Below are 68945 nucleotides of genomic sequence, written 5' to 3'. Positions count from 1 at the left end.
GCATACTGCGGACCCCCGGGCAGCTGCTCTCATTCCCGGAGTTTAAGACTCCTCAAACACCTAAGGCCCTTAGGTTTCTTAGATATGACAAAATGGGTGGATGCTGGTACCAATGGAAATAGGAGGGGGAAATCTAGTTTATAAAATCATTTTTTACATATATTTTGTTGTTAATTTCAGCTTGCCAGTTAGCTTGGGAGACATTTGGATAGAACTATCTACCAGGAAGTTGTAACCAAAATTTATCCAGCACATTCTATATGCCAGGCGTGCTCTGGCCACCTGGGGTGCTACTGTGGCCAAGACACTGAACCAGGCCCTTGTGAAGCCCACGTTTTATCAGGTGGAGCTGCAGCCTGGGGCCGCCCATGTGTACGTGGTGACTGAAGGCGTCAGAGTGAGGGAGGTCCCCTGGTACGACTTCAGTGAAAGTGCAGACGCTGAGGATAAAACCTCTCGAGGAACATCAGGATGCTAGAAATGCAGAAGAGGAGACGCAGCAGAGGAAGCAAGAGAAGTGCAGTGTTCAGAGGTCTAGGCGGTGGTCCCCAGTGTCATGGAGATGAGAAGTTAGGTAAGGTGAGGACTAGCGATGGTCTCTGGTGGTGCTTCTCGGAGTGGGGTCCCCAGACCAGCAGCAGCACCTGGGGGTTTAGAAATGCAGGTTCTTGTGCTCCACTCCAGACCTCCTGACTCTGAAACTGACTCTGAGTCTGAACCTCTGACGGGGACCCATCCGTGCAGGCGACACAGATACTCCCTAAGTTCGAGAACCACAGCGCTGCGGCACTAATGGGGAAGGAAGTCAGTCATTGGCGACTAGGAGACCAGGTGAATGTAATTTCACTGGAGCTACAGTCTCCGGAAATTTTAAAAATTATAATAGGCATGTTAAAGTGTTTTTTTTATTTAGAAGTTTTCAATATTTTATTTTCTTTTGCATGTTCCAGTTTTTTCCTTTTGTATATGAATTGGTAACAGATTCATATTTTGTTTCCCTCTGTCCTGTCTGATTTGAAGAGTTTGGTTTTTATCTCTTTTGAAACACTTCCATTTATATGTAAGGCCACCTACCTCATTGACAACTGGTTCACTGCCTTGGACTCTGAAACTGAGGAATTGAAATAGCGGAGTGCAATCATGGGTGGAAGTCAGTCTCAACTCTGAATGGCAGCCTGAGAAAACACCGAGATGCTTAAATTAGCTTTTGCAGAAAGTTCAAAGACTCTATCAGGGACAGATTTCTAATGATTTGAACTTGTTATCACGTGAAGTAATTGGATGTGCACCCTTTTCATCTAAGGTGATTCCACAACACAACCCTGATCACTGTACTTCTAATGCGCTTCTGAGGAAGGGGACCTTACTGACTCTGTCTTTTCCTGGTATTTCTGTTGTCAGGCTGCCAAGTATTTTATTTCATCTAACAGGGAGAATTAGATAGAGCACATTACTGTGTTTTGCTGTCATCATGGAAAATCTGTGGTCGATTTTGAAATGAAAAGAAGCTGATTTAGATACAAGCCCACCTCCAAGATACCGCGGCTTGGGGTCGAGACCACCACAATAAAGCAAATATTGCAATAAAATGAGTCACATGAATTTTTTGGTTTTCCAGTGCATATAACAGTTATAGTTACACTATACTGTAGTCAATTCAGTGTGCACTAGCGTTATGTCTAAAGAGACAATATGTATACTTCTATTTTAAAAATACCTTATTGCTAAAACACGCTAATCATCACCTGAGTCCTCAGCAAGTCATAATCTCCTTGCTGCCAGAAGGCCCCACTGTCAGCGCCCTTTTGCAGACCAGGTAACCAAGGCGGTGCGGCACTGTCAGGGGTCCGGAACACAGTGGTCCTTCAGTAAACTCAGCGCACATCAGTCTAGTTTTTTCTCTTCTCTTGCTGACTGTGTGCCAGCCGCCCTGGGCTTCACTGTCCTCATCATCAGTGGAGATGCTGGTACCTACCCTACTGCTCACTGGTCACCCCACTCGTGGGGATGTTCAAATAGAGCTTTGACGGAGACTTTCTGCTGGGAAAGTGCTTCAGAGACGCACACAGTCATGGTCCATCATGTCAGTGGGGCCGCTGGTGGTGCCCACTGCCCGCACCAGGCTGGTGGCACAAATGCCCGCAGAAAGGGTCTTCCCGTGTCCCACCCCTGATCTCAGCTGCCGTCCCAACAACCTCTCATCCCATCTTGTGAGTCTGACTTTGAGTGTCTCTGTTAAGCAAGACGTTGGAGCCCCGGCTGCATTTCAGAGCTGGGCAGGGGATGAAGGGGAGTGAAAAAGAGACAGAGAACGTTATCTTTGGTGAGAAATTTGCCTCCCAGTGGTGTCTGTGTCTCCGTGGAGGTGACGGCATGAACCTGCTTCTGCAGCAAATATTTCCAGCTGCCCGACTGCCTCCTGCCAGGTGGCCCCGCTGACCACCCAGGATGGCCCTGCTTTCACTAGAGTGGCATGTGTTCCTGCCACAGGCAGAATGTCCACGTCCATGTCCATCTCGTTGAGGTCGGGTTAGCTCCCAGTGGTAGGGGAGCATGGTCTTTTTTTTTTTCCTTCGGAACATTAAGAGTTCTCCCACGGTATTTTGTAAATTTTCATGCCACTTACATAACTGATGTTTTATCTTGTTATCATTAGATTGTTTAAAATTACCAATAGTACAGCCAGCATCACTTTGTGTCTGGCAGAGACTCAGAGGCAGGCAGGGGAGTGGCAAAATTTTATAGTGAAGGAAAGGAAGGCTCCAGGTCTGTTCTGATGGGAGGTACTTGGCCTAGCGATGCTGGAGGTGGGCCAGCTCCAAGCAGCGCATCTTGTTATATGACTGGTTGGGAGATCTGTTAGTTGGTCCTGAGTTGGAAGCAGAGGCAAAAAATAGGGAAACTGGCAGTTACTGACCAAGTCCTGACTCTTCTGGGCTGATTGCTGCCAAGGGTGCAGCTCTGTTTCCTGGTTGGAAACCCGTTGGTGGTGGCAGCGTTTGGGGAACAGAATTCTGTCTGTTTGTATATCCCATCTTTCAAGTTTAATGGTTTCAAACAAGAGCAAGTATTGATTATCTTCCACGGTTTCTCTGGGTTGGTGGGGGGCGGTGCGTGTTTTGTTGGGTGGTTACTGGACAGAGTGGGAAGGAGGAAGCCCCTGGCCCCAGTCCCTCCGTGTGGGCTTTCTGGGATTGAGGAGCAGAGGACAGAGTCACAGGAGCTAGGGGAGGGGACAGGCTCATGCTTTTGCCACCAGTAGCATCAGTGTCCCCCGGAAGGAGAACAGATCAGCAGGTGGACAGCTCTGGCTGTGGCTGTGTTTATGTTCAACACGCTGGGGGAAAAGTGTGCACATCTGTGTCATTCTGAACCTGGTTTCCAGGCTGGAGTCTGTCTCCTGGTTGTCCCAGGATGACTCTCACCTTGTTTCCTTAGGAAACCTGAGCCTTCCTTACAAGAAGCATTGATTGTCTGAGTTTCTTCCATGTAGTACCGGAGCAAATGGGCTGGTTTATGAGAGCACTGGCCCAGGGCCTGGCGTATCCAAGCACTGTTTCTGCTCTGAGTGGCCAGTGTGAGCAGACGGCCAGGCAGCTGAATCTCTGGGGCTCCTCGTAGCACTTTGTGGTAACAGCGGCCAAGTCTGTGCTCGGAAGGCATAGGATGGTCCTGCCTTCTCTACGTCCAGGAAGAAAGTGAACTGGCTGGGGAAGCTGCCCTTGGCAGGTCAGGCAGGTCAAAGGCAGAGTCAGCAGGACCTGATGTTGTGGGGTTTAAACAAATGCCCTGAAATCCTGCTTCAGGAAAGTTACTCCTTTTATCCTGAGCTTGCCTCTTCTGAAGCATCAGTGGTAACTCAGAAGTCCCCACCGCCCCAGCGAGAATTAATTTATTTGCGTGCTGAACTCTAAGACCAGGTGGAGCAAGGGCACCAAGGGAGCGGGGAGGAAGGGTGGGTTCAGACAGGCGCATCCCAGGAGGACTTCCTGTCCTTTGGGGTGTGCTGGGTTGGCTGAAGCACAGAGCTTACTGGATGGGCTGCAAGATTGGATATGGGCGGTCCCTGCACCCTAAACCGTCAAAGTGGCTCTTCTGCTAACCAGCAAGGGACTCGGGCAGGGCATTCCACTCCTGGACCGCAGGTCCTCATATGTTAAATAAGGATGTCGGGCTGGAGAAACCAGCGACCCTGCAGGCGGTGACGTCCCTGACATCACCACCAAGAGCTCTCACTTTGTGGGCCTGCCTATTACTACACGCTTGGCTTCCATGAAGAGGAAATGGAGCCAAAGGTTGCTTTAGCAGTAGAGATAGTCGGGCTGGACAAGTGGTCCCCCTGCTCCAAGGGGCCCATCTGGTTGTTCAGTCCTGTGCCGTCTCAAGACAGAATGGCCGAGCCCCTCCCTTCGTTTAGACGGGAGCACAGGTCTTCCCCACGAGCAAGTCTCCTTGCATCACATTGGCCCAGACTGGGTCACGTGTCCTGGAACCAGGCCCCGCCCCCTGCACGGATGCTGAATTAGGGACTGTTAAAATCAGTCCCCTCGGGTGTGAAGTACGTCAGGAACTCCTCTCTGTGGAGGTCACTGACCAACCCCCACCAACCCCCACAGTTTTGCTGGAGTGAAGGGAAGTGCAAGAGACAGAAAGGAGATTTGCTGGATGACGTCCTGTCACGGGGAGGGGTGGCCTCAGGACTGTGGACGGGTCAGCCATGGGGAACAGACACAGTGAGCACTGTAGGCTCGGGGCCTGCCCGGGGAGGCCCTCGTCCATCACTTCTGCTAACATTAAGTAAGAAGCAAGACACGCAGCTCAGGGATGACGAGGAAATGACCAGACTTGGTTCTAGGAGAGACGGCAGCTGAGTGGACGGGGAAGAGGTGGTCGGGTGCCTGGAGTCAGGGTCAGGAATTGTGGTGAGAGCCCCGCATCCCAGACTCCCGGGCTGGTCCCAGGGCTTCCCTTCCAGCCACGGCCCCTCGAAGCGTCCCGACCCGCCAGGAGCCTCAGGGAGGTTGGCACACCCCCAGCACACGCTCTAGACTTAGTTTCCTGACTTGAACGCTGCGTTCCCCTCCCTGCTCTTAGTGATTCAATACTGGCCGCTCAGATGATGGGGCCGAGGGAAGCGACGTCTGGTTTGTTGTTTCTGGAAACTGGGCCCCTCAGTCCCCACAAACTTCTCCCAAACGCTTTGCATTGACTTAGAAACATACCACGCCCCCACCTCCATCCACAGAACCGTCCCTCAGCCCTCGTACCAAACTACCAGTCTTGCAGCCGGCCCCTTCCCAGCACCCGGCTCACCTGCTGACCGTGCCCGAGGCCTGAGCCCCCCGCGAGGTGGGAGAATGTCACCCCAGCCCAGATCCCCCCACCGCCCCGCAAGGCGACGGGGACGTGACAGGAATGGGCTTGGAGGGAGACCTCACCCCCGCTGTGTCGCTCGCTCGGTGCTCAGCCCTCTAAGCCTGTGACCCCACTTTAGTTACTTCCTTTGCAAAACAGGTTAACTCACCGTCCCCATCTCAGCCAGACTCGCTGTGCAGATCACACGAAAGAGCAGCTGTCAGGAGCTTAGCCCGGCGCCTGGCGCAGCGATCCATAAATGATAGTAGGCTTTGGGGTGTTTTTTGGTTTTTTTTGGTTTAAATTTTTTTGTTTTAATTTTAATGGTGGTAAAAAACTTAGAACACAGAATTTACCAAGTACGCATTTTGAAGTGCATGGTCCAACTGTGTCAAATACACGCACACTGTGCAGCGCATCTCCAGAACCATCTTCACCCGGCAGAACCGTGGGTCCATGCCCACCAAACCGCTCCCCGTCCCCCCCCCCGCAGCCGTGGCCCCCCCGGGCTGCTTCCTGTTCCCTTGAGTTTGATTATTTGAGTCACTTGATGTAAGTCGGTAGTATTTGTCTGGTTGTGATTGGTTTACGCCGCTGAGCATAATGTCCTCGAGGTTCATCCACATTGTAGCCTGTCAGTCACTCAGAATTTCCTTTTTTTTTTTAAGGCTTGATTACATTCCGTTGTCTGTTTATACCGTATTTTCTTTATTCATTCACTTGTCGATCGACATTTGGGTGGCGTCTATCTTTTGACAATTGTAAATAACATTGCAGTAAACATGGGTGTGCAAATATCTCTTCAAGATCTTGCTTTCAACTTCTTGTGGGTACACACCGAGGAGGAGGCTTGCTGGATCGTACGGTAATTGTATTTTTAATTTTTTGAGGAGCCTCCGCGCTCATGTCCGTGGAGACCATTCCACATCCCCTGACAGCGCAGTTCCGGTTTCTCCACACCCTCACCAGTGCTGGGCCTTTTCTATTTCGTTTTCTTTGGTTTATTGTTGATAACAGCCATTCTAATGGGTATGAGGTGATGCCTCACTGTGGTTCTGATCTGCATGTCCCTGATGGTGAGCAGTGTGGACCGCCCTTTCGTGTGCTCCTTGGCCGTTTTGATGTCTTCTTTGGAGAAGTGTCTGTTCAAGACCTCTGCCCGTTTTCAGTCTGGTTTTTGTTGGTGGTGCTGCCGAGCTGTAAAACTCCTTGTGTATTTGGATACTAACTGCTTACCAGATGTTTGACTTGCAAGTATTTTCCCCCATCCCGTAGGCTGCCTTGTCACTCCGTCGACTGTTTCCTTTGCTGCACGAATATGTCCGTTGCCTGTGCTTTGGGTGTCATGTCCAGCAAGTCACTGCCTGGCTCACAGTCGGGAACCTTTCCTTCTCGGCTTCCTTTTAGGAGTTGAATGGCTTCTGGTCTTATGTTTAGGTCTTTGGGTCCTACTTATTCTTGTTGTTTTTATATTATTATTATTATTATTATTATTACTATTACTATTATTATTATTCCTACTAATGCTAACAGACACACGCTACTGTATATAAAATAGGTAAACAACAAGGACCTACTATACAGCACAGGGAGCTATAATGGAAAAGAATCTGAAAAATACATATATATACACACGTATGTATGTGTATAATTGAATCACTTTGCTGTACACCTGAAACTAACATTGTAAATCAACTACACTTCAATAAAACTAAAATTGAAAAAAAACCCAAAAACCTTCACAGACATCTAGAACAATGTTCGACCAATATCGGGGTGTTGTGGCCTCACCAGGTTGACACAAAATCCACCCTCACACCTGCATCAGTGAATCGGAAGGAAAGACCCACCCCCCCCCAGGATGGTCTGACCCACCTTCACCCCAAAGAGGGAAGGAGGGCCAGGTGGGGCCCTCATTTTCCTCACTTTCACAAATGTCTTTGAGAAACTCCCTGAGAATCTGCCCTCCAGCTTTCTTCGAGGAAAACAAACCACCTTTCAAAGCCGGGCGGCTGTCTTGTGCATGTTCCCTATTAAACGCCTGAGGACACACAGCCTCCCTCGCGTGGTCTGTATTAGCTTTCTCCAGCCTCCACTGGTCACCATGACTCTGAACAGAGCGGGGGTGTTGGATCTCCCTGGGTCCAGGGGCCTCGTTTCCTTCCTGGGAGACGGGGACCCCCCCGGGCCTGGGGTGCTCCAGCACATTCACTCAGACAAGCGGGACTCGGAGGCAGAGAGGGAGCAGCCAGGCAGGAGTCGCTCCCTCCTTTAAGTGGTTCCTCAAACTGACCTGGGCACCAAGGAAGGCATTGTATTGCCGGGGGCGGGGGGACGTCTGCTGGACACAGAGGCTCACAGGTACAGAAAGGAAAAAGACAATGAAGCCAGTGCAGGAAGTGCATCTCGTGGCTTCATGACGTTAACAAGTCCTGTTAGTCCCCTGGGCCTGGGTGTCTAGCGTCCCTGGTAACACCTTGTCAGCCCCGGGTTTGCGAGGCTCTCCTGTCCTGGCTCCCCACCCCCACTGGGGCCCCCAGGTGAAGGCTCCTGGGGTGGGAAGACCCCTGTTTTAGTGCCCCCACCTCCCGCCCTCATGGCCATTCAGGGTGCCCCCCAGTAGCCTCCTCACTGCAGCTCCTGCGTCCAGAACCTGCAGAGTTGACCTCGAAGTTCTGTTTGTCTTCATCCTTCCAACAAGCTCAGGCGAAGACGTTACCGCCTCTCTTTGTAGGTAAATAAACGTGATTCTGGAAGACTCGGTGCCCTGACTGTGGCCATTCAGGCAGGCGGGGTCGGGGAAGGGTGGGACCCAGCAGGTGCTGGAGGACCTCTCTTCTGCCCGTCTCGTCCTCTTCCTCCGTCCTGGTCTCAGGGGTTGACCCCGAGTTCCTCCCCTGTCTGCCCAACATCATTTTATTTCAGACAGGATTAATCCGGAGTGAATGTGAATGAATGAAGCGATGAGGTGTGAATAGCTGGTACGTATCATGTGTTCCTTCTCCCCCAGGTGGACGCAGTGGGGACTTGGCAAAGTCCCCGTGTCCAGCTTGGGCATAAGCAATGACACCTGGTCACTGCCCCCAAATATCAAAGTTCTGAGTAAACTACGGGCTTCATATCTATTCCACATGAAATTTTATATGGAATATAAATATAAATGTAATTTTCATATAACAATTTTATGTGAAACATAAGATTTCTGTGCTGGAAGTCACATGCTGAAGTCCAGCGTGTGAGCCGGGAAGGGTTTGCTTGATTTATTTTGGGCACAAAAGAATCTTCCTCCATCCTCTTCCTCATCCCATGGGATGCTCTGGTCCTGAACTTGCTCATCCTCAGGGAAGCAGCAGGCCCGCTGCAGAGGTCAGGGAATATCACCTCTGAATTCCAGGCGGCGATGTTTCCTTGTTTGTCTCCATATGACCGCAGGGTCTTGCGCAGCAGGGGGCTCAAGCAGCCCTTGATTCAGCAGCCTTGAGCTGATGAACGAGCTCGTGCACTCACTCAGCACGCGGCCCCTGAGCGCCCGCTTTAGGTCAGACACTCCGCTACGTGCCAGGGATTCAGAGGCAAAAAGACAGGTGTAATCCCCGCCCCAGTGGAGCCAGCAGTGAGACAGCAGACACAAACCACTGCACCATACTACCCTGTGATGTGTGCCACAAGGGCTCAGACAGGGTGATTTGGGGACATAAGGCAGGTGGCCTATCCCTGCCTAGGGGTCAAGGAAGGCTTCCATGAGGAAGGGACAGTTCAGCTGAGATCTGAAGAGTGAGGATGAGGCATGCAAGGCTGGAAGGGGCAAGCACGTGCAAAGGGCCGGAGGTAGCAGGCAGATGGGTGCTGGAGATGCTGCAGGTGACTAGAGAAACTTGCAAGAGGGGAGGAGGAGGGGCCTGGGGGGCAGCCAGGGCCGGCTCACGAATGGTCTTGTCCATCAGCATTTTTCAACCGTGTCTTCACAATAGTGCGCAGTAAGGAATGCATCTTACAACTCAGGACACACACGGGGGTATGACGCAACAGTCACCAGAGAGAAGTGGGTTGATTTTGGAGATTCTTAAGACAGAGGATAGACTGGAGGCATGGGGCGAGGGGAGGGAGAGGTCAAGGATGACCCCAGGATGCTGCTTCGGGAACTAGGAGGGCATTGAGATCGGTTGTTGAGATGGGGCAATGGGGGAGGGTCCCACTGGGGTGGAGATGCTGAGTTTCGATTCAGGCATGTTGGGTGGAAACTAACCAAGAGTTGATGTCCATGGACTTCGGAATTCAAGAAAGGGAGATGGGTTTGACTTGTGGAATTGGGTCCGAGCAGCATCTTGGGGGTGTTTGAAATCTTGGAAAAGAAGTGACCTCTTAGGGAGAATGTGTGAGAACAGCAAAGTCAGAGCCCGGGACACCCACCGCCCCTGCTCTTGCACCATCTTTGGCTCCAACAAAGAACCAAGGCATCGTTTTGTGCACACTCCAGACCTTTGGATAATGTTACTCAGCGAGGTTAACACAGAACAGGCTTGTGTCTTTGAGTGCATTGTTAAACACGATCTCAAGAAACCTGAACCGAGTCTCCATTATGGCCAACGAAGCTCTCCTGGCTGATCTAGGGGAAAACCCACATGGAAATCGCTGACCTGCGGGCCGGTCGCCCCTGTGGCTTGACTGGGTGCTTCACATGTTTTCCATCATGGCTGTGTTTGAACTAAATGTGTTCCTCATGCTGGAGAAGACATGTTTGATGTTATTAAAATCCTGCGCAATCAAAGTATGTTGGGAATTACTAGAACTCGGAGCAGCTGGTATTGAAATAGTTTGGCCTTAGGTTTAAATTAGTAAGTTGCCTTTCTTGATAAGGAATTGTATTAAATTCCAGCCCCTTGATTCAGCAAAGGATTTTCTTGCTGCCAAAGAAATGGCCGGAAATAGCAGATTCTGCATGTCCCCTCCCCTTCCCTCCATCTCACTGTCTATTTTCCATCCCTGCCTAGCACATCGGAGAATCCTTTTTTTTTTAAAAAAGTCTAGTTGATTTACAGTGTTGCGTTAGTTTCAGGTGTACAGCAAGTGATTCAATTATACATATATATATTTATATATATATTCTTTTTCCTATCTTTTCCATTATGGTTTATTATAGGATATTAAACATAGTTCCCTGCACTATACAGTAGGACCTTACTGTTTATCTATTTTATATATAGTAGTTAGTATCTGCAAATCTCGAACTCCCAATTTATTCCTTCCCACCCTCGTTTCCCCTGGTAACCACAAGTTTGTTTTCTGTGTCTGTGAGTCTGTTCCTGGTTTGTAAATAAGTTCATTCGTGTCCACATTCATTTTTAACATGTGCATTTTTTTAGTGAGGGTCAAATTCCGTAAGCTCTTCCTTCACCTTCGTTTTCCCCTGGTGTCTCATGAACGTCTTTGCGAGCCAGCGGACGTCCGTCTGCAGGGTTGATTTGCTGCCCGACACGGCCCTGCTGTCAGGCGTCACAGGGAAGCAGAGGGGCTCAGAGGGAGCCGCGCCCAGTGCACGTGGCAGGTGCTGCGCTGGTCCTGCCAAGGCAGAGAGGAACCTGCACGTTTTCAGAAGAGGAAACCTGGGGCCAGGGGCTCACGAACAGCAGGGTCAACATTTAACCCAAGAGCTACCCCTGCAGGCCTGCGTCTCCTCCACTCCTAAGAAGAGTACCAAAGCCCAGCTCGCGGGAAGTTCAGAAGGCCGGCCCAGGGCGCGCCAGCATCCCTGCGCGTGCTCTGTGCGAGCTGAGCAGCCCCGGTAACGGGGTCAAGGACGTTCCCCGGGGCACGAGATGCCATCCATTTAAACTCTAGCATATTCAGAAGCCAAAGCTGGGGACAGTACCCTGGAGCACCCCCGTCCCCACTGTTGGCTCCGACCATCCCCAAGCCCAGCACAATTGTGTGCCTGGAACTGACCCTGCCCTTGGCCCTGGCGGGGCCCCTTCCTAACCACGCCTCGTGATTTGCAAGGTGCTGCTCTCCACCATCCTGTGGGGTTGGTGCCACAAAGGAAACGGAGGCTGGAAAGTTGCAAATGTTCACGTTTCAAGGCTGAGAAGCAGGGCCAGACTGGGGTTCGGATCTTTGGAGTTCCCTGGCCGCCTCCTTCCGGCTCCCAGGCCTCCTGTATCTCACGGGCCCATCATGACTTTATGTTGGTCGGGTGGCAGTTTGGTGGACGCCAGGGTCAATGAGTTGAGCTTGCTCTGTTCCCTGCCCAACTGACACTGGTGAATTCAGAGTCACTTACATCAAGGCCAGGGCTGAAGGGCCAAAATGATTCAAGTGACATTTCATCTTTATTACAAAGGGAGCCTCTTCAGTACCACTTCCCTCCTCACTCAGGGCCCAGGTAGGAAGGTGAGGAGGTGGGGGCTGCTGCATGAACAGCCCTCCATCCAACTGTCAAGTTCTTAGGTGCTGTTAGGGACTCTTTTTTGGAAAATAAATTAAAAACACTATTAAAAATTCAATCAGCTGACGGCAAACAGACACAAGGAGTCCTCTTTGGGGTGATGGAAACATCCTAAAAGTGGTGACCGTGGCGCAACATTATAAACTGACTAAAAATCAGTGAATTGTAGACTTACACTGGGCAGGCTTTGTGATACATAAATTGTGTTTCAATAAAGCTGCGGGGTTTTTTTAATTAAAGTATAGTCTACTTACAATGTTGTGTTAGTCTCTGGAAGACAGCACAGTAAATGAACACATCCAGATGGCCAACAGGCACATGAAAAGGTGCTCAGCATCACTAATTATCAGAGAAATGCAAATCAAAACTGCGATGAGGTATCACCTCACAGCGGTCACGATGGCCATCAGTAGAGCTGTTAAAAACATTAAAATACCATCAAACATCATTTGAATTAAGTACATCACCTGTGTCTGACTTCCTTATTACAAATGAAAAAGCATGTTCTTACCAGATTTAGGGTTTTCTTTTTTTTTTCAAATTAGGGGCGTAAAATGTTAGAAAAATTGCAAAGGTAACAAAAGGAGTTTAAAAATAGTATCTGAGGAAGACAAGTTAGAGCAGAGGGAAGGGCACCTTCAGATGTGATTTTGGAGAAGGAAAAAGGTTTCGCAAAGCAGCAGGGATGCAATGAGGGGCATCAGGGTTTCTCAGATTTAAAGGGGCCACAGCTGCACTGGGAGCCCCAGGGGCCGTCTGCGTGCGACATCACATATTCTACCTGGAGAAACAGGACATTGGCAGGTCTCAGCTTTTTAGCATCTTGAAAAAGTGCTCAGTGTCTCGAATTTCTTTAAAACATCAAACTATACCTATTTTTAAATAAGTACCATATGCTTTGTGCCTCTAGCAAAATCTTCATATTTGGTTCAGGGACTTAAAAAACCCCACCTTAGTTGCAGTGCCTCTAAACTCGTTCAGAAAGGGCGGGAAATGTTGGCTTTTAACAGTGAAATGCATAAACACAATTTCCAAGGATTCACTTGGAAACCAATGTCCCTAAGTGAGCCACATGCGTCAGCCTCCTTTAAAGAAAGAGAGTTAACGGGAAGATGCAAAAATCAGGCCTTTGGTGAAGCTGGGTGCGTTCTCGGACTTTTCAGAGGGGCTTCTAACACCCACGGTTCCTTCTCAAAGCTGGAGCGAGGTGGGCAGTCAGGGGCTCTGAGTCAGCATCGGACTCTGTGGAAGGGAATCTGTCCACATGACGAAACCCACCTGCTCCCGGACTGGGCACTGCTGACCAGGCCCCCAGGACGGAGAAAGGAGGTCAGAGCCTGAGAGAGGTGAGAAGGGTGGGGGGTGCCATCCCTCCCCTTCCGCCCGCGTCACCCCAGCTGTAAGTGGGAATACTGATGTGCCGGCCAGCAGCCGTGAGAAGGGAAAAAGCGCATTTGGGGAATATTTTGTATGTTTTAAAGTCTTATCAAAAGCCTACGTATTACTACTGTTTCTTTGGTCAGAGCAAAACTTCCGTCTGGGAGGGAGGGTGTGGCTCAGTGGTAGAGCCCGTGCTTAGCATGTGCGGGGTCCTGGGTTCAATCCCCAGTCCGTCCTCTAAAAATAAATCAGTACATAAATCTAATTACCTCCTTCCCCCGGACCCCACCCCCGGCCAAAACAGTCTTCTGCATTGGACCCTGTACTTATGCAGAATCCTGGAAGTTGGCCCCGGAGACCAGTTTCCCAACAGGGGTGCCTGGCCCCGGAGCAGCGAATGGGCTCAGGGTACTTTAACCCTCTCTGGCCCTGAGCCTGGTCACTCCACTGGGTCCTGGGGATGTTCTTCATATGTGATCTGGGGGCAGCGCCGTGGCTCGAACAGACACTGGACAGCGGCTGGACCCTCGAGCAACCCTGCGTCTCCCACAGACCTCGCACGGAATCCGACCTTCTCTGCAGCCGACAGGTTTTAACTTGGAGTGGGCAAGGAGTTGTCACCCGCCTCGCTGCAGAAGCAGCTGTGAGTGTAAGCCGTGCCCGAGGGCAGCTGGGGGCCAGGGGCCTGACCACGGCTGCCCGCGGCCCCACTGCGCTCCGACCTTCGCTGGTCCTGCCGAGTCTCTGAGCCACTTTCCTCGTTTCCTCTCCGTTCTTGCTGAAAGTCACCGCGGCTCTTGCTCCAAAATACTAACTCTAACTTGCTGTAAACATAAAAGTCAGGCGTGCACTTCCATTTACATCTTATGGAAGTGGCACAGCCCAGGGTTTGTTTATTTTTACTTATTTAGTGGAAGTACTGGGGATGGAACCAGGATCTTGTGCATCCTGAGCACATGCTCTACCACTGAGCTCCACCCTCCCCAACCTAGGGTCAAACCAGACCCCCCGGGTCCTAGTGCAGGTGTCTCTTTCTAGGACTTTCTGGGTAAAGAGCTGCTGTCTGTAGAACTAGTCAGCAGTGGGGTTCAGTGGGATAAATGGTGATGTCAGTGGCTCTCACAGACAAGAACTTAAAATCCCCTGGAGCCCTTGTTAAAACACAGCCTGCTGGGCCTACCCCAGGGTTCTGACTCGGTCTGGGCGGCCTGGATAATCTGCATTTTTAACAAGTTCTACGCGATGCCCATACAGGCTCAGAGAACCACTGAGCTACGACAGGGCTGAGGCCTGCCGTAATGAGCACACAGGACATGGCAGGCATGGCTAAGAATAGTCAATCAAGATGTGCTTTGTTAAAAGCCTTCCCGATTCTGTTCTATTTGAAAAATGTCCCCCACGACTCTTGCCTGAGAAGAGAAATTCAAAAAAAAAACAACAACCTGGTCTTTCTCAGCTCACTTTTCTTAGAAGTTGAGACATGTGGCCCACACCTGCTCCTAGGCACAGCTACTGATGGATCAACCCTGGCAGCCCTTGCATATTTTTCATTGCCAATAGAGTTACTGAAATTGAAACATCCCATCTGTTTGAGAGTTTTATCAAAGACAGGTGACACGGCTGGGGGTAATGACAGAGTCAAGCTGCTTCCATGGCAAACTTCTCCATCTGCCCGAACTGAATTCTTGCCTCAGATTTGGCATTTGTGAACCATGTGTTCTTCTGGCATAAGAACTGGAAGTCCAATATCACAAACTACCCATTAGTTACCCAAAGCAATATCCACAGTTTTGGAGAATGAGTCCTTCAAGTTTCACACCTTTTGGCTGAAGAAGAACCAGCAGAAACAGCAAATTCTGCTGGAGAATATGCTTCCATTTTTTTCCATTTTTTTAAAACTGAAGTATAGTTGGTTTACAATGTTGTGTTAGTCTCTGGCACAGAGCATAGCGATTCATTAATACATATGTGTATACATATTATTTTTCATTACAGGTTACTACAGGGTGTTGAGTGTAGTTCCCTGTGCTGTACAGTAGGTCCTTGTTTATTTTATTATATACAGTAGTTTGTATCTGCTAATCCCAAATTCCTAATTTATTCCTCCCTTCCCTCTTCCTCTCCTGGTAAATATAAGTTTGTTTTTTATGTCTGTGAGTCTGTTTCTGTTTGTAAATAAGTTCATTTTTGTCTTTTTTAGATTCTACATATAAGTGATATCACATGGGATTTTTTTTTTCTGGCTTACTTCACTTAGAATGATAATCTCCAGGTCCATCCATGCTGCTGCAAATGGCATTTTTATGGCTGAGTAGTATTCCACTGTATAAATATACCACAACTTCTTTATCCAGTCATCTGTCGATGGATGTTTAGTTCTTTCCATGTCTTGCTGCTGTGAACACTGGGGTGCATGTGTCTTTTTGAATTAAAGTTTGAGTTCACTCTGGATGTATGCCCAGGAGTGGGATTGCTGCATCACAGGGTAAGTCTGTTTTCACTCTTTTGAGGAACCTCTATACTGTTTCCCATAATGGCTGCACCAAACTACATTCCCACCAGGAGTGTAGGAAGGCTTTCTTCTCCACCCCCTCTCCAGCACTTATTATTTGTGGACTTTTTGATGATGGTCATTCAGACTAGTGTCAGGTGATACCTCATTGTAGTTTTGATGTGCATTTCTCCAATAATTAGCAACACTGAGCATCTTTTCTTGTGCCTGTTGGCCATCTGGATGTCTTCTTTAGAGAAATGTCTATGTAGTTCTTCAGCTCATTTTTTGACTGGGTTCTTTGTTTTTTTGCTATTGAGTTTATGCATGTATCTCTCAGTCTGTGAATTAGAATGTAGGTGTTCCCGGATGCAGTGAACACCTGACTTCTCTTTTTTTAATGTTTCTGTAAAACAGTTCCCAAAGATGGGCTTGCTCCCCAGCACAGTGCTTTGAGGGTTTGTTCTCAGCAGTGGGTGGTGACCCCACCCCAGGGACACTCTCCATGCACCCAGGACACGGGCACAAGGAAGGCCAGTGTCCACCTTTGCTTAGAGGACACAGAGGTGCAGGGGAGCACCCATCCCATTGGTACAGGTGGCCGGGGAGCTGCTGGGAGATAGCAAGTGGGGTCTGAGGATAGGGGAGCCACTGCTGTGGCCATCGTGTGGGAAGGGTCAGTTATCTTCCCCAGAACCCACCATGATGCGGGCTCTGTGGGCTGGACCCACCTCGGACACGTGGTAAGGCAGTTGGCCGTCTCCACCAGACCTGCCCTCTGGACATTCTGTTGTAGCGGCAACGAGGAAGGACACATGAGCCCCCGTTGAAAAGCCACAGCGGTGCCCACTGCCCCCGATGACCAGGAGGTGTTCCTTCTAAGCCTGTAAGCTGCCCGCCGCCCTCCCTGCTCCTCCAGGTCTCAGGTCTCCCCGCTGCCCGGCACAGCTGTCCTCCCAGGCACCCTCTGCTCGGACCAGGGGCTCCGCCCGCACACTGCTTTCCCTCCTGCCCCCACCAACGGCCAGGTTCTGTCGGTCTCCGTGTCAACTTACAGGCCGGCTGGTTTTCTCATGTCTGACCTTGAAAATGAGATAGGATGAAAAACAGTTCAGACTTTGTCCCTTCCCATCAACTCAGAGCTACGTGTCACCAGCTCAAGAGGAGATCTGTAACCTGCATCTGCAAGTTTGCAACACGGATGGTGACATCCTCTCAGGGACTCAGCTCTGGCTGCAGGACCATCCTTCTTAGGCTGCTCAGATCCTTGAGGGGCTCAGAGAGGTCTGGAACCCCTCTCCTTGAGTGGCCCCCTGAAAGACGGGCCCTCTTTTGGAGCCTCGGCACCAGAAACCTGGTCTCAGGGCTTGTCCACTGTGCACTCCTTTCGTGAAGGTCAGAGGCCCACCTGGATGTCGAGAGGGGACGGCTCCCTGCACAGAGTGGAGCGGCAGGGCCAGGGGGTGGCTGAAGGAGCTTTAGAAAATGCCGTGGTAAATTCATGTACGGATGGCGGTGTTTCCTCCCTGCTCGTGGTCAGAACCCCCTTGTATACTTTTTGTAGACGCAGCTTATTGAGGACAGGGTCACCGGGCTTCTGCTCACACCAGAGCACAGCCGGTGCGCAGGCTGGTCGCCCTCCCTTAGCGCATTAACTAAACTTCAGTTCAGGATGCTGGTTCATTTTCTAACACCTGCACGACCTCCCAGTTCCCAGGTGGGATCGCTGGGTTGGGAACTACAGTCGATACCTTGAAATGGTTCTGCTCCCAACTTGCTTCTTCCTCAGTTTCCTTCTCCCACCCCGGGTGTCAGTCCTCTGAGTGAAAACCACTGCAGAGGCAGCGAGTGGTGCTTCAGACTAAAGAAAGGCCCTAGAACCCTTCATGACCGCCTGTCACTTCCTGCTTTGGTCTGCAATGTGCCCGAGCTCTAGGCAAGGAAAGTGCTGTTGATCTGGGTATTAACAGCAAGACTGTGACCAAAACGCTTGATTAAAATAGCTGAGACAAGTTGTCGCCCAGAAGCCCAAACAATTTTAATCTGATTCAACCTCAAGACACATATTAAAAAAGAAAAAATTCCTCGCACCATCTGTTCCTTCAGTTAAGCGTGAAATCAGTCCCTGTAATTCTTGTGCGGAAGGTGCCCTCTTACAGCGTGGAGAGGCGCGGGAGGACTGAGCACCAGCCAGGGCTGAAAGGCGTCTGGACCACAAGGGAATGACTTTCACTAGGTGGCCCTTTAGTCTCTGCTCCAGGAGGAACTCAGTCCCCTTCACACACGCCTGTACCGGTTCCTGCCCTTTCATCCAGGAGACGGAAATCCAGGAACTTGAAACAGCGCAAGATGCGAAGTGAGTTTATCAACGACTCACTGACTAATGATTTGTTAATGGCCTTCTTCGTACCAGGCTGTGCACAAGCCTCTACAACTCCAGGAGCAGATACGTGATTCTCTCCATTTCACAGATGGGAAATCGAGGCACAGAAGGACTGGATCAGGCTGACACAAGCATTTGTGGTCTGCAGAAAGCTATTTCTCGCTGTGAAATAACATGCCAGATCTCTGATAATACAAGTCCGACTCCAGGAGCATGGATAACTGCTCACCACAGCAGTGAGCCCGTCCTGGGCATGTGTGGCCAAGTCAGGGTCACCTGGAACACTGAGGGCTGAGGTAATGTCACCGAGACACTGCCGCCCGCAGTGCCTTTCGACTAGGTGGTCTGAGGCCTTCCGAATTTTTACATCACCCTCATCCTTTCAACTTGAGATCTCTACGATACTGACTATAAAGAACCCAGAACAGCACAGAGGAACACGTAGGCATTGATAAGGAAGCAGGAGGAAGGCTTCTAACGAGGAGCCCAGCAGCCGGTGTGTCCCTGAGGAGCCCAGCAGCCGGTGTGGCCCTAAGGTGTCTCCACTTTCTGGTCCCCCACAAGGCGGTCTGACTGGGTTTCCCGGGGTTGCGTGACAAGGCTCACTGTATCTGTGAATTCCCATGTCCCAAATGGTAAATAAGCCAGTCATCTCCACTCTGATGTTTAAAATACCTGTAAAAGGCAAAAGGTGCTCTATTTAACAGGTGCTTGCAAGGTCTAACTGCTTCTCTTTCACGCCCTTCTTAGCTCCAGGCCACAGACAGCATCCACGTAGGCAGCCGTGGACCCGGCTAGGGCTCCCGAGGAAAGACGGTTCTCCCAGCCATCCCAGTGCCCTCGAGATCCGAGACAGCCCGGAGGAAGATGCAGCCGGCAGACGGAACGCGGCAGCCACCCAAGCGCTGAGTCCCGCCTGTCCCGCCGCCCAGACTCCCTCCGCCATGGCCTGTAACGGCACGTCCTTGGAGACCCACCGGTACGCGCTGCTGAACGCGAGCCTCGGGGTGGACCCCGGGGCGCCCACGCCGCCCGCCCCGCTCAGGATGTCCCTGGCCGTCATCATGGCTCTGATGGTCGTGGTGGGCTTCCTGGGCAACGCGGTGGTCTGCGTCATCGTGTACCAGCGGCCGGCCATGCGCTCCGCCATCAACCTGCTGCTGGCCACGCTGGCTTTCTCCGACATCATGCTGTCCGTGTGCTGCATGCCCTTTACCGCCGTCACCCTCATCACCGTCCGCTGGCGCTTCGGGGATCACTTCTGCCGGCTCTCGGCCGCGCTCTACTGGTTCTTCGTCCTGGAGGGCGTGGCCGTCCTGCTGATCATCAGCGTGGACCGCTTCCTCATCATCGTCCAGCGCCAGGACCGGCTGAACCCGCGCCGGGCCAAGGTGATCATCGCCGCGTCCTGGGCGCTGTCCTTCTGCGTGGCGGCGCCGTCGCTGGCCGGCCGGGCGCTGGTGGAGGTGCCGGCGCGCGCCCCGCAGTGCGTGCTGGGCTACACCGAGCTGCCGGCCGGCCGCGCCTACGTGCTGACGCTGCTGGCCGCCGCCTTCTTCGCGCCCTTCGGCGTCATGCTGGGCTCCTACCTGTGCATCCTGCACACGGTGCGCAAGAGCGCCGTGCGCGTGCACAACCAGTCCGACAGCCTGGACCTGCGGCGCCTGCCCCGCGCCGCCCTGCGGCGCCTGCAGCGCCAGCAGCAGGTCAGCCTGGACCTGAGCTTCAAAACCAAGGCCTTCACCACCATCCTCACCCTCTTCGTGGGCTTCTCGCTGTGCTGGCTGCCGCACTCGGTCTACAGCCTGCTGTCCGTGTTCAGCCGCGGCTTCTACTGCGGCCCCTCGTTCTACGCCACCAGCTCCTGCGTCCTGTGGCTCAGCTACCTCAAGTCCGTCTTCAACCCCATCGTCTACTGCTGGAGGATCAAAAAGTTCCGCGAGGCCTGCCTGGAGCTGCTGCCGCAGACCTTCCAGATCCTCCCCAAAGTGCCTGAGCGGATCCGGAGGAAAATCCAGCCGAGCACGGTGTACGTGTGCGCCGAAAACCAGTCTGCGGTGTAGGGCGCGGGCGGGAGGGGCGGGAGGGGCGGGGAGGTGCCCGCACGCCCCCTGCTGCGCTACCAGGACCTCCGGAGGCGGCGGCGGCACTTTATCCAGGCTTCTTAAGCACAAAGGGACTCGTTTGTTACCAGGTGACCTGCGGCTCCCAAGTTTGCAAGGCAGGTTGTCCTCGTTTCTCGCTGCAGAAGGGCAGTGTCTGATGGAAACTGGATGGCACTCGAGACAAAAGGGGAAATAGGGTGGTGATGGAGGATTTGAGCAGAAGGTTAGGGAGGAGAGGGAGCAGGGAGAGAGGGGGGCTGAGGTGGGGCAGGAGGAAGGCTCTGTCTCTTCCCACCACTGGCCATATTCCGAGGTGGGAAACCCGTAGGTTCATCTCGTGGGTGGCTGTTCCCTGCACTGGGCTCCAGCATTTGGAGGCATTGTTTGAGGCGTGCGTTGTGGGCACAGGCAGAGTTCTTTCTGTTGGTCAGATGTGCGTTTCTGATGATGCCAAAGTGGCACTGGGAAGCAGAGGGGCCCCTGTGCTATTCAGCTCCCTGTGTGACACGTGGGAGGCCTTGATGGCTGGAAGCCCAGAGAATGTTCTGGGTCAGCTCAGCTGAAACAGAAGCCCCAGCCCGCGCCAGCCCGCGCCAGCCCGTGCTCATCGGGACCCTCCTCCCGGGCTGCACCCACCTGGCCCCTCCCCTGAAGCCTAGCACGTCACTAGCTGCTATGACACCCCCGCCCCTTCTCTCCTTCCCACCACTGGTCCCCCGTCCCCCTTTTCCTCTTTCCACCTGTCCCCGTGGGTGGGAACCACACTCCTCCTTCTGTGATACATCTTTTCAGGACTTGCTTTCAGTCTCAGAAGTGGTTGGGGGCTCTGTTTACACGTTTCCCACAATGCCCTGAGGCCGGGGTCTTAGCGAGCTGCACCGTCCCTCCCTCCAGCATGGGACCTGCCTCGCAGCGGGGGCAGAACAGACCCCCACCGCTGGGCTGCCCGCACTGACCTCTGTGTTCCTACCTCACTCAGGTCCAAGGGAGTCTGAGCACTGCTCTCTGGGCTGCCTCCTGGGACCTCGGTCCCCCAGCCCAGGCAGGACTGGGACCCTGGGAGGGAAGCAGCCTCGAGGACACCCAGCCTGTGTCCAGGGCCACCATAAAGCTTCCAGGGCTGGGCATGACTCTCCTGAGTTCAGGGCACGTGGCTGAGTCCACGGAGCTCTCTTCACAGTTTCTGATATGAAGAGTGAGAAATTTAAGGAGATATAGAAAATCTGATTCTAAGACTAAACTCTATCAGGAACCAGTCAGGGACCTTGCTCGTGCCACCCCACTTCTCTGGGCCTCAGTTTCCCCATTTGCCAAGTGAGGACGCAGGTCTGGATGGTGTCCGATGTCCCTGCCGTCTCTCAGACACTCTGATGCTAAATTGCGAATGCCTTGCAGTCACCAAATCTCCCGTTTCCATTTGTTTATCCGCAAGATGAGCATTTAGTAAGTGCCTGTGTGGTGCAGGGCGCTGGGGGGCAAGGGGGAAGGATGAGGCATGGCTGTGCCCAAGGGCTGGTGTCTGACTGTCTCCGAGTAATCAGAACTCAGAGCCCAGAAGCCCCCGGCATTTCTCCTCTCATTTCCAAGGTAGTATTAAGAGGCCAGCTCCTCATTCTCCTCCAGTGCCAGAGGCAGGAAAGAAACATAATATCATTTACGTTCATCTAAGCCCAGAGAAGGGCTTCTCCAGAAAATAACTGGCACCATTTCTCACCACCTTCACCCTCCTTTTATGCCCAGACCCAGACACCCCGGACCCTTATATACCCGGGGCAGCATATACTTCCATAAGCCGGGGCAGACTGAGGAGGACCGGCCTGTGATTGATGGAGGTGGGTCCCGCTCGTCCTTTGTCCTGGGGGCCCCCAGCAAGGCCAGGGTTTGCCTTCACTTCCCCCGAGGCAGAGCTGCACCGCCTCGGTGGTGTCCAAGAGCACAGCCGGGCCACCAAGGGGGCGGGCCTCTGGGCGCCTCCCCTCCCGTGGGCATTTAAGACAATGTTCTTTGGGAGCCTGAGTGGAAGAGAAATCACAAAGCTGAACGAATGAAGGTACCAAAAATTACATCAATCAGTGTTTCTATGATGTCTGTTGGACAGTAATATATATGTTTCAAAGTAATAATTTTGTACATATTTTAAATAAAGTATTACTGCTCTTTTGGTGGGTAAGACTGTGTTCTTGCCAAAATTGGCACCAGGGCCATGACTAATAAGCCAAGAACCTGGGGGCCAGCACCTCCCAAGACACCACCACTTCGGGAAGTGTAGAACCTGAGTCACTCGCCGAACTGCAATGAGTGAAGGACGTTACAGGTGAAACAGAGAGGGAGACTGAGGGGTGGGGGTCAGGAGAGGGCGCCCATATTTTAAAAGCCTCCCGACCCTGCTAAGTGACTCCAGCTCCACCTCTGACTTTCACTTTGCTACCTTCCTGATTGTCTCCAGCCTCGCGGAGAACTTCTCGGTCCTAAGACAGGGCGCAAATACCAAGTTCTCGCCCCACTCAGGCCTACAGGGCAACCGCTGCTTCTCCGTGATTGGGTTCCATCTTGCCCTGGGGTTCACCCAAACCCAGAGGGCAGTGCCTGGGCTCCATGGGAAGAGACTCGCCTCCGAAAAATGAGACCCAGTAAGTCTCAGAAGTGTCATCCTAATGCTGACCACCATGGAAAACCTACAAGCCTGTCATGTTGAATCTTGGTCCCTACTGGTGGGGTGAGATAAAAGCGAAAGTTTTCTAGGACATTAGCAGAAAAACTTATATTCATCCCTACCTGGCTACTTGGAGCCCTGGTGTCCTTTCTCTGCTGGTTCACACCATGGGCGGCCCAGCCCGCGGGGCCCGAGGTCACTGAGTGCCCAGGACTCAGGTGTCCGATCTCCTGGAAACGCCCATGCAGGGCAGAAGGATGTGTGCATCCGGGCAGCGCCGTCCCAGCCTCAGCAGCTTGCTCTGCGGGATTCCAGCAAGTGATTCTGCATCTGACTCCCTGCCCCCTAAATGATGGAAACCCCCAGCCCGAGTCCCCGCGAGGACCACATGAAAGGGGGCACAGGAGGACCTGGTCAGTGCCTGGGCCGCGGGAGGGCTGGACACACACAGCAACGACCTTCAGTCGTGCTGTCAGCCTGCCTGACGCCCTAGCTGTTTCCTTCGAGGGCAAGGATGGAAACGTGTCAGAAGCTGGCTGTCCACAAGTGAGGTCGTAAGAGCTCAGGGTCGGCTGACAAGAATGCAGCATCCTCTGAAGCCAGGAACTTGGCTTCGATGGCCTGGAATGACCACCCTCACCCCACTGTGCACACCAGTTGCTCTGGGCAAATGGTCAAAGTGGGGGCGACAAGACAGAGCCGGGTTAGTGGAGTTGGGCGCCAGGCTTCCTTCGCCTCCCCCACTGACACATCCAACGTCAGTCTCCCGTCTGGCTCTCTCCACCCCTTGGCCTGTCATCTTCTCACAGCCTCTCCTTCCCATCGGGTCTGTCGGCTGAAGCCCCCCTTTAATCTTAATGTGCTGACGAGCTGTCCAGGCCAACGATGCAGGACCAAGAAGGAGAGTGAAGTTGCTGCTCTGGACTGTCTGTCTGAACACAGCCGCCCTGGCTGGTTTCCAGCTTCCTCTTTTGTTCACGGTCGGCGCAACACGGGCGGGGAAATCTGCAGATGGGGACCAGAGAGCTGACTTGGTGAGACTCAGACTCCCCGAAAATCACCCCAACAATCTGCACCCCGGTCTCTCCAGCCTGAGACTGGGGTCACCCACACATATTTGGGACTGGCCTGCCCGATGGCTCGCTCAGTGGGTGAGAAGAGTCCGGGGCTCTTAGCTGTGTGCACCCCTCCCTCAGCTAGTCCAGCCCCAGGAATGAAAGAAAGAACACAAAAAAGGCTGGGAGATTCACTCAGCAGGGTTTCTCAAAGACCTGCTGTGAACGAGGTCCTAAGGGGTGAATTAAAATTGAGAAGGGGAGATGTAAACAAAGTCACCCGAGGGGGGCAGACTTCCTTCCGAGCATTTGGCTAAATGGTGATGTGAAAAGTGACCAGAAATCTCCTTCATTAAAGGAAATTCCCCGCAGGGCAGAATTCATCTGAAGGTAGCCTGAGTCACCTTAGGGCGATGCAGCAGAGGGTCAGAAGCGCATAGTTTCAAATTTAGTGCAGTCACAGCAAAGGATTCGAGGGGCGGCCGGTCCAAGCCCCTGCAGGAGCTGGGAGGCGCCACCAGGTCTGAACGACTCAGTTCTAGAACAACTTAGGTGAAATGCCCTGCGAGCAGAAACCATCACCTCACCTGGATAATTTTTATGTAAAAACGATGAAATTATTACGAGAAAAAGAATGCAAAGAATTTTAATCAAATCAACAAGTTTACATTTGTACATCTCGTGTATCTGGGAGCTGACCAGGGGCAGAGGGTAAAGACGAGGACAGAGGTTTCCGAGGGAGGGAAGCTGTGTGGCGGCGGCAATTCGAGGGTGCGGCCCCCGCCCCCAGAGCCCCAGGAAGCACGTTCCCGGGCCCCAGGCACAGGTGCTCCCGCTCTGAGCGCAGGCCCGAGGATCCGCAGCCCAGGACGTGCCCACATGGGCGCCGGAGAAACCAACAGCTCAGGGAGTTTGAGATTTGACCCTGGAATAGTCACGTCAGCTGAGTCTGGTTCCTGCTGTTTTAACGCAGACAGTTACACGGAACCTCCTGAGAGAGGAAGGGCTGAGCGGCAGTTCTAATCGCTCTATTCAACGGCTCGGTCACAAAACAGCCTTTTAAAAATACGATTTGAGAAAAGGGCCTTGAGGGAGTTAGAGAAAGGTTAGAGAAAGGTCTGGTTTTTAACACAGGAGGCAGTCCTGCACAAAGGCACAGAACTCCACCGCGTTATTCAGTAGAGATACAAAACTGGTCAACTTCAGTCCCCGTTCTTCTAAAGGATAACAAACACTGCAAAATACTGAACAATGTTTAGAGAAAAGAGAGGCTGGAGCCCCTAAGCTAGGAAGGAGCGGTAAGAAGGCTTTTCCAGGACTGCACCCACCTCGGGCAGAGAAACAGTGCTTTTAAAAGTGCGGTTTTGTGTGTTGCCGGTTCTCTGAGGAATGCACCCAGACTCCCAAGTGGTAACGAGAAGGGACTCGGTAACACGACCGCCCATCCGTCCACAGGCGTCCGCAGGGGGCACCCACGCGGCTCGGACTCAGCGGCTGACAGCACACAGCCGAGCTGGGGGAACCTCTTCACCGTTTATTCTTTAGAAATGGAGACACAGCAGGAAAGGGTGCGGGTGCCTTTGTTTCTGGCCCCCTTGGAATCACAAGAGGAAGGAGCACGCTGACCATTACTCGTACAGAAAACGTTTCTGCAGAACGGAGGGTGAGCTCCGGGCTGAGGGACAGGGCGCACCCCCGGTCCTCCCGCCACACACACGAGCTGCTGCAAGTCTTACGGCGGGGGGTATAGTGTCTTTCTTCTTAGATCCTGACAGAATCAGGAATCCCCACGAGGAGGTGCAGAAGAGGGCAGTGAAGTAACAACAGCGCCAGCTGCTCCGCGCTGCTGGGCAGAAACGCAGAAGGGATGCGGGTCTCGGGTGCCGGGCGGCGCCCGTCCTGTGCGCGCGGGAAGCCACGGCGCATGCGCGGCAAGTGCCGGGCGGTGAGGCCGCCGGCTGGGCCGCCCCGCGGGGGGCAGGCCTGCCCTGGGGAGGGGTGCCGTCTCCCTCGCGTGGGAGGCAGCCGCCACCCACCGTCCACCCTGCCCAGGGTGCAGGTGGCCCCCCGCTGCCCCTGAGAACACGTCCGCTTGTGGCCGGAACGTTTGTTTCCCTTTTCATTTCCCGAGTGTTCAGCAGGGGATGCGTTTGAACAGGAGGCAGCATCCCGAACGGAACATGACAGGTGAATCTCTAACCAAGAGAGAAACCACTGAGAGAATGTAACTTCAAATAAAACGGAGAACATGTGTGTTGCAGTTTCACGCCCACAGACCATGCGCCACGGGTCCCGGTCCCCGCCATGGACGTCCAGACACGCCGGAAGCATATCCCCAAGCGACCTCAGCTTCTCGAGGTTTTCACTCAAGAGGTGGCCAGAAGTGAATGAATTTACCCGAAAGGGAGTGCTTGGGTCCCCAAGGCAGAATCTTTTAGGAGTCGAGAGCCAGGCGGGAGGTGGGAAGGAACAAAAATACTTCCTAAGGTCGGCGTCCCCAAGGACAAAGGCAGAGCCCGCCAGGTGACGGGGTGGCCGGTGGCCGAGTGGTGAGGTCAGAGAGCGCCCCCGCGGGAGGGGGCAGAGGACTCAGGAGGTCCCGCACCCTGGCCGCTTACCCACCAGGACAGGGTTCCCGGTGCCCCCCAAGCAAACGTTTCCAGTGCAAATGTGCGCCTATAGACTAGGGCGCCGGGTGGGGGTCCGCTTCGTCTGGGTGGCACAGGGAGGCCCGTTTCCTTCCAGAGTAGACTTCTGTTCCGGGTTGTGATGTACCTGAATCGGGCCTGTCTCTCTTTTGGGGACTGTCCACTTACATCTGATGGAGGGGGTCAGCCGCCGAGAGCCATTCCCCACGGACTGAGGTCCCCCGGCTCCAGGTGCCGTCCCTTTCCCATGGCGACGTGGGCACCACGGCCCCCGCGCTCTGCAGCCGGCAGGCTGGGTCAGAGCCCTCGGCTGGTCTTTTCAAGTCCGAGTCCCAGGGCTGGGGGAGCTGGGGTTTGTGTGTCTGCCGGCCGCACAGTGGGTGTGGACCAGACCCCCGTTCGGGTACCTGACAAACGTGGGCTCACAGAAGGGGTTCTGGCACATCTGGCAAAGCTTTTTGTCTGAGAGCCGAACGGAGCTTCCCTTCAGTTTCATCTGTGAAAAGAAAGAAAGATGGGACACCTGTCACGTGAGTGACACTGGTTTTCAGAGCTGTTACCGCTTCTGATGGGGCTGTTTTGATACTGACCTCTCGAAATAGGCCCTAAGACGTGAAAATAAACAGAAACATCCTCAGGAAATGGAAAAGTGAAAAAAACAGCTACAAAACTGCCTGCTTCTCTCACAAAAGTCATGGTCGATTGATATCGACCTCTCGAAACAGGCCCTGAGACGTGAAAATAAACAGAAACATCCTCAGGAAATGGAAAAGTGAAAAAAACAGCTACAAAACTGCCTGCTTCTCTCACAAAAGTCATGGCGGCCTGGCCACGGCGCTTCTCACCGAGACCCTCTCAGACGTTCACGGAGCCCTGATGCCGTCAGGCACGACCTGTCAGGCACAACCTGTTACAAAGTCACGCCAGTTGGAGCTGACCAGACGTCTCAGGTCATCTCATTCCCTGCTCCCCTCGTTTGCAAACCAGAAAAGTAAGGCACCAAGAAGAGACTTCGTCAAAGTCATGGGGTCGATTGGTGCCCACTCCTGACGCCCCAGGAAACAGAATCTCCTTTCTTTAAAGGTAAATGATGAAACTAACAAACTCCATTCCTCCTTGTCTGATAAACGGGACTGAAATTCTGCAAGTTAAACGCCTCTCTGCACAATTGACCTGGTCAGCGCAGCAGCTCAGCCTATCGGCAGGGCAGGGTCCAAGTGTGGTCAATTCACCTAATTAGTTTCTTCAGTCATTCAACAAACATTTATTCGATGCCCTTAAGACGCCAGGCTTGGCTCAGGAACACTGACACAAACAGGAAATTCCTGCCCTCCAAGATCCCAAAGCCTGACGGTGAAGGGTGACAACCACGGCTGTGTGCGCACGGCACGTGGGTGGGTGAGTGAGGTGCCGGCCTGCTCAGAGGGACGGGAAGGTTTCACAGGGCAAAGAGACTCAGGCTGGGTTTCGAACAGGCATCCCCCAGGCACAGAGGAGGCGGTAGGAATGTCTCTGGCAGAGGGAGAGGTGGGTACAAGGCCGTACGTGTGAAATGGCATGTCCCTGGGAGGTTCCGCACATCCTGGGAGCAGTGAGGGGGGCAGGGGCGGCCCGAGGAGGGAGGCTGGCTCTTCCAGGGCTCTGGACTCCTCCACGGCAGAGTCAAGGAAGGCGGCTGAGCGGGAGGAACACGTCGGATTCCTGCTCCGGAAGGACAGTCTGCTGGCCTCGGGGAGCTCGGGCCTCACCAGAGAGAAGCCTCCGATGAGCCTGGTGCTGTCACAGACTGAGTGCCTGTATCTCCCCCAAATTCCTATGTGGAAGCCCTAACCCTCTGCCCCAAGTGGTGGTACCCAGAGGTGGGGCTGGGGGAGGTCATGAGGCAGGGCCCCGTGATGGCATCACGGCCCTCACAGAGGAGGCTGGCGCGCACTCCCGGCCGTGCCAGCACAGTGAGAAGGGGGCCGACTGCAGGCCAGGAGTAGGGAACTCAGCCAGCACCTCGACCTTTGGCTCCCAGCCCCCAGCCCCTGAGAACTGGACGTGCGTGGTCTGAGCCTGCTGACCTGCGGGATTTGTTACAGGGACGGGGGCCAAGAATGTGGAGTTCTTTATTTGGGGGGGGCAATTAGGTTTACTTTTATTTATCTCTTTTTATTATTATTAATTTTAATGGAGGTACTGGGGACTGAACCCAGGACCTCGTGCGTGCTAAGCACACGCTCTACTCCTGAGCTATCCCCTCCCCTCCATGGTTTCTGAATTGGCCCGCAATTCACACCTGGGTGCTTCCACGTTCTGTGTGACCTTCCGGTGCCAATGCTTCCTCTTCTGGGAGAGGAGACAATGGCAGCGGATTCTGCAGGAAACTGCTGTGCTGACGCGGTGGCGTCATGATGCACAGGAACGCCTGGCACCCGGCACGTCCTCGTGAGGGTCAGCCCTTCCCACACGCGCTCTAGACCGTCAGGGTCTGAAAGGGGAGGGAGGCAGCTCCAACGTCACACCTGCCGACCAGCTCCCGCCCCTGCTCTGGACCTGCTTCTGTATGAGCAGAACCGCGTACGTGATGTGCTGAACTTAACAGAGAAAAAAACAGACAGAGCATCTTTTCCCGAGAAAAGTCAACCTCAAACAAAACGTCTCTCCTGGGAGGGCCAGGCTCTCACCTTATCGTATTTGTAGATCAAGTTTTCAGACCTGGCCAGCCCCACGGCCACCTGCGCGCTCCTCCGGGCGTGCACGCTGTCCCTCACCGCCCCCATCAGGAATGGGCGGAGCAGCTGCACCGACCAGGTGCCGGGCAGCAGCTGCAGAACCTGGGCGGCATCGAACTCGGTGGCGTGGCGGTTCAGCAGGTCCACGGCGGCCACGGCCAGCTCGTGCGCGGAGGGGCCGGGCCGCAGGCAGAGGCCTAGCAGCAGGTGGAAGAGCCGCCGGCGGTAGGGTGGGTCCCTGTCCTCGGAGCGCCACAGGCAGTAGTCCTCGGCCGCCGCGAAGTCCCCCAGCTCGTGCACGAGGATGCGCAGCGCCTCCTCGTGCTGCTCCAGCCTCCCGTGCAGGATGGCCCGCTCCATGGGGAGCCCGGCACCCCGGATCCTGTCTGCCGGGGGAGTCGCCAGTTAGAAATGGCAGGCCCCGGCCACCCGGTGCCAGTCCTGCCAGGGGCCCTTAGCTTAAGTGTGAGCAGAGCAAGACTGGCTACCCAGACTCCCCCAAGCTCTGCCTCCTGGGTACCCAGACTCCCCCAGACTCAGGCACCCGAACACCCCAAAACTGCCTCCCAGACGATTAAGAGGCTTCGTTGTATTTTCATGCTTCGCCTCTAGGTGTGAGTAACACTCACAGGCACGGCCAGAACTCAGAGTGCACAACACGGAGTTTGGAGAATGAGTAAAACCAATGACCACGACCTCAGAAGCTGCGGTGGGTCACTGAGCATCACGGCTCCAGGCCCCCATCTGGCCCACCCTTACTGCTGTCTTCCCAGGAAGGTAGCTTCTGACGAAAGCAGAAAGCCCTCTACTCATTAAACTCAGACAGCAGCACCTCACCCCCAAGGTGTGCTGAACCCCTCTAGTCCAGATTACAATTTCCAATTTCACGGCTGACCCTGGGCCCTTGTCCGTCAGGTGGCCTGGGGGTGTCTGTCTGGGCACACTGCCAAGCCTGCCCCTTACAGCCTGTGAGCTGTGGGGCGGGGGCAGGATGCAACTCCCCAGGCGTCAATGCACCTTCCTGTGAAAATGGTGACAAATCACAGGACTTTGGTCACAGGCTTGTTGCAAAAGGAAGTGTCAGGATGTCAGCTGAGCCCTGTGACCTGTGCCTGGCGGTCAGTCCACCCTCAGCATTCAGGGTTGCTGTCTGCAGATTCGCCAAAACTCATTTGTAACCTGGAAGTCATACTCTAGGTGCTTCTGTGGTCCCTGTGGACACGCGCTCGGTGGCGAGAAATGTGAGCTGCCTGCCATGTGTTCCTGGCGGGGCTCATCCTATAAACAAGTGTACTTTCCGTGGGACCCCTGGTGCCCCGTTTCTGCATTTGTGCTTTTCGGCGGTGATTTCACCACTTGGGATGGCCCCAAGTGTGGTGCCGCCACGCCATCCCGTGTTCCTAAGCACAGGAAGGGCTGTGATGTGCCTTTTAGAGAAAGTACACGTGTCACACAAGTGTCATTCAGGCCTGAGTCCTGTGCTGCTGGCCGTGAGCCTGGGGTCAGCAAGTCAACAATGTACATTAAATGAGGCGTCTTTAAACAGAAACACATCCACAAGGTTACGTTATGATCAGTCAACAGAAACGTGGTGACCAGAGGATCTCAGGAACCCGACCCTGCATTTCTCTGGGTGTGATGGGTCTGGGTCCCGGATGCAGTTTGTGGAGACTTTACAGGATGTAACTACTGTGACCAGTGAGAATGGACTGGAGCTAATGGTCAGAAAGCAATGTTCAACGCTCCTAAGGAGAAATACGTTATTAGCCCAGCAAGGACCCCCCAGGAAAGTCTATGGGGTTCAAGGGAGCAAGAGACACATGGACCCCAGTGGGTGCCGCTCAGCAGTCCTCACATGACATAGAAACTGTGGTCTCTGTCCTGGGGGGACATGAAAAGCAGACCCCGCTCCGGGTCTCTGCCTGCTTTCCTGAGTCTGGAGCGGCCAAGCGAGGGCAGAGCTGTGATCAGAGCTGGAGGAACTGACCCGAGTGCTTCGAAGTCGAATAGGGAAGTTCAGACAAAGGTCTGCCCAGCAGACACTCAGATGTCCCAGGGCGGCCTCTGTGTTGTCAGCTGAAGGGCCCGTGACCTTTTCCAGAGGGTGAAGGACGGATGAGGAGCCCTGCCCGCCCGCCAGGAGGCTGACTTCATGCTGCAGAGGCTCAGGGAACATCCTCCCCACCCCCCAAATCAAGGCCTCCGCCCCGCTTCCCGCCCCTGGTGACATTTATCCAGACAGAGCTGTGGAGACACCGCTCACCTAGCAGAATGTGGACGCGGTACAGGTCGGATTTCTGGAGCAGGCGTCGCAGCTTCGCCTGCGTCTCGGTCACCTCTGCGCCCTGGCCAGTGGCGCCGGGCTTCTGCTGCAGCACCTCGTCCAGGTAGAGGACAGCTAAGTGCGTGTGGTACTCCTCCTTCTGCAGGACACGGGGACCAAGCGGACACTCAGCATTTGCAATGGGGTAGCCTGGAGATCTCCCCAGCCAGACCACACGTGTGACGTGTTGGGGGGGACCTCAGGATGATGACAGAATGCATGGGCTGGAGCAATGGCTCTAGAAACCACCTCACAGAGAAGCTTAATTTACAATCCACGGGAAAACAGAAAGAGTCACTTGTCATTTTGAGCAGTAAGGAACTTAGGTATTCTCCCAAAAGGGACCGTTTTCTCATTTCCTTTAAGAATAATCATGAGGAAGGAAAAGAGAAGAACGTGTGCTGAGGGGACAAGAGATGGAAAAAGTCATTACGTGGGCCTGGGGTCTCCTTCACCAGCTCCTGCTCGGACCACCCACAAGCCCCAGCGCAGACAGAGCGCTGGGAATGTGGAAGGTCACGGCGGCCCCGCGGCCAAGTTCAGGTCATGGTGGCGCATGGCAGCCCGCGCTCTGAGGGCTCACCTGCAGCCTCCTGTCCACGACGAGATGCTCCAGGTACTTAACCAGAGCCTGAGGGTATTTCTTAAGGCAAGCGATAACATCAGCCGGGTTAAAGCTGCTCTGCTGTGCGTCCAAGGGTCTCTTGGTGAAAACCTGAACTCCAACCTGGAAGAAGGGTTAGCAGTTTAGTCATCGTGCTTTTCAGAATCCCCGTCTTCTGTTCACTCCGAGTGCTGTCCGCTTTGGGGAACGTCACTGCCCAAAGCATGAGGACACAGAAAACAGTGCAGACGCCGCGTACAGGATGGCGGTCTGCTCCCCTCCACGGCTGCCGCCCCGCGCGGAGACACGGAGCCTCCCAGAGAGCTGGGATCCAGCCAGCTCGGGGCACTTGTGAAAGGCGGGGACAAAAAGGCAGAAAGAGGGGCTGAACGTAGCTTGTTTTCCCACTAAAATCTAGTTTTTTGCCCATTTTTACCAGCCTCCCCACCCCTTACTGCCGCCCCTAAAAGAACCCGTTTAGGCAGCACAAACCTCCTGACTTTTCTGCAAGGCCCAGTCGGCGTATTTCCACACCAGCTCCGGGTCGAGGCTGTAGGTGAGGAAGTCCACGATGTACTCGTACAAGTCTGAGCGGGTGGCGTCGTGAATGTCCCCGTTGACAATGTTCACCCAGAGCTACAGACGAGGGCAGAGCACAAACGCAGGGCTACACACCTTTGAGAACTCACTTAGAAAGGGCACACGGCTTTACTTCTCTGGCCTTTTAGTACGCAAACGTGGTAGAACAAAAAAATTTTTAAATAATATTCCATTATTTATTTTTAAATTAACAACATTTTCTAAAATTATTTTTCCATTTTTTGGCACGGGGGAAGTCGTTAGGTTTACTTATTTTAATTGAACCCAGGACCTCATGCATGCCAAGCATGTGCTCTACCACTTGAGCTGTACCCTCCTCCCAGTAAGACAAAATTTAAATGCTTAAATCTATTTTAATTTTTTTCAGAGAAAAAAAATAATACGGAGGTCATGGTTCAGGAAATCAAGAACATAGAGCACCAAGTTCTCTTTCTTTCCCTCTAAATGAGGTCACAGTCACACAAATAGTAAATATAATATTTGGGAAGACGTGGAGGCATTAAAAATGTCTCCATGAAATAAAAAAAAAATCACTGAGAACATGTGGACACGGAAGAAAGGTACCCGCATCCCCGCATCACCGGGCGTCTTGATTCTGAAGACCTTTCTGGACCTTGATGGTCTGATGTGCTCTCAGAAGCTCTGGGGTCCTGTCTCCTGGTGGCCCCACTGCCCTCTGCCCAGGGGCTCAGGACAGACTCTGGCAGCGGAAGCCCTTTGCTCTCTCTTCCCTGCTGCGTCACCGAGGCTGACTTTCGGAGCCTTGGGATGAGACAGCATCACGACGGGGCAGAAGAGATGGAGGCTGCCCGGGAGCCCGTCCTGCCATCATCCCCTGAGCTGCAGACCTCGCCCACCCATCCACACGGCACTTCTGAACCGCACCACCAGCAGGCGGCCCAAGAAGCTGGTGGGCAGTGTTAACACTAGCCTTCTGATATGAGCACACGCATTTTTTTTTTATGGTACTACGTTTTTCAACACAGAACTCCCCAAACTAAACTATTCACACAACCACTGAAATGTGTCATTTTTTAAAAAAAATTCTGCCCCTTTCAGAGATTTATTCCATATGATTTCAATTCTGTAAACATCTCTTTCTACAGCTCGGCTAATATTACCAATACCCTTATATCATTCTTAGAACATGGTGTTTTAAGAAATAAAAATGTGGGGGGCAGGGTATGGCTCAGTGGTAGAGCCCATGCTTAGCATGCACGGGTCCTGGGTTCAATCCCCAGTCCCTCTATTAAAAAAAAAAAAAAAGAAATAAAACTTAATCTTTGACCCCAAGTCTACACTCATGAAACCACCACCACAATGAAGACATCTAACATTTCCACCACTCCCCAAGACGTGCGATTTTCAAACTCCCAATTTACCCCTTCCCACCCCCTTTACCCCCGGTAACCGTAAGTTTGTCCTCTATGTCTATGAGTCTGTTTCTGTAAAACAGTATTATTTTTAAATTCTGTAAAAAAAAGGTGGTAGTTCAGACGAGTGGTCTCTATCAACCTGTGAGTTCTTTTTGAGCGGCCCTGAGTTAAGTGGCAGCGATTTGCAAATAATGATCGAATGCTCTGGAACTAACCTGAACTGCTGCGGCGTCCTGGTGGTTGTAATGGTAGAGCAGTCCCAGTGCAAAGTATCTAAAAGAAAACACGAGGTAAGGGTGCCGGCTCCCCACTCCGCACTGTGGGTGGCACCCCCACGGCGCCGTCCTCAGCCCCGGCCCCTTGTGCTCTATTCACTCAGCCCAACAGTAAGTCTCAAGCCACCAAAATATCCTCATTTCTGTTTATTCACTTCTGGTATTAAAATGTAGGCCCTCTCAATTTCCAACAAGGAGCATATTTCAAATCTGAGATCAGCTGAAAAAATAAAACTGTAATTATACTATGGAAAATCACAGTTGGAATTGCTTTACAATTTGCTTCAAATATCAGTACACTTTCTTCTCTCTCCAGTTAACCATTATTACCTCCTCACGAGGTAGTAAAAGAACGGTCCAGGAGGGACGCTGTCTGAGCCCCTGCGGGAAGAAGGGGTAAGGGGTCTGGAGTCTGGACGGCAGCAAAGGCCACTGTCTGCAGCATCGCAGAGAACAGAGTTGGGGGGGACCCTGAGGTCTAGGCCCCAAGGTTCAATTCAGGCTTCGTTACTTACGGACTGTATGACCTTGAGCAAGCAGATGACCTTCCCTGGCCCCGATTCCTCACTTAAAAGTGGAAAGGATCAGGGTCACACGGGCATTGCCTGGGCAGCAACCAGGGTCCTCTCCCGGACCCCTGCTCCCCAGCAGGTACCGGAGCAAGCTGCCCCAGGGGGACGACGTCAGGTTTCCTCCCCCGGAGAGCAAACTCTCCAGACACTGAACTATTCCTGGAGCCCTCAGACAGTGACACTGACCTGCCCACCCCAGTCACTGCGTTTTTAGTATCTCTTCTGGTTCCTAAATAAGTAACTCCATACTGCATTCGAGAAACTGAGGGGAACAGCTCAAGGAGCCACTTCCCACATGGAGACCGGACACAAGCCCCTGACGACACGCATCTGAGGGGGGTCTGGACCACAACCCCCGTGGTCTCCGCGGGATTTCACCGGCACTTCCTCCCTGTCAAGTGTGTAACGAAACCACAGACAGAGTCTTACTGCTCAGTGGAGTTCAGGGAGCACCCAGTCCCTTCATTTTTAAAGACCCCCCTCCAAGGCCTAGAAGGATCAGATCACTGGCTGGGAGGATGCGGCCGGGTCTCATCCAGCCATCCCTGCAGACGGACAGCCCACGTGCCCGGGCGAGGGGGTGGAGGCCGACCAGCTCACTCGGGCGAGGAAGGCAGAGTCTGAGTCTGCAACCTTTCATCGACAAGACCAAGAAGGCTCCCCTTCTGTCTGTTTATCCGATGTCCATCCATCCACTCGACCTGATCACCAGTGGCTGAAGTGCCCTATTCACTTTCCCAACACGCACGTGGTATCTCCCGCAGGGAATCCCACCCAGACGGGGACAAGGACATGTAATGATCGCTCCCGTGACTCTCTAGGCCTCTGAACACGTCCCATCATGAAGGCACTGGTACAAGAATCAGTGCCCCCAAGACCCCTCGGCTGGTCTGCAGACGGCAATGAGGTGCCTGGCGGTCACTGCGCTACGGCTGTCCCGTGACGGGTCCCCGGGACTCGGGCGTCACGCTAGCCCGTCAGCTGCACATCAGCTTCGGAGGGAGAGGAGGGGTGGGGGCATCGGGGGAAGGACACTCACTTTTTGTGCTTCTCCAGCCAGGCGGCGCTGTCGGGGAGCAGGCAGAAGTTCTCGGTGACCAGGAGGTCCAGCAGGCTCTCGTGGTTGGCCTCCGCGTACAGTTTGAGCAGGGCCGTGTCGATGTCCTCCCTGCAGCCATTGGCCACCTCCGTGCTGCGGACCTCATTCAAGTAGCTCATGAGGAAGCGCTTGCACTTGGCCACCTTCTCCTGGTCGCCCTGGGTCAGCTGGCTCAGGTCTGCGAACTCGTGCAGGGGAGGGTGGGAGCGGGTGAAGGACGAGGAGGCAGGCAGCAGGAAGGGGCAGAGGGAGATGAGCTCCCGCACGTCGAGCTGGCCGCTTCTGCAATTACAGTGTCGGACTACATGCGGCAGATGGAGAGAGAGCACGCAGACACACAAGACGCCGCCGGATGGGCATGCCTGCCTGCACACGCCCATGGGGAGCGGGCACTGCACACGCGTCCGCGGCTGCACGCACAGCCAACACCACTGACCCAGGCGCCGACCACCCGGCCCCAAGATGGAATGGGGGCACGGCAGCCGGAGGCCTCGCATAGCCGGTGCTCGGGGCACATCAATTCCCTGGAAACCCAGGGAAAGCACAGCCCAGTCTGATCAAACGCAGGCTCTGGTCCTTCCGAGGCCAGCGTGCTTCCTGGCACGACACTATCTATAGATTTGTTCAAGGTCCGCAAGGAGGGACTCGAGCACCTAACTGACAATTTCCTCGTCAGTGACCCTACAAAAGACACAGCCACCCGTGCTGTCTCTTCTGGGGCGAGTGGGACAGGGTTTCTGGGCAACCCATGAGGATGCAACTCAAACAGCCAGCATGGTGTCCTAACCTTGGAAGGCCCAGGAAGCCATCCTCAGGGACGTCCATCCTCCAAGTCACTGCTGGCCCCTCTCCCGTCCCCTCCTGCACAGCCTGCTCGTCCTCTCAACATGATCACAGATGTGGTGGCATCTCTGAGCTCCAGCTCTCCGCCCAGCCGGGCACTGAACCTCTCAAGGAACAGAGGCAGGGCCCCCTAGACTCATGAACGGGAACCTCTGGGGCAGGACGGGGATCTGCACTTCCCACAGTGTTCCCACTTCCACCCCTTGAAGCTCTGACGCCTCTCCTCCGTGCTCCCGGACTCCTGCCACTGGTCTTTCGTTTCATCTTTACACCCTTGCCCTCCCCAACCTTCAAAGGTTCCACGTGACCCATGGGATAAATTTCACACCTCTTAAATGGCCTCCAAGATGCTTCCTAAACCGAACCCAAGCTACCCTCCAACCCCAGCGCCAAACCCCTGTCCACACCAGATACTCGGCTCTGACTAATTATCTTGTCCATTTGCACGTTTTCTGCCTCTCAGCCATTGCTGCTGGTGCTGTTCCCCGGCCCACGGCACAACCACTTCTCCCCAGAGCACAGCACCTGCGGCTGCGCCACCATGGCGCCACAGAGCCACGCACCTCTGACCACAGGGACACCAGGCTTGCCACCCACACCTCCAATTACCTGAAGAGTTCCTTAGCTTCCAGGAACTGAAGCTGTGCAAACTGTATGAAGCCTGCCTGCTGCAGAACCCTCCTGTACATCACCTGCAAGGAAAGACAGGACGTGCCTTAGAGCCATCACGGCGGAGCAGCTAAGGGTCTCACCGCCATCCAGGCTGCGTGCTAATGATGACACACAAACCTGAAGTTACACGGTAAGGCAAAAACAAGGCTTACAGGAAAGCGTGTTCAGTACACACATCTGCATGCCCATCGACCCCTCACTCCTGGGAGACAGCTGTCCCCTGTGCACTAGCCTGCCTGCTTCTGTGTGCATTCGCCCAGCGTCCCATCTGTATTCTCCTCTCGAATTCCAGGGGCTTCCTGGGCCACCTCCATCTCCGGCTGCCCAGGTGGATTTTAACAACATCACGGTTTCGTATCGTCTGGAAGCTGCCCACCCTTTGCCACTCTCGTGGAACTGAATCTTCACAGCAGCATTTCTGAGTGTCCCTCAGAGCACAAGGTCGACCCCATTTAATAACAAGCAGGGAAAGAAACGGGCTTTCCTGCCCACACCGGAGCCACGCCGCCCCTCCCGCCCCACCTGGGAGGCGCAGCCTGCGCCGATCCGACAGTCCGACAGGCCCGGCACTGAGACGGCCATTTGCCTCTGTTTGGTCCAGTCCTACCCACACGACCTTGACCACAGAGCCCTCTGCTCCGGGAACGTCCAGAAATAGCAACACACTAACAGAAGATGCCTGTGGTGTCTTTAAACCCACCTGCGCCCTGTCTCTGCCTGACCTGGTCCACCTTTGTCTGAGGGGCCTTGTGCGCCTGTCTCTGCTCCGTCCTCACCGGTTCCCATCACCACCGCCCAGGCCCTCGTCGCCTCACAGTGGAAGACTCCAATTGTGTTTAAGACCCTCAGGCTTCAGTTCCTCCCCTTCCCAACCCAGCCTGCTGTTTTATAAGCTGCCAGTTCCCTGAAGGCCAGGCACGCCCACCATCCAGCTCAGCATGCTCCCCCGGACCCCCACACCCTGCAGGGCACCTGCCCTTTACCAAGTGCTGCTGACCTGAAGAGCCACCTGTCAGGTTTTACTTTTAAGCAACGAACTGCCTTTATTATTAATTTTTTGCTTTGTTTTTTGTTTCTATTTTTATTATTTTAAAAAAAATTTTAACTGAAGTCTAGTCAGTTTACAATGTTTCATCAATTTCTGGTGCACAGCACAGTGCTTCAGCTATCATGATACACACACATTCCTTTTCACATTCTTTTCCACTGTAGGTTATTGTAAGATATTGAATACAGTTCCCTCTACTATGCAGTATAAACTTGTTCACCTACTTCATATTAGTAGTTTGTATCTGCAAATCTCAACCCCCCAATTAATCCCTTCCCACCCCCTTTCCCCCTGGTAACCATAAGTTTGTTTTCTATGTTTGTGAGTCTGTTTCTGTTTTATAAATAAGTTCATTTGGGGCTTTTTTTTTATTTAAAAAAAAGAACACTATGAACAACTCTATGACAACAAATTGGACAACCTGGAAGAAATGGACAAGTTTCTAGAAACATCCTGTCCACCAAAACTGAATCAGGAAGAAATAGATCATTTGAACAGACCAGTCATCAGAAGTGAAATACAATCAGTAATAAAAACCCTCCCTGCAGACAGAGGTCCAGGGCCGCACGGCCTCACTGGGGATCCCACCAAACGTGCCATGAAGGGCTCACACCCGTCCTTCTCAGACACCTGATCCATCTCACAAAAACCTCCTCCACTGTCACTCGCTCCGCCCATTTAACAGATAGGAACCCTCTGCTCAGAGAGGCTAAGGTTTCTAGCCCAAAGTTACTAATGTGTAAGTGGTTGAGCCAGGATCGAAACCAGATCTTTCTGAGTCCACAGCCTTGTTCTTTCCACCCACAGGCCCGTCCAGGGGCTGGGCAGATCTCATGCTGTTCCCCCAGGAAGAAACGGGCTGGAGAGTGTGGGGGCACCTGAACGCCACTCCCTCCCTTCAGTTTCAAAGGGGCTCATTCTCAAAAGCCCAGCAGGGCCTCCCTGCCCCCAAGAAAGCCCTGTGAGGCCTCGGGAGGCACGGCTTGCTCATCACTTTCCTCCCCTAAAAACTGGCCTATCGATGAAGTGAGCAATGAGCAGACCGGAGCAGGGTGAAGTTCGGGCAGGAGGGAGGCCAGCCCCGCGTCTGAAAGGAGAGACAAGAGGCCAACCTCGCAGCATGAAGGATGGAAGGGACCCCCGTGGTGGGGAGGAGAACTCTCATCCACACCCAGGCTTGCAGGGAGAGACTCGCTGGGTGACAACTCTCCCTCACGGCTGGAGGACTCAGATGCCACCTACATGCCCCTTCTGAAAGGGGAACAGAAACTCCTTCTGCTAACACGCCCGATTCCCACGACTTGGGGGTCACCTTCTGTGCTCTGGTCTGGGGGCGCTACACGTAGACGTGGCAGGTGCACGCGGGCAGGTGCTCTCCTTTAATCCGAGCCCCACAGTGAGGCCTCCTGGCAAATCCCTCCCGAGTTCAGAACTCAGTGAAGCAAAGCCAACGCTTGCTCTAATGGAGAGAAAGGTGAACCGTGGAAAGCCCGTCTCCCGAACGTCTGGTCTCGTTCCCTCCGCTTTTCTGGTCTTTCTGAGCCTGGGGTCTAGCATCTCGTCACAAGCGTCCTGAAGTAAACCAAGCCACGCACCTGATGGTTGTAAGAGTCACATCTCACCCTTAAAATCACATACGTGTTCACACATATGCATGAGAAGTCATCTCCGAACCTCTTTTGTCAATACTGCCTTCTTTCTCTCTTACAGATCTATCTTAAACAGAACCTTCCTGTTCCACGGTTCACACGGCCCGGCTCCGTCTGAAGACCAGTTCAAAGCTCTGACTGCATATCCATCACTCCTCCGTGGTCCAGCCCCAGGCAGGAGCAGGATGCCGGGGGGAAAACGGGAGGCAACCATCAGGAACCGGGCCGGGAACGCCGGAGCAGAGGGGTAGACGGAGCGAGTCACGGGCTCACACACACCGAGGAAGCTCAGAGGGCCCGGGGCTGCCTGGAGGGGCGGGAAGGGCTCAGCAGAGGGCATGTCCGAGCAAGGAGGAGCAGCCGTGTTTGACGGAAGTCCCCTCCAGTGATGGGAAAGCAAGTAAATAACAGTAGGCAAGACAGGGAGGGCGGGGAGGGGGTGAACGGAGGCAGGGTGAGGATAAGGTCGGGGCTGGGGAGGCGGGCACCACATCAGAGGCCTGGCCCGGATCTACCCAGAGAATGCCCAGAGGCAAACCAGCCCCGCTGCGCGTCTTCCTGTCTTTGGGCTGCGGCCGTGGTTATTTTTGACTTGTTTTGAGGATTAAAAATGTCTTAAGACCCTGGCAGAGTGCGGTGCCACAGAGCTGTGGGCTTCCTTGGTCCTCCGCCCTCTGAGGCAGCCGGCAGCTCAGGCCCAGGTCACAGGGCGCTGGAGGCAGCGGGAGAGGCCGGGGAAGCGGGCAGGGCCAGACCACAAAGGCTGTAGGTGCAGACTTGACTGCGGGCACCCAGGCACCCACTAAGGGTTTCCAGCCAATGGTCAGGGGACACCTTGGAAAGATCACTCTGTGGCAGTGTGGAGGGTGGATGACAGACACACCGAAGGGAGGCTATCAAAGCAGTTCAGGCAAAACAGGAGAAGGGTCCCCAGCAGCCACCCGTGACCTTGAACCCAGAACGAGGGCCACACTGGGGGTGTGTCTCCAGGGCCGATGTGGGAGTTTGGAACAAAGGAAGGCAGGGAGTGTGTTAGAAGGAAAAACCCCACTGAGATATCAGGGAGGAGGTCATGTCAACCACTGACATCATCTGATGTCCACTGCGTGTCTGCTCTTGGCAAAATGGGGGGAAAAAAGCAAAGAACTCAGACAGCTTCTTTAAGAAAATGTGACACACCTGAGGGAAGCCTGCGGGTGTGCAAGGAGGGTCCACACACCCAGCTCCCGGGCCCACTCACAGGAGGGCGAGGGGGCTGGAGCAGCCCCACCAGGCACAGGAGGGACCCTCGGACCCCTCTCATGGGCCTGGGCCTTCTCAGCTCGGCCCCCACCCGCCCTGCAGGGACAGCAACGCAGGAGGAGGGGCTCTCGGAAGACACGAGGTTCTTAACCCACTGGTTTCTTCTTTTTGCTCGTGCTGCCCTCTGCTGAGCGCTCACAGATCATCTCACTTTGAAAAATGAGGAACAAAGATGCAAAATTTATCAATATTTAAATATAGACGGGATACCAGCTTCTACCCTGTGACCATAAATTACACGTCCCGACTGCTCTCAGCTTCCGCATCTACCCCCACGGAGGCCAGAAAGCACGGTTTCATCTGCAACCGTCACACGTCGTGAAAATCTGGCCGACGGGTAACAATGAGGGAATCTCTATGAGCTCATGAGGGCTTTGTTTTCCTTTTCCTTCCTTCCTTCCTTCTTTCCTTCCTTCCTTCCTTCCTTCCTTCCTTCCTTCCTTCCTTCCTTTCTTCCTTCCTTCCTTCCTTCCTTCTTTGAATTCATGAGAACTTTTAATGATCAATTCAGATGTTCATCTGAAGTGTGCACACACCAACACTATGTTTTCTATTCTCAGATACAAAGCGTGACTGATCAAGGGGCGATTTTTAGGGAAACATGAAGATACTTTGAGGTTGTTCTATCAGTTATATTTCTCATACCAACTCCATTCAGGTTAGTGCTTCTCAAATGCATAAGAAGATTTCTCCCTGGGAAGTTAATTCCAGCAATATGAGATGGTATAGTTCATGAAGCTTTTCCTGTAGATAATGCAAATCTAAACTTTAAAAATTCACCTGCATCCCAGCAAATCTAAATTCCTAACTGGAAGACGAATGAACCTGAGGTTCCTCCTGTGGTTGGTAACAAGCAGCCCTAATTCTCCTATGGAAGAGGAACATTGATTAGAGATACGGCTTGGAGAATTAAGCCCGGGATTATGTCAGAGGCTCCAAACCAGACTTCACCTCTGCCTGCAGCGGGAACTCCTCCAGCCACCGACGGGCTGCCCCTGCCTCCCTCCCCATCCCATGTGGACGGGCAGAGAAACTGAACACCCAGCACGAAGCAGTCTTCAGGGGCGGGCGCACTAGGACCCTGGCGTTTTCTAACTGGCGGCGGGGAGGCACGTTTCCTGAGGCCAGGCTGATTACACACCTGAAATTTCTCCTTTGGAATGTTCCTCCGGGCGCCTTTCGCCAGGACCAGAGCCTCTTCCACTCGGCGGCTGGCTAGAAGGTCCTGAATCTGCTTTTCCAGAGGTAATGGAACCAAGATGTAAACGCCTTTACTTGTGGCGACAATCACTCTTCCTGGGGAGAAATGTTAACACCGTTGGAAAGGGGAGAAAACACAGAGCCGGGAAGAAAACACGCGGCGAACCCCAAATGGGAGCACGGGCTGGTGTGCAGACCAGTTTCAGCACCACTCTCCCAAGAGCCCTCGCAGCTGTCATTGACGCTCCCCTCTTCTCCTTCCCAGGAAGTCCACTGTCTGGGAAGGGTGAACTCTCCACACATTTCCAAAGTATAAGATATAAAAATGTTCTGCCTCTTTTTACCCAAAAGTGTTGATAAATGGAAAACCAGCTGAGTACATACACAGTAGAGTCCAGTGAGGCTGGAGAGCTCAGTCATGGAAAATTATCAGTAAGATGGAGGATTTCCCCCATATAAAGCTTTTAAAAGAGGAGAGAATGTAGCTCAGGGATAGACTGCATGCTTAGCATGCACGAGGTCCTGGGTTCAATCTCCAGTCCCTCCATTAAGTAAATAAACCTAATTACCTCCCTCTCAAAAAAATAAAAACAAAGAGGAAAAAGATTTTTAAAAAAAGAAAAGAAACACCATCGCAAGAGATGGACAGCTAAGAGTGGTTAACATTCCATGTAAACGGGTACCTTCGAAATCCTGTAGGATGTGCCCTTCCTTAAAGGGCAGGGTCTGCTTCTGCTGCTGGTCCAACATGCTGTGCACCGTGATGAACTCGTCATCCAGGGCAATGACGTACGGGAAGCAGACGGCCGCCCCGATCACGTTCTCCGACCAGTGCACCGGGGCGCGCTGAGATATGCCGGCCACCGTGGCGAACATGCCTGCAGGAACAGGAGAGTCAGGCGGGCCTTACACAGCCATGGCTGCTTTTTGTTTCTTTTTGTAGATGTGTCTGGGTGCAGAACACTTCCCCCCTTCATTGCATTTCAAGGTGGGAGAGACAAGGTAATAACATGCTACGTGTGTGAGGACCCTGCGTGACTGTTCTTTGAAGAGAACCACCTCCCCCAGAATGTCGACCTGTCTCTCCTTCTGATTAGACACAAGGCTAAAAATTGTATATGTGTTTCCCATTATAAAAAATGTTCATGAAAATTGGAATTTTTTTTAAAGAAAAAGGTATGTAGAATAAATTTTTTTTCCCCAAAAAGTAAAAATCTGAGCTATCAAGCCATGAAAAGACATGGAGGAACCTTAAATGCATGCGACTAAGTGAAAGAAGCCAGCGTGAAAAGGCCTCGCCTTGTGATTCCCTCTACGTGTGCTCCGGACACATCAGTGGTCGCCGGGGATTGGGCTGGGGTCTCGGTGAGCAGGTGGAGAACAGAGGGCTTCAGGGCAGTGAAAACCCCCTGAACGATACCGCAGTAACGGACACACAGAATGGGCACTGCAAGAGTGACTCCGGATGTAAACTGCGGACCTGGGGAGAGCATAACATCTCAGTGTGGATTCAACAGCCATAACAAGCGTGCTGCTCGCAAAGGGTGCTCATGTGTTGGGGAGGGGGAGACACGGGAACTCTGTACTTTCTGCTCAGTTCTGCTGTGAACCTAAAACCGCTCTAGAAACTAAAGTCTATTTAAAAAATAAAAATCAAGTACATACTAGGTGGGGAGGGTGCAGTTCAGTGGTAGAGCGCATGGTCAGCAGGCACAGGGTTGGATCCCCAGTACCGCCATTAAATAAAAAATAATAATTAAATCCAATTCCCCCCCCCAAAAAACAAAAAAAAAAAAGGAAATTAAAAAAATTTGTTTTAAAAAGAAGCGTACACGACCCAGTTTATGACATCAGTTTTTGTCGTTCTCAGAAATACGTTTGTGCCATCACTGTGAAACGAGACGCCCATACACACACTCTCCCTGGCTGAAGACTGCGGGTGTTGGGGGGGCTCACTGTCATCAGCCCCCGAACGTCACAGACACACACACTGCGCACCGCCCAGACCACAGGCCACCGAGGAAGTGAGCGGCTCCGAGCGCTCTGAGCCGGTGCGGAGCCTCAGGAAGGCCACACCAGACGGCCGAAGCCCCTCCGAGGAGCTGGCCGCAGGGCACTACTCGTGGGATGAAATCACAGCCAGTAAGAGAAAATCGGGGCCACGACACTGGCGCCTCCACGTTTGAAAAGTACGTCTATGTGAGCTGCCTCAGATCCTTCTTAGAATGAAGAGTGAAAGCCGCCCAGTGAGAAACCCGCCCACCGGGCAGAATCTGACCCAGCAGCCTTACAGATTCTTGTTTTTTGTCATTACCCCTTCGGAGGAATTCTTCCCCGGACCCATCTCCTGGCCCCACTTTAGCTCAACATGAAAGTGATTCTACGCTGGTCTATCTTTGATTCATGAAACGACACTCAAAACCATCTAAGGAAGATGAAGGAAACACGCCCGCATCCCGCCTCAATGCTGGCCGACGCCCCCACGGGAACCCAGTTTTCGCCAGCACCCGCCCCCCACCGCCGCCCCAACTCTGCTCGCACTCGCAGCGCGGTGTCCTGCTCACCCAGGCCCCCAGGGCCCGCCAGCAGGAACTCCTGTCTCCCTATCCTCTTGACGATGGGCCGCCGCTCCTCCCCGCAGTAGGGGAACAGGTCCTGGGCGGCGCCCGTGCTGTAGTTGAGGATGATGTACTGGGTGGTGAGTGCCAGGCACAGGAAGTGGCCATCCACTGCCACGGCCAGGGGCTGCTCTGGCGTGGACACCTCCCGGACGATCTGCACGCGGTCCTCATACACCAGGAACACCTGGATGGTCCTGCGCTTGACGGAGATGATGCAGACTTCCACGCAGAATGGGTCCCCGCTCACCGGGTTCTCGTTCAAGGCGAAGGCTGTGGCGCCCTTGATGCGGGCGCCCGAGGGCACGGGCTCCAGGCTCAGCATGTGGACCAGGGTGATGGAGCTGTCGCACAGCACCAGCAGCCGGCTCAGCGCCGACGCCGCCCGCAGCTCGTTCACTGGCTTCTTGAAACCCAGGTGTCTGTGCAGCTGCTTGGTGGCCGTGAAGGTGGCCGTGCCGGCGGGCAAGACCTTCTCCTCCAGCAGGAAGTGGTGCACGAAGCAGTCGCTGGTGCCCAGGTACAGGTTCCTGCCGCAGCACTCCACGCACTCCAGCGAGACCCACTCCTTGTCGCCCTGCAGCAGCTCCCGCTCCACAGCGGGGACCAGGGTGAAGGCCTTGGTGCTCATCATGGCTGCGGCTGGTCTGCGGGAGACGGGAAGAAGGCTGGTCAGACTCAGAAAGGGGAATGCGGAATAGAAGGTATGTTAATCACTTAACTAGATTATGAAGGGGAAGAGTATTAAAAATGCAGCTACTCTAATGTGTTAACATACAATTAAAAAGAAGGAAAAAAAAGGCATCAAAAATAAAACAGGCGGGAGTGAAGGGTAAGGCTTTGGGGACGATCTCAGTTTCTGTCAGCTTAAAATGGACTGTTTTATCTATGAGATGCCCTGTGTAAGCAACAGGGTAACCTCAGAGCAAAACCCGAGCGCAGACGCACAGAAGGTACAGGGGATACAGAGAACCCCTCCACGGTACACAGGTAGTGAGAAACAGAGGGGGAGACAGTGGAAACACACAACCACCAAAGAACAACTAGTAAGATGACATCAGGAAGCCTCCCCAAATCAACAGCGACTCTAAAGGTAAACGGACTGAATTCACAGTAAAAAGGCACAGGATGGCTGGGCAGATTAGAAAAGCAAGACCCCACGATATGCTGCCTGTAAGAGACTCATGTCAGCGTTAAAGACACATACAAGCTCAAAGGGAAGGGGTGGAAATTGCAGGGATACTCCATGCAAAGGGAAACCAAAAGAAAGTGGCGCAGCTGCACGTACAACAGACAAAATACACTTTATGCCAGAAACAGTAACAAGAGACAAAGAAGGTCACTGCAGAATGATGACGTGCCATAGCAAGAAGGTATGACAACTGTAAATTTATGTGCACCCAACACTGGAGCACCTAAATACAACAAGTAAATACAAACAGATCTGAAGGCAGAGACAGACGAGACAGTAACAGGAGGGGATGCAACACCCTGCTGTTGGCAATGAATAGATCACCCAGACATAAAGTCAGAAGGGAGGACCTGAAGCCACAGACAGATAGCAGGACCCAAGACGGGGGAACTCTTTGGGAAAACCGAAAATATGAGTTCTAAGAGCCAAGCCTACAGGGGAACTAACGAAGTCGTCACCCTCCTGGGCAGGGCTGGGGGACGCGGAACCGCCCCTGCTTCATCAGTTGTTTTTGGCTCCCTGTCACCAGGGCATTACGTTGGTTCCACGAGGTCAGGAGAGAAAGCTTGGGCCCGGAGGATGGAGATGGGAGGCAGGGGCCGGACAGAAAGGGGTGCTATCAGCACCGCAGACACCTCGCCTTACTTCCTGGGTAAACTGAGAAGCAAGTGCGGGGGCTGGTTTTCTCCCAGACCCAGCGTTGAAGGCTGAGCAGGTGCTGGGCCAGGGGAGTCTGGGAAAGTCAGGGATAGACTCAGTCAGACGGAGAGTGCATCCTGGCATCAGCTCCACTCAGGTCAGCTTGCTAAATACAGCAGAAGCAGCGTGGCCAGTTACCAAGGGGCCTGCTGCCCAGTGTCCAGCCACTGTATTTGCACTCCCTCGACCCACACACCAGCCCTGACCATCCCCATCTCCTGACTCACACAGGTCCTACCCGACGCCGGCCCGTGCTCCCCTGGCCACCCTGCAGTGGGCACAGAGGAGGACAGGTAGGTGTGACTGGACACACATTTATTCTTTGGCCCAGAAACCTCTATGTCCTATGAATGAACAGCCAAATCACAGCCTCAAAATTCTTTCTGGGCTGTGAAGAGGCAAACCTTGCCAGCAAAAGTTCTTTCACTGCAAGCTACTTTCAGGGGCTTTCTTGGTAGTAAATTAGCAAAATAAAAGGCTAATGGTAGTCCCTCTATGGAAAGCAAGCTGCTGACCACCTCCAATTCCTGTAGTTCCTATAGGAGACCCCACGGGCGCTCTGACGTGGCCTTCACGGGCTGTAGGAATAACACTCTTAAATCACATCCGTGTCTCACAAACTTAGTTCACATCTGAAAGACGAATTTTTTTTTTAAATGGAGGTACCAGGGACTGAACCCAGGACCTCATGCGTGCTAAGCACGTGCTCTACCATGGAGCTATTAACCCCCTGCCCCTGAAATTTTTGTTGTTTAAACTGTAGTTGGCTTCTCCAGGGGGGGAAAGAAATCCCTCTTAACTCTTCAAGGTAAAATAACTGGGTAATTAGGAGCTGGGCCTGGGGAAGGGAGAGGAAGCACCCCTCTCAGGGGACAAGAGGACCACTGGCCCAGGCGCAGGGGGGACGGGCCAGTGACCGTCCCCAGCACGAGAGCCACCAGGATCCAGCGCAGTTTCCTCAGAGGTGCTCCTGCTGTCTGGGGGGACATGGAACACATCCCAACATTAAATTAAATTAAATGTCACTGTTGCCGCTACGGCATCCTTGACAAAAACCTGTCCCTACAACCTGATGGCGAGAAAACGCCAGACCAACCCGAACTGAGGACCATCTATAAAACCCTGCCTCTCCTCGAGGGTGTCATGCTCATAAAAATTGAGGGAAGACAGGACTGTCACAGACCAGAGGCCATGCAGGCACGGCCCTGGATGCCACATGCGGGACTGAGTGAGAAGCAGGACAGTGGCACGTGGTGAAAAAACCCACCAGCAGAGACCCGGGGCCTTTGGTCAGTGGTGCTGACGCTACCGTGGTGGTTCTGATCGCTGTGCTGTGGTCACACGGAACCTAATCACAGGGGAGGCTGGGTGGGGGCCTTTGTGAGCTACAGTATTAATGACTCTTCAGTAAGGCCAGTGACCGCAAGACAGAAAGTTACAATAAAAAGGTAAATGTTATCACAGCTTATTGCTGTATTAACTCGCCTTACGGTGACCAAAAAGAGAAAGGGGAGCTGGGAATCTCCTTTTCTAGCAGGAAGGGAGATGCGCAGAACCGTCTGAGTGTCAGCCCAGCCACCGAGGGGGACAAGACGGACCCTGGGAGGTCCCAGCTGGCTGACCCAGTGCCCCAGGAGTGACTTTATGGTCCTTCTTCATTGAATTACTTTTGGAGGTGATTTCTCTCAATTTGAGCATCCTAGCTTAAAATTACAGGCATGAACAATACCTACAAATTAAGTCTTTCCTCCTGAGAATGCATTTCAAGGAGGAGAGTTGGGGACTTCTGCTGATTTGAAGTATTTCCCATAGATAGGTTCAGGCTGCACTGCGATCAGAAGGAGCTGACTCCCTCCAGGCCCAGATCTGCCGCACACAGGAAGCCCCAGGAGCAGACAGGGAAGCCCTGCCCAGGGGGGAGAGCCCAGGCCTCCCCGGTGCCCTCTGGAAGGGCCAGGCCCCCGGAGCGAACCTGGCCACCCGGCGAGCCCCGGGAGTGGGCGCAGGGCAGAGTATGCCTCCACCTTGTTAACCTGGCATCCGGAGCTCCGGTGGCTTGGTCCCCTGCTTAAGACCTCGGGCAAGTCATTTAGAGCCTCTGGGCCTGTCTGCTCCTTGTAAACAGGAATCTAGCGGACGACACACTTCCTCTGTTATCCTCTGGCTCCTCTGGAGGACAGGGTGGTGCTAACACAACCCCAGGGAAACCACGGATCCTGGAAGGCTCCTCCCGTGCCAGGATCCCTGTCAAGGGTTCTCAGTTTCTGGGGAAACGGAGCTCTGGACAGGCTCAAGGACCATGGACAGCACGAGTCCAGCCAGGCCCTTAACCGCGGAGCCCACTGCCTGCCAAGGGGTCAGGCTGCTCCAGGTCTGGATGAAGGATGGATGCAACTGACTGTGGCCCTGACACGGCCGCCTCTGAGAGCCCATGCAACTGACTGTGGCCCTGACATGGCCGCCTCTGAGAGGTCCTGGGCCCTGGCTGTGGTGGGATGCTTCGCTCTGAGGGGTGGATATCATTGTGGACATGCAGAGACCTTGGGTGGCCTGCTCAGGGCTACGCAGACGCAAGGTGAGGAAACGGGGACCTAACCTCAACTTCTGTTTCTGAACCATGTTCTTTCCACTCCATCGACATGAGGGGACAAGTGTGATTTAAGACCCCCGATGAGAATCAAACAGCTCCAAACATGGGGGCCTGCGGTGTGAGGCCCACAGGCGAGGTCCTCCTGCAGCTCCTCCTGGGCGGCCCTGGTCACCAGCAGGGCCCCACTTTCCATCCTGAGTCTAGACAAGGACGCCTGGTACCCAACCTCGTCCTGCCTCATTAGATTTCTCTGCTGCCAAAATGCCTTACCCCTCCCCTCGCCCCACAGACAACTTCTGCCACAAATGAACGCTTTCTTCTCATGGAGCGCAGCGTCAGCCCTGCCTCGCTGAACTTCAGCTAGAGAGTGACATGCCTACACGCGTCTCCCCTAACCCGGCCATCTTACCAAAGCAGGCAGCACGTTATGTGACATCCGTGGCCCCCTAGCCCGGGCAGCCCCTGCTCTCCTCCAAGTCCTCACAGCCGTCTGCTCGACAACTCAACCTGGAACTCGGCCAGGAAGCAACCACACACTCACTGACTTGTACCAAGGACAGCCCTCCTCTCTTTTGAAAGTTAAGACACTGCTGGACAACCATTTCACTTCATCTTCTGCACCCACGTGACAGACATCATAAGACTAGTTCCATCACACAAACCTGTTTTGACGACCTGAAAGAGTATCTTACAAAAGAAGGAAACGCTACATAGCTATACGGCCATCTGGATCTCAGCACACACCTGTGGGTAACTGTTCAGAGCTGGTACCTTTTCTTGGGCACTACTAATCAGAACTATTGAAATACACACGTATGTACTTGCACACACAGCACACGTATCCACGTACCACATACATGCACACGGTGTATGTGTGCTGCTCTGCACATATTACACGCATCCGATAATAACGACATTAGCAGTTCTAACAGATGCCAGGATTGGGGAAGGGCAGGGGAAGTGGGCAGGGAGGAGAGGGGCGCATGCATCCCCAGGGCATTTCCTTTGTAACATCTTCCTCAACACTGGACCCTCAAACAGCCATAAAAATTATTGAGGGCAGACTGGATGCTAGGCAATTGTCCTCTTTTGCATCCGTTATTTTTCTCAAATCTTTAATTTACCCAACAGCAGCTACTTGACTATCCAGAAGACCTGGATCTCCAATCACCTGCAGGAGTTCACAGCACGCTCAGTGGCTGCTCCTGCTCTCCTGCACGAAGCACTCCAGCTCAGCTGGGGCGCCCCAAATTAACTTGTGACTTCTAGGCTCACTTAGTAGTACAGTATTTTTTTAAATAAAGATGAGTCAGGGTGGCCACAGAGGAGATGAGCTGTAAAGTCTGGGCCAAATTACTGGGCAGTATCCAAACACCTGGCCGCCATAAATGATCACTTTAATGTATTTCTAATGGGGACGGGATTCGGACCAAGATGAAGATGTTTAACCCATTAAATAAAACTTCCTAGAGTTTTCTTTAAGGATCACAAATTTTTAATATCAGCATGAAGGAATAAGCCATAATAATGACTTTTCTTTTCTTTCTTTCTTTTTTTTTTTTTCTGAACAGAAATGCAGCTGCAAATCAAGCCTGGAAAATGTAGCTTTTTTTTTTTTTTAAATGGAGGTACCAGGGATTGAACCCAGGACCTCAGGGATGCTAAGCACGTGCTCTACCACTGAGATATACCCACCCCACAGACTGAGCATTTTTTAAACAGTGAGCTAGGAGCTTTCAAAGCCTGCCAGCGAGGGCTGCCTAGGGGCAGATGGGCCCCCGCACATCCCTGTTGCTTGAGGTCTAGGCAAAGGTGGAGGTGTCCTGGGAGCCCACAATGGTGGACAGGCAGCCCCAGACTCCAGGCCCAGGGGACTGCTGCCCACCACCTGAGTGGAAGAGAAAAGGCAGAGTGCATACCTGCAGGCGAGGGCGACTACCACACCTCTCCCGCTGTGTCTCCATAAAATGCAGACAGAGATGCGCACAGCCTTGGAGCTCAGAACCCACGAGGCGGCTAATGTCAGAGGACAGCGCTCACCGGGCTATCAGCGACTCGGAGCACTAGACCCCTGCCTCCACGGCTGAGAGGGCTACAGCCCTGCATCCTCAGTGTATTTATTAACGATCATTTATCAAGCGCCTACGAAGTCCCAGCCCTGCACCAGGTGCACATTTTCTTAAAGGGGCGCATCTATCTTTTCTCGTATTTTCGCCTCTTTTGATTGAGGAAATTGAGATGCAGAGCGTCCAGCAAACTGCCCACAGCTCACAGCTAGAAAGGGGCCGGGTCAAAGTCTGAACCCACAGCTCCATGCCCACCCACACCACCAGCACGGAGCAGCACAGAGGAACCGGGCCTGGGAAGGCAAAGGATAGACACCTTTGGGGGTTCCAGAATGCACTGTTTCTAGGGCCACACGCCAGATGCCGCTTCAGTGACCGTTGGGCTGCGTAGCTGGCAGAAATGGAGGAAAAAAGAAAAGGAAGCAGCTGGCCAGATGTTCCTTCCTATCGGACCACAGGGCTGGAGTTTCTCGCTGAGCAACAGAGAAAGGCGGCCAGAGGAGGGGCTGGCAGATACGGCAGGGCCCCAGTCCTGGGTTCTGAGCCTGGGCTGACCAGCTCCCGCTGCAGAGACGCCCCTCACACAGCTCCCAGTGCCCTCCCCAGCCCTAGTGCCACTACCTGCCCTCGGCCAGCACCTGGGCCAGGACTAACCCTGATCCCACAGGTGCTGACCCAGGCACCGACACAGTCCATTTGCACTAAGAAGCACTGGGTGAACCCCCACTTCCAGCAGCCAGGTAGGGCCTGGGGGGCTTTGGGAGAGTCACCCAACAGCCCCCGGCAGAAGCAATGACAGGTGCGCACAACGGCAGACTACAGCCTCGGTCTTTAAATCATCCCTTTAACACTCGAGAGGCAGGTGGAAAACCCAACTTCCACCCGCACCTCCATGCCAGAGGAGGAGGCAGCTGTCCGCCGCCCCCTGGGCTGAGGACAGGGGCGCGCTCTTCCCTGCTTCCGTCACACCCTGCCCCCGTCACACCCTGCCCAGTCTCCCAGCTCAGGCCAGATATTCAGGCCCGAAAGTGACCCGGAATCGGCTCTTCAATCCCGAGAGCTCTAGGAAACGTCGATCACAGCGATAAAGCCGGTCCGCACATGGGTGGAGGGGCGAGGGGCCCCGGGGTGCCGTCCTTCTGAGCTCCTCCCCGAGAACACTAAACGCCTAGCCCAGTGGGGACGAGGTCCCCGGTCTCCCCTGCCCCAAACACGCGCGCCGCGCCCCCGCCGGGCCTGAGGGCGCTGTCCCCGCCTCGTCGCCCCGCGCACCTGCCCGCGCACCTGCCCGCAGGCCGCCGCCCTCCGGCCCCTTCCGCGCTCCCAGCCCGCACTCACCGGCCCGCGCTCCGGCCGCTCCGGGCCCGGCGCTCCGCGCCGCGCGCTCCTGGGCCCCGGCCCCGGCTCCGGCCCGGCCCCGCCGCTTCCCGTCACGTGTGCGGCCGAGGGCGGGAGCACCGGGCCCCGTCCGGCCTGCGGCCCCGCGTCGGCGAGAGACCCCGCCCTGGGCTGGCCAGCCCGGGGCGCTCCTCCGGCCACACAGCCCGATCTGCGGGGACCTGGCGCTCCCGCCCGGGGCGATCCTGCCGCGCGCTCGCCGCAAGCCTGCCCGGCGCGCGCTGGGGTCGGTCACGCGGCCGGGGGGCCCCCGCGGGCCGTGCCTTCTGCTCCCCGCCCGCTTCCAGCACCGCGGCCGCGCTGGGCAGTGCCGGCGCTCGGGAAGCTCGGCCCAACCAGCGAGTGAACGAGGCCCCGCGTCCATCAGGCCTGGGAAGGGCTGGACCGCGCTGCCGCCTGACACAGTCGGGCAAGGAGCTGACAGCTGGTGGCCCCTGAGGACCTGAGATGTCCGGCCACCCCGCCCCCTGGGCCCACAGCGGCCCAGGGTCCGGGGGTCCTTCCTGAAGCGCCGAGGCCTGGCACTGCTTTACCCCTTCTAGGAAAGAAAGCCCGTGGATAGCTATTGCCCTGGATCAAGCCGCAGTGCACAGTCCTAGTCAGGGTGAATCCATGAGCCTCGCTTCAATACAGTCAAAACCCAAAAGCTCCCTCCAGAGCTGTCAGAGCTCGATTATTAGCACATAAAAAGCCTATTTTCCCCAATGATTTTCCCTGACTTTGGAACCCACCTGTGGCCTCTGGGTTCCCCCTGCCCCTGGGGCTTACAAAACAAAGATGACATCCCACACCCGGAGGCAGATACCAGAGTCTACTCTGTGGGCTTCTGTCTCAAACACAGAAAAAGAAATCACCCCCCAAAAAAGTTGAATCAAGGAATTTACTCTTTCGTGGCCTTTTACCCACTTCCCTTCTGAGTTCATGGCCACACATGTGCCCCAGCCCCAGGTGGTGCATCAGCTCTGACCTAGTAGGGCCTGTGCCCCTTGCCCAGCCTCTGGGCAGGGAACGGGGTTCCTGAGTGTAGAGCTACCTGTGCTTCAAGGGCCTGTGACTGAGGTCTAAGGAGGCTAGCAGCCAAGGGAGCCAGGGAGCTGAGGACCCCGGGGTAAATTCAGCCATCTCCTCACTTGTCCAGGCCCCGGAGAACACGTGACTGGCCGTCAGCTCATCACTGGCCAGCTGGGCCTAGAATCCACTCTGCACTTTTTACCATGCCCCGGCGTGAGATCAGCTGCAAAGCTCACACCTAGCAACTGTTGGACACTGGGCTGAGCGCCGTACCACGGTAATCTCACTTAAACCTTGCTGTAGCCTTACAAAGTAGGCACTACTAATTTTCCCACAGTACAGGCGAACAGAGTCAAGAAGGGAAAGACTTCTCCCAAATTCCACGGTAGTAAGAACAGAGCAGTGATAAGAACACAGAGCCCAACAACTCCGTAAAATGTTTCACATATAAAGTTGAGTTCTGTTGGTCGCATGGTTTATGACCACATTTGAGTTTTGCTTTAAAAATCTAGGCGTGAAAATGTGTTAACCAAAAAGGGGACTGACAGGAGATCATTCAGAAATAACTATTTCCTTTTTGAAAGGATTTGCAGTAAGATTCTTAAAATGGCAAACCCCACCTGTATGTTATTCCATCTACAAACATTTCTCTTGCTGATCCTTCTGGGATGTCTATTTCACATATGTCAGGACCCTCCACGTTATTCTGTAAACATGCAAAGATCAGCAGCAGGCTGCTTCTAAATTCCTCGTTGTTTCAATTGGCTGCATTTAGGAATTATCAGTCATGTTTTTCAAAGGAATTATTAGTTAACTTTATTTATTAATATTTGTTAAAATATCCCATGGGCCCATACTATTCCTGTTAAGAGTATTTTACAGAATATGGAAAAGGTGTGTTCTAATAGACTAATGAGGATTAAGAGCTGAACAGATACAACAGAACACTTTAATAGTTGCCACCTTAAAACTTAACATCCTCACACTTACACTGGGTTCCTCACTTCCTTGGTGGCTCTAAGGTCCCGAGGGCAACAAGTGTCCATCAGGTTCTTGCTGTCTGTCTGCAAATAGGAGGTACTCAACTACTTTTTAAAATTTCTGATGCTCAATAAACTAGCTCATCTGTAAAAGAAGCTTTTAAGGCAAAGATTCTGTTACTTGAATTTTTAAGCTCTCTTATTTAGAGTACACATTTGGCACATCTGGGTACCATTTTACAAGATGAGGTTAAGCAAAGAAAGGTTACATTTGGTTTTTTTTTTCTTTTAAAGCAGACACATTTCACTACATGCCATGTTTTAAAAGCTTTTATGAGGATTAGCTCATTTAATAATACATACACATACAGTCATATACTTGTAATCTAGAGTCAGTTCAATAAGCTTTTGGAACTGTTATTCAAATCAACCACTTCTTGGGCAGCTCCATATACCAGGTGCCAGGGCAGAGGCTGCTTGAGATTCTGAAATGAGGAAAACACAGCCCCTGCCTTCAAGCAGCTTAATTTAGTGTGGTAGTTTAGAAAGCATGTTCCAAAATCAACAGTGTCAACATCACCTTAAAACTTGTTGGAAATGCAAATTCCTGTGTCCCCACTTCAAACCTCCTAAGTCAGAAACTTGGGTTGTGGGGCCCAGCAAACTATTTTTGCAAGCTCTCCAGGTGATTCTAATGCTCACACAATTTTGAGAACCAGTGATTTAATGAGATATGTGGAAAACATACCCACCTAATCAGACGTGTCTGAGGATCAGGAAAGGCTTACTCACATCCAGTGAGCACACACTTCCTATTCTTATACTGTGTGCCAGGTGCGGTGCTAGGTGCTGAGAACCCGAAGATGAAGGAGTCCATCACAGAGGTGAGCTCTGAGATGGGTTCCACAAGAAAACCAGTATTTTAAGTACATAAATGCATCTTCAGTATGATCTGATTGTAAAAGGAATGACAATAACAAAAAATACTATCATGGTACTGAAGGTAATTATTTGAAACTCAAAGCAGAACTGTAGTTTTAAATAGCTAAAAACACAGGTCCAAAATGTGAAGTGTTTTCTAAATTATTATATTCACTTTGAAGCTCCTTAATTTCATTTATGCTCAGATGTACTGTTGACAATATATCGGATAAAATATTCATAACATAAATATCTTAAATATTACACCACCAACTAGAAGAATCAACACCCAAGTTCTCAGTATAAATTTTGTTCATGATTCCCTCATTCAAGACACTTACTGAGACACTAAGTGCAACTTGGGGCATGCTAGGGACCAGCTGGGAGGTTCAAAGGAAGTGTACGGACCCTGTCCTAGAGGAACTCATAACCTAGTGAGGTGATGATGCCAGGTAGGGTAGTTTTTGTTGGTTTCCCTCAGCTTTGACTTGTCAACTACAGGTACCAAATCAAAGTGTTAATAAAAACCTTATGATCTTTGAGTGAAGGGAAAATTCGCATCATTAAACGTAAACATTTATGGTTACTATATAATACTCACAGGTAATACCGTAGCAGGAATAAAGTTTAATCTACAAACTCAAATGTGTAACAGAGTTTTTTTCTGTAACTGAGCTTTTATTCTACTTTAGCCCCCACTCCGCTACAGTGACAATAATCTTACCAGTGGAGGCCAGCCACTTTCCTCAGGGCTGTGCTTAGATTAGGGAACTTCTGAAGTCCCAGGATGAGGAGAAGCAGGAGACATCAGATCCTTATATTACTGGCCCCCACACGAAATCTGAGATGTTCTTTGTCCACTCTGGTGTTTGGTTTTCAGTCTTCTGGTTTCCGTGCTGACAAGCCTGGCCCCTCCAATCACTGCCTGGCTTGAGGGTCAGGGATATCTGTGTCTTTCTTGTCCTTCCATGTTGCAGGAGTCTCTGTGAGGTGGCCTCTCTACCTAGACGTATTTGAAAGATCACCTCGCAACTGGTTAGCAAATTCTCCCCCACCCTACTTCCTACTTGGAAACTCTGATTAAAATAGTCAGCATTAGGAGTTTGGGATTAACACACACACTATTGTATATAAAACAGATAAATAACAAAGATCTACTATATAGCACAGGGGACTAGAGTCAATATCTTGTAATAATCTATAATGGAAAAGAAACTGAAGAAGTAAATATATGCATATGTACAACTGAATCACTTTGCTGTACACCTGAAACACAACATTGTAAATCCACTACACTTCAATAAAAATAAAAATTTAAAAACCCGCACACACAGTCAGCAGACTGCATATTCTCTGAGGCTCCACTCTCCAAGGCACTGCCTGGGAAGGAGTGAGGGTAGGCGTTACCGAAGTCATAGTCTCTCCTTCCCCTGGAGTGGGGAGGGGTGTCAGAACCTTATTCTATTCCCTCCTCTCTGACTCTTTTTTTTTTCTTCTTCTGCCCACGGGGCATTGCCTCTATCCTGAGATTTTGCTTCAGCGGCACTAAGAATTATCTACATGGATTTAGTTTTAAGCAGGGAACTGATTTTAGTTTTAAACTGGGAAATACTGAGTTGGGGGGGACTACAGATCTTACCTGCCGCAAAACATTCTTGGTGATGAAGAGCTTGAGGCGTCATGTTAGGTGACTGGTCCTGGAAACCACAGGGAGAAGGAACACAGCAAGGACGTTGGGAGCCACGTTTCCAGGCTCTGACGAGCTCTTCCCCCCGCCCCCCATCTTGCCTCCTCTCTCCCTGGAATACCATCAACAGCTACCGCAAACCCCCAGATACTGGCAGCAGGGAGGCCGCCCCCTGCTTGGGCTCCCATCTCGAAGCACTGGGAGGGGCGCTGTCATCTTCCTGTCGCAGGTGCGGAACCCGAACGAGCGAGCGGCCGTGTCGGCGGCTCCTCGGCTGGCCGCTATCTCCCTACGTGAGCTGGTTCACTCGGAGTCTTATTTCAGGGAACACACACCTTACGGCCTACTACGTGCGAGGCGCCGGGGCGTCAGGGAGTCAGAGCCTCCGGCCTTACTTCATACCGAAGGAGGATTAGGAAACAAGCCATAAAACGCTCAAAGAGAAAACCAAGAAACTCCCAAAGGCGACAAGCGACATATTTGGGGTAACGTATCTCGGCCTCCCACACCTCCTTCCCGCGAGACCGTCCTCGGACTCCCATTGGTCTCTGCCCCTGACGTCACAGGAGGCGCGACCAGGCGCAACCAATCGTGGCCGGCTCGGTGGACGTCGCCTTTCCCTCTCTTCCTGCCTGACTTGAAACGCCAATCCGGTCCTCGGCACACAGCCCTTTTACCTGTTTCGCTCCCGGGGTGCTCCCCGGCGTGCGGCGCACCCGAGTGACGACACACCCGGGACCCCGCCCGGCTCGCGTCACTTCCGGGACGCTTCCTCGCGGGGCCTTGTGGGTAGCCGGCCGGGGTCTCCTGGCGACGACGATGGCGGGGGATGTGGCGGGCCGCGGCTGCGCGGATTCGGAGCTCCTGCTGCACCCGGAGTTGCTGTCCCAGGAGTTCCTTCTCCTCACCTTGGAGCAGGTGCGGCGCGCGGGGACGACGGGTCTGCTCGGCGGAGGTGCTTGGACTTGAGCTCGCCCGGGTGATCGGCGGCGGCGCCGGACACGCCCGCTGCCCAGCGCGCGGGGACCGGCCGGGCCGCCCCGCGCCGCCGATCAGCCAGGAAGGACGCGTCCTTAGACGGCCAGGAGCTGCTGGGGCCCTGACGGTTCGGGCAGGGGCGTCCCTGGCGACCCCCGCGGCCTGGCTGTGAGCACGGGCCTGCGGAGGAGAGGGGCCAGGGAGGGTCGTGCGGTAGGAATGAAGGGGGAGGCCTCGGAGAAGCCTCCCGTCCTCCGCCCTCACCGCGTTCAAGGAGGGGAAGCTGAATCCCGGAGCGGCGAGGTGACTACCTGAGGCCACACCGTCGAGGGGGGTGCAGCAGGACAGCTCGGGGCTCCGGGCTCTCCATGCAGCGTCTGCTCGTTTTCAGCCGACGTGGCTTCTGACAGCAGACAGAAAATGCGACCAAGAACAGCGATAAGTGCTGTTTAAAGTGGTAGAGAATTATTGAAAGCTTTTTGGGGCTTTTAGGTGGCATATTTTGTTGGTTTCCTTGTGTTTTCTCCTCAGTACTCTTTCTCTAATTTCCTCAAGCACCCCTCCCCCCAGTAGATTATTTTAGGGAATGTTCCCTTTCTCACCTCTGGTTCTCAAACTTTTTAATAAATCAGAATCATCCCAGGGCTTGTGAAAACAAGACTGCTGGGCTCCATCCCCAGAGTTTTGGAGTGTGGCCTGAAAGTTGCAGTTTTTAACAAGTTCTTGCTGCTAGCCCGGAAACCACAGTTTGAGAGCCACTGTCCTGGAGCAGTGCTTCCCAAACTAACGTGCCTGTGGATTCTCCAGGATTGTTGTCCAAGAGAACCCCTGGGGCTTCCCCATACCTCTGAGTGAGTACAGGGTGAAAACTGATAACAAAGAATGGTCCAGTATCAGAAACAAAACAAGTTTGTGCTTTTAAATTCTGAAGAATAAAAAGAACAGGGGTAAGTTTATCATAGGACGCAGATTTGATTTGCTTATGTTGTACTGAATGTAAATGTTTCCAACCTTCCTGAATTGCTGTTGAGCCTATGATGTCATTTCCAGCCTTATTTTCCTTCCCAAATCTAAATTATGTCTGTGACTGCTCCTGCGCCTTGTGCTATATGTCTTCTGTTACGTTGAGAACAAATTGGAAGATGAGGAGGAATGAGGTGTTGCAGAGAGGGGTGGTTGGGCAGGGCTGGAAGTTCCTTGAAAGAGCCGGCACAGATGTGAGGGGCTGCTTGTTCTGGCCATGTGCTGCTGTCAGGACCATTGTCAGTTCCCATCCACAGGGCTGTTTGAAGTCTGGGTGGTTAACTTCAGTTTAAGAAGCACTGTTGGGGGAGGAAGGGGAATAGTGTACAGGGCGAGTACCCAGCCCACTCATCTGGTCGCGGTGGCAGCACTGTAGGTAAGGTTTTCACAGAATGTAGTAATTGTCATCATTCGCTTTCTTTTATCTGGTTTCCCCAGACCCTCCCCATTTTTATTTCCCCCCAAAGCCTAAGATGACATTACTGGAGGTAGTCTTCGTGCCCAGTGTGTGGGCTGAGCGGGGTGGACAGCAGCCCTTGTCATACTGAGGACACGTGGCCTTGTCTTTAAGATGAGGCTGAACCGAGTGTGTGAAGAGCGTAGCCCCTTCGCAGCACTGCTCCTCGCCGTCTCCTGTAGGATCCTAGGCTCGTGTCCAGCACTGAGAGTGCTCTGTGCTGTTTGTCTCAGTAGTAGTATTTGTTACCCTGTTAGGTGTGTCATGGGTTTGTTCCTAAAATGAAGGATGCTGTTTTGAAATTACTTTTGTTTCCTTTTCCACAGAAGAACATAGCTGTTGAAAATGACGTGAGAGTAAACAAAGACAGCCTTACTGATCTTTACGTTCAGCACGCGATACCGCTGCCTCGGAGAGATCTGCCAAAGAACAGATGGGGGAAAATGATGGAAAAGAAAAGGGAACAACATGAGATAAAAAATGAGACTAAAAGGTACTTTTCGGTGGTTCTGATTATCATGTTACATTACTGAACAGTTTGCTTTCCTTTTTTCCCAGGTAAATGTAGGTAAAAGTACTGATTTACTCAGCAGCTATTTCCTGAGCACCAGGCACTGTGCTTACAGCAGGAATAAGACTGACAGTTCCCTGCTCATGTTTTGATTGGGGGAAACAGAATTAAAAAGTAAACTATATAGTATATTACCTTGTGATGAGTGCTAAGGAGACAAGTGATGCAGGGAGAGGGGTTACAGTTTTAGGTGAAGTGGCCGGGACCACCTCCCTGAGAAAGGACCCTTCAGCCAGACCTGAGGCAGGAGGGGGTGAGCTGACCCTCCTGGTGGAACACGGGCGCCCAGACAGGAGCGCATCCACACGGTCCACCAGAAACAGCAAAGAGGCCACCAGGGCCTAGCGAGAGAATCAAGGGAGGGTCCAGGAAGATGGGTCCGGGAGGTTGTGGCCTGGAGTGAGTGCAGAGGATTGTCCGTCTTGTAAGATCCCTGGCATGGTGCTGAGACAAGAGGCCATTGGAGGATTTTGAGCAGAGTGATGACACTGTGGCTGCTGTACTGAGAAGTGGTTTGAGGTTGGGAAACCACTTGGGAGGCTGAGCTGTAATCCAGACGGTTGACAGAGGTGACTAACTGAGGTAGTGGACTTGGTAAGCAGTGGGTGGCACGTGTTTTGGAGGTAGAGTCAACAGAGTTTACTGAATTGTGAGAAAAAAGTAGGATCAGGTAAGACTCTGAGGTCTTTGAACAAAACAGAATTGAAGACAAGGTCATACAGTTTCCGGTACACTGTTTAAAAGTTTTAAATTTCAGGAAATTTCAAAATTAAAATTACACAGATGTTACAGTTACAGTTAGTTTAGAAAATGCCTTGGCTTTAAAGGCCTTTAATGAATGGAATGGAATGTCCTGTCTCATTGTCTGCAGACTGCTGCTATAGTAGTTTGGTATAGTTTCATAGTTTATTACCTTCTCTAAGTAATCACTGATATGTCAAGATAACCCTATCAATAAATGGTGATTTTTAAAATTAAAACTTTTTAATTAGTAGGAAATCATGTTTTAAGTTTTGGGGTTAGTTGGTGGATTGATGTTTTAAAAGTACCTGCATCTTATGTGTACATGAAAGCTAATTTTAAATTTCTTGTAAATAAATATTTTAAACTTCAGAGCACTAGAAAAGTATCATTTCATTTAGGGTGAACACAGGAAATTTTATTTCCAGTGGTCCTACTGACAGTGGCTGAGCCTCACCAAGAAGTGTGTTCTGGTCATTGTTTTAGCTTTTGAGTTCCAGGGGACTGGTTTACCACCCAGACGGTATTTTTCAGGAACACGTCTCTTCAGTTTCAGGAGTGGCACCGTCGACGGTCTACGAAAGAGAGCCCTCGTCGTGCTTGAGGGAAGCTCCACGAGCGCGAGCATCAAGGTGAGGAGGACGGAGGACGCGGACAGCGGCCGGCCCAGGCCCCCGCCACCGGCTCGCGCCCCCAGCAGTGCCTTTCGGAAATTGTCAGATTCTTCTGCAAGTGTCTCACCCCTAATTTTGTCTTCCAATTTGCCTACGAACAATAAAATGGAACACAGTAATAATGACACTAAGCAGAACCATGACTTAACGCATAGGAAAAGTCCTCCGGGGCCCGTGAAGTCGCCACCTTTGTCGCCCGTTGGAACGACCCCGGTGAAGTTAAAGCGAGCAGCTGCCCCTCGGGAGGATGCCGAGGCCGCGGTGAGTGTCGGGTTTCCACGCCAACGGGAGACGTGGCGGCGGAGGCCCGTCAGTCTGCTCTGCCTCACGCCTTTCTCGAAGCCTTCAATGATCTGTCTCTTATTTTTACCTCTCGTTTGTCATGTGACTGAGGCCCTGGAATTTAAAATCCATGATGATATGCTAATACTTTTTAAAGTGCACTCGGTTTATTTCTGCCTAGAATGTGTAAAGAGAGTCTCTCAGGCACTTTTTCTCAGTTTTCCTCATCGAGATCCTTTACCTGTCTTGGAGCTGAAAGGAATGTTCCTTTGTTAGCGAGGCTCAGAATGTTACCTGAGGTGTCCAGGGTCACCCGTGGATTAAGTCGTGTTTTACAGCTTGACCTTGAGTCTGTCTGCTTGGCCCTCCCCTCCAAGCCACACCGGGGTCTTCAGCATGCGCCTCCCACCACCTGGGAGGACGGGGCGGCTCTGTAGGTGCAGCCCTGTCGTGCGCCCGCAGACTTCCGTGCTCAGCTCTCTCACGCAGACCCATGCGGGTCCACGGTTCCCTTTGATGATGAGGTTGTGTGTATGTGTTCAGTCTTTCCCTGGGTTTCTCGAGAAGTGTCTCTCTTTTAAACACCCAGCAGTTTTATAGCTTCTATTCCTTGTCGTAGTTTGTTCAGGCTGGTATAACAGAAAATTCCGTTGACCGGATGGCTCAAACAGTATACATTTTTTCCTACAGTTCTGGAGGCCAGAAGCCCAGAACCAAGGCCCCGGCAGAGTCAGGGTCTGGTAAGGCCCACTTCCTGGGTCACGGTCCCCTGCTTCTCACTGTGTGCTCGTGTGGTCAGGGGTGCGGGGCACTCTTGGGGTCCCTCGTGAGGGCACTAATCCCCGTCATGAGGCTCCACCTTCACGACCTGATCGCCTCCCAAGGGCCCCACCTCCAGACACCATCACTTCGGGGGTTAGGTTTCAGCGTAAGCGTCTGAGGGGACACGGACCCTCTGCCCATGTGCTGTAGTATCTTCAAGTTGTGTGTCAGAGGGATCGCAACTCAGAGTGGTTCAAACACTCAGAATAGCAGCCCCTGTGTGTGTGGCCCGCCCAGGGCCCTCAGCAGCTCCGTGACTCCTTTTGCCACCGTCACAAGTGGGCACAGTCATCACTCCCACCTCACGGGTGCAGGAGCAGCAGCTTAGCTGTTTAAATAAACTCGTGCGGGTTCCATGGTTAGCAGCAGCCAGTCTGCAGTTGAGTGTGGGCCTGTCTGACCCCGAGCGCAGCCTTGTTGTGACACCGGTCCAGCGTCGTCACAGTTGTGGGAGCAGGAGGGGGCCGGGAGCCGGCCAGACCTCCAGTATCGCTGGAAGTGAGTTTCCACGATTTTTTTCTTTTCCAGTCTCTTTAAAACATATTTTTCTACTTAGAAAATTACTACTCTTTCAGAGGTGTGGTTTTTTTTCCCTTTTAAGTCTTGTATTAAGGTCTTAGGTTGTGAGTTGGGGGAGAAGAGGGCTCGGCAGGGAGGGAGTGGTCAGTGGTTCTCAACTCTGATTGTACCTTAGCTCACCTGGGGGGGCTTCCAGAAAACCCAAACAGAGGTCAGAGCCCCTCAGCCACCTGCGGTGGGTGCTGACTGGGCTGGCCCTGGGAGAAGGCCCCGGCCGGGGCACGATCATCAGCGCCCAGCCCTGGGTGAGTCCGCTGTGTGGACGTCTGGGAACCAGAGCTGGAAAAGGGGGTGGGGCTGGGCCCCTTTCCTCTCTCCGGGAGCTGCCCCACCAGGTGCAGAGTGGCCAGCCTTGGTGACTTAAAATGTTCACTTCGGGCATCCTCTGACATTTCTGCAAGGCTAAGCTGATTTCTGTTCATGTCTTTTCAGAATAACCTGAAGCCCCCAGAAGCAAAGAGGAAGATACAGCATGTTACGTGGCCATGAGCGGAAGTTTCCAAAAATGTAAATATAATTGTAACTGTAGTTTTTCACACAAGTTCACATATATTGACAGTATTTACAGACGCTTACGCTGATTATTGTGGAATTTTCTTAAGAGGTTTAAATTAGGTTCAATAAAGTCCTTTGCTTTCTCTTTCTCCCTCCCTTCCTTCCTTTAAAAGAAAAAATTCTTGCCTTTCATGCCTTGATTAGGAAAGAATTTCTTTCTAAACAGTCAGTTTAGTAGAAGTCATTTATTTGACTCCAGTCTAATAATTAGCTGCTAGTCTGGTATAAAGCATTCAGTGAATTCTAGGAATTATTTTCATTAGTCTGTTTTGGTCTTTGGGGAAATTTGAGATTTTTTTAAAAATCAAATCTTTTAGAAGCTTTCTTTCGTTTCCCATGCAAAAGAAATAAGAGTTCATCGCAATATTTTAATAAATCCTGCCAAGCCCATCCTCGAGGCTCACCGCGGGCAGCCTGCTTGTAGTGCTGCCAGTCGCCCAGGCAGGACAGGCAGGCAGCGCTGCCGTCCTGGAAGTGCTCCCGTCCTTCTTTCCAGAAAAATCCAAAGGGGTCATCAGTGCCTGCCATTGCTCCTTCTGTGCAGTCATAACAGAGGTGGCTTGTTGAGAGTAGACCGGCCCCCGCACGGTCCTGCCCTGCCCGCGCCCCCTACGCGTCTGGGAGCTCCCTCAGCTCCTGGAAGCGTAACCTTTTCAGAGTGAAGCTGACCTTAAAGTCTCCAGGTGAAGCAGTCACGTTAGAGGTGGTCCCTGATGGCAGGGAGGTCACAGCAGAGGAACGGGGGTAGAATTCTGGGACGGGAGAGTCCAGGAATCCTGGCGGGGAGGGAACTCGGCGAAAAAGGGGCGCTGAGTCAGGTCCCCGTGGCCAGGCGGGCTTCCAGCACTGTCACACAAGGAGGTGTCGTTTGTGTCACGTGCCGTCACCCCCTTGGGCAGTGGGAGTCGGGGGAGTAGGGTCTTCGTGTTCACGGGTTCCGTGCCCACCTTTCTGCCGGTGTTTGTAACCAAGGGCGGGGGCAGCGTGCACGCCTCCCTGTGCGACTGCTCTTCTCATTGGGGTCTGGCTGCTCGGTACTTTTACAGCAATTCATGCCTTTGATTTGTTAAAACAAGCTTTTTGGTTCAACTGTTGACTAGCCTTACAAAAAATTAGTTCAGCCTTGCAGGTAAGTACTGTACTAAAACTTTAACCCTACAGTTTTTAGCTTTTCTGCCTTTATCCAGACTGTAAATCTGTACACCTAAGACAAAACTGACAGGCGCTAAGGCTGCGTGAACTGTTCATGTGATGGTGAAGTGTTAAACGTGTGGCTGTCTGCGGGGCTGGCGTTTGTAACATTTTTGAAGGACAGCCGTCATCCTGTACATACTGTGCACTGAAGAAGGTTGTGAAAGCGCAGGTTTTAGGGCAGAATGCCGAATTGTATTTTCTGTTCAGTTTTCTCTTCCATCTGCATTTCTCTCTTAGTTGAGAGAGAGTTAGCCATTTGACAGTTTTAAGTCAGTGGAAACTTATTTTTAGTTACTCAGTGAAATTAATTTTTAATTTGCGTATTTAACTTACAGAGTAGGTTGGTAATAACAGCTGTACTGTGTAACCTCGTTGCTTCAAATTGAAGTTTATCCTATGAACACTCAGTCAGTGCTCACGCAGCGCCTTCCCGAGCTATTCTGAGTGGGAAAAGCCTGTGTCAAGTGCTGTGTCACGAACTCCAGCGCCCAGGCACCAACCCGCCAGGGGCGTGGACACGGCTCCGCAGACAGTGGCATCTCGCGTGTCGCTTTGCAGGCTTTAGATTCCAGGCCTCGACCTGAGCAGCAAACACCCGGACGACTCTTCGCCTGCTGACGTGGGCAGATCTGGTTGCTTGGACTCTCCTGGGGGCAGAGCGTGGGGGGCCGTCGAGTCCCTTCCTCCCATGGCCCGTGCTCTCCTTGCTCCCTGCCGCTCCCTCTTGTCCCCGGGTCCCCCTTTTCCTGTCCCCTTTCCCGTGGTCTCACTCTCTGCTCCCCTCCTTCCTCCACTGTCTGCTCTGCAGACCCTCAGCCCCAGGCCTAGGTTTGCAGATTGTAATCCTTGGCCCGCTGGTCCCCTGGGGCTGGAGCCAGAACCACAGACGCGGCGGGCCTGCAGAGCGCGAGCCCCGCGGCACCAGGGCGCTGGCCTGCCCCCAGGCCGTGCAGCGCTGCACCTTCCCGGGCGGCCTGCTGCTCCGGGTGGCTGCCGGCACTGGGCGAGGCTGGTTCACCACGACTAGGAGCCCATCACGTTTCTGCTAGTATTAAAGTTCTTCGCAGCTGTAATCATTGCTCACAGCAGTGTTGTGGGTTGACTTCAGTTTTGAGCGATGATTCTGAAACTGATCTAGAGACTCATTCAATAGCAACGACCTTTTAAAAACTTACATTAAGTAAAACTGCCAGTAGATAAAGTCATATGTGTGTCAGAGCTTCCTCTGCGTACTACTGTGGAACTTCATCATTTTTAGAGGCTCCAAAATGGTCAATGTTTTCAAGTGTGCTCTTTTATTAAATGCTTGTGCAAGTTTTGTAACTCGGTACAGAAAGTTTAACCTTGTAATGTACATTTTTGTATGTAAAGTCTTTCAAGTAGCCTTATCCTTATTTAAATAAAATGAGTAAAATGCTGGAGTAGGTCTGTCATTCTTAAAAAATAAAATGGAGAACACTCTAACGCCTTGATGTCTTTTTATGAGTAGACTATATGGAAAGTGTTATTTATTCTTTATAGCACCACCTTCTGTACCTGGGTTGTTGGGGTCAGGCCTGATCCGGGCGGTCCAGCCGCACCTGGGCCCCTGCGGGAAGCGGTGGGTGCCCAGAGCCACCCCATGTGTGCGGGTCCTAATGGGCAGGGCTGGCTCACTGGGTGCGCCTGCACTTCCAGACAGGGAGACCTGAGCCCCCCAGCCTTACCCTGGGTGAGCTTTCCTGACAAATAACTGACCAGATTTGGTTGAAGGATTATTTGTGTTTGGGGTGATCTTGAAAAAGTTAATTTTTTAGTGGTATCTTCTTGTTGGAGACTGAAGCTCTGAATTAATTAAGTTGGAAAAGCCTCAAGTAACTGTCTCCCTTGAACTTAAAAAAGTAGATCTTTCACTTTTTTGTCTGGACAGGAAAGACAAAAAAAAATCTCACTTCCATTTAGATCATTTTTGCTCAAGTGCTTGTTGCCGAGTGAAGTGTTCTGCACCGCCCGGCTTCTGAACTTGGTTGTCTCCCCCGTTGTGCAGAAAAGATGAAGATGTGAGTTAACAAGTTCCTGCTCTGTGAAAAGGGAGCGTGAGGACTGGAAGAACCTGGAACCAGGTGGCGGCCCAGTGAGGTGGGGGACGGGGGCGAGGAGAGGCCCCGGGAGGAGGGGAGACAGGGAGCCGCTCAGGAAAAGCATCCTGTGTGGCGGATTGTAAAGGGCTACGTGGTTTCTGTTGTCGCTCTGTCAGAGGTGGAGTCTGCCCCCCACTGCTAAGTGGGGACCAGGAGTAACTTGCTTTGATCAAGCAGTATTTCTACTCTCGGATCCCAAGGAAGGAACCTGCTGGGGAAATGTGTCCCAGCCCCGCACCAGCGCTCACCCAGCCCGGCTCACCCAGGCAGCTGACTCAGAATCACGAGGGGCAGGGGGAGGGTTGCTGGAAGCCACTGAGTGCTGGGGTGCTTTGCTGCTGGCACTGGGTGACATGCCAGCCAAGGGCGGGGCCCGCAGACGTGAAGGCTCTCACAGCAGCAGGGCCCGGTCAGTGAAGGCGGCGGGAGGCTAGCATAGGATGGGACGGGGCAGGTGATGGAGGACTGAATGTGGAGGACTTTGGATTTGATTCTAAGAGGAATTGGAAGCTGTTAACTGTGTTCAGACTTGCCAAGCATTCCTGTTTCATCAAAAGACAGAAGTAAGACTAGTTCAATAAATACATAATAGCCCTAAACATTTTTGTCCTGTAGTAAGATTACTTTTTTCTGGCTTTTTTTTTTTGTTTTTTTAGTATATTTGAACTAGGATAATTATATTTCTTTGGCTAATAATTAAGCCTTAGGAGGCTGTAAAATACCCGTTAAGGTAAAATTTATTTTCCATAAATTTTATAAAAACACCCTATCGAGCTAATAAGCCTTTGGTTACGTCTATTCCACCTTGCTATTTAATTTTTTTAAGTGAACTTAAAAAAATAAAACCTTTTTTTAAGGTAAGTTTCAGATTCATGGAAAAATTACCAGATGGACGTCCCTTGCTTGTCTGTAACCGCCTCAGGAAGCCCCACAGATGGGTGTTTAAGGGCCATGAAGAGCACAGGTCAAAATTATCCATCATCCAAACAGCAGGG

At 52.7% G+C, this 68945-nt stretch overlaps 3 protein-coding genes across 8 annotated transcripts; 2 read left to right on the top strand and 1 right to left on the bottom strand.

Moving 5' to 3' along the window:
- The first annotated feature begins 18995 nt into the window (after window positions 1-18995).
- GPR45 (G protein-coupled receptor 45) lies at window positions 18996-20114 on the top strand. The gene has a single exon (XM_072951628.1). The coding sequence runs from the start codon at window positions 18996-18998 to the stop codon at window positions 20112-20114; it is 1119 nt and encodes a 372-aa protein (XP_072807729.1).
- A 4380-nt stretch (window positions 20115-24494) lies between these two features.
- TGFBRAP1 (transforming growth factor beta receptor associated protein 1) lies at window positions 24495-58493 on the bottom strand. 3 transcript variants are annotated; one of them, XM_072951223.1, is made up of 14 exons: window positions 58290-58493; window positions 57907-57964; window positions 56992-57270; window positions 45357-46057; window positions 43476-43670; window positions 42734-42888; window positions 37531-37613; window positions 36019-36360; window positions 34348-34405; window positions 32649-32792; window positions 32136-32279; window positions 31493-31652; window positions 29182-29615; window positions 24495-27008 (listed from the first exon to the last, which is right to left on the bottom strand). In XM_072951223.1, the coding sequence occupies exons 4-14, from the start codon at window positions 46042-46044 to the stop codon at window positions 26832-26834; spliced, it is 2580 nt and encodes an 859-aa protein (XP_072807324.1). In that variant the 5' UTR covers window positions 46045-46057; window positions 56992-57270; window positions 57907-57964; window positions 58290-58493; the 3' UTR covers window positions 24495-26831. The 3 variants fall into 3 exon arrangements, with proteins under 3 accessions (XP_072807324.1, XP_072807325.1, XP_072807326.1); XM_072951224.1 differs by having other exon boundaries at window positions 56992-57266; XM_072951225.1 differs by lacking the exons at window positions 56992-57270; window positions 57907-57964; window positions 58290-58493 and adding an exon at window positions 53296-53381.
- A 203-nt stretch (window positions 58494-58696) lies between these two features.
- On the top strand, window positions 58697-67294 carry C28H2orf49 (chromosome 28 C2orf49 homolog). 4 transcript variants are annotated; one of them, XR_012065115.1, is made up of 6 exons: window positions 58707-58872; window positions 60739-60905; window positions 62275-62356; window positions 62554-62659; window positions 64514-64588; window positions 66389-67294. XR_012065115.1 is itself a non-coding variant. In XM_031691962.2 (5 exons), exons 1-4 carry the CDS (start codon window positions 58774-58776, stop codon window positions 64568-64570), a joined length of 708 nt encoding a protein of 235 aa, XP_031547822.1. In that variant the 5' UTR covers window positions 58706-58773; the 3' UTR covers window positions 64571-64588; window positions 66389-67294. The 4 variants fall into 4 exon arrangements, 3 of the variants coding, with proteins under 3 accessions (XP_015104330.1, XP_031547822.1, XP_072807327.1); XM_031691962.2 differs by having other exon boundaries at window positions 58706-58872; window positions 62275-62659; XM_072951226.1 differs by lacking the exon at window positions 66389-67294 and having other exon boundaries at window positions 64514-64724.
- Window positions 67295-68945: the final 1651 nt, after the last annotated feature.

Source organism: Vicugna pacos, chromosome 28, assembly GCF_048564905.1.
Source record: "Vicugna pacos chromosome 28, VicPac4, whole genome shotgun sequence".
Lineage (NCBI taxonomy): Eukaryota > Metazoa > Chordata > Mammalia > Artiodactyla > Camelidae > Vicugna > Vicugna pacos.
This window is presented reverse-complemented; position numbering and strand designations above follow the sequence as displayed.

Coding starts and splice junctions, on each gene's coding strand:
- GPR45 (XM_072951628.1), top strand. CDS start 18,996: ATGGCCTGTAACGGCACGTCCTTGGAGACCCACCGGTACGCGCTGCTG.
- TGFBRAP1 (XM_072951223.1), bottom strand. CDS start 46,044: ATGATGAGCACCAAGGCCTTCACCCTGGTCCCCGCTGTGGAGCGGGAG. Junction 32,280..32,648: donor CCTTGCAGAAAAGTCAGGAG/GTTTGTGCTGCC, acceptor CCCTTCTTCCAG/GTTGGAGTTCAGGTTTTCAC. Junction 29,616..31,492: donor CCGCGTCCACATTCTGCTAG/GTGAGCGGTGTC, acceptor CTCCCCCGGCAG/ACAGGATCCGGGGTGCCGGG.
- C28H2orf49 (XM_031691962.2), top strand. CDS start 58,774: ATGGCGGGGGATGTGGCGGGCCGCGGCTGCGCGGATTCGGAGCTCCTG. Junction 58,873..60,738: donor TTCTCCTCACCTTGGAGCAG/GTGCGGCGCGCG, acceptor CCTTTTCCACAG/AAGAACATAGCTGTTGAAAA. Junction 60,906..62,274: donor ATAAAAAATGAGACTAAAAG/GTACTTTTCGGT, acceptor ACGTCTCTTCAG/TTTCAGGAGTGGCACCGTCG.